The following is a 72,089-nucleotide window of genomic DNA, read 5'->3' as shown; positions in this document are numbered from 1 at the left end:
ATGTAACAGTGGACTAACCTAACATTGTAGTGTACTTGTACTAACACTGCATCATCCACAATTATCTTCTATATATTCACATGATACCAGGACAGGTTTGTGGTCAGACTGGTACAAAATCAGTCATCTCCAGATTGTGCAGAGCTAAACAAAATCCAAATGCGGCTATGTATTCTGGGTAGAGCCTGTGTGTACAGTTTGGTGTTACATATGGACAATAAGAAGAATGATAAATTCACACAGAACTAGCAGATCATCAGAGCTATGAGAGAAAGAAAATCAAATAATTCTTGTTTGGCTTGGGATGATTGTCTATGATCAATGGACAATGGATCAATGGACAGTGCCATGGACCAGAGTTTTACCTTGCATAAATGAAAAATTTAAAAGTTGTTTAACTGGCACCTGTCAGCACTTGAAACGATCTGTCACAAACTGAAAATTCTCGCTGCCTGACCTGAAAAAAAAAGGGGTTCAGAATAAGAGATGTGTTCCTTCAGGATCTTGGGTTTAACAGATGCCATATTTACTGATATGGAGGCTGTGCTTCCGCCTAACACCAGCATTTGGAAGGCTATGAAAATGAGTTAAAAATGAGTTAGTGTGGAGCAGGTGGCAACAGCTCGAGTAAGAAGACCAGTTACATACTCCTAAAAGTAGCTTTAATTTTAAAATTAGTCTATGTAGGTTATGTCAAGTTTAGATTGGCCATTTAGGGAAAGAAGTCTGGTAAACAGTTAACAAGTAATACAGGTAGACAAACCACCTTCTATGGGCTATGTGAGCATGATATAGTGTCTGCTGAGTGTGTTTGCGTAACGCTTTTTGGATGGAGTGTGTTTAAGCTTTACCGCCCAGATACAGCCATGGTGGCTGAGTTGCTTGGTTCTGAGCTGCGGTTTCTGTGTTCTTTGAGAAAACAAGGACAGGCTGCGCCATTGATGCAAAGGGCCGAAGTTATTTCAGTGCTAACAGTGCCCTCTTGTGGCTAATTACGTTAAACGTGAGTATGTGAGCGCGTTGCAAAACAGGTCCATGAGGTGCTTCTCATTTTAAAATTTTAGGACAATAGCAATGAGCCACAGTTATTTTCAGGTCTGCCATGCATTCTCTTGCTGTCAAATGTGACTCTAACCGCAGTGTTTTTGCTTTACACTAGATGTCAGCATAGCACACTTATGATACTGGGTGCCTCTAAAGTTCACAGTTCAGCACAAAGCACCTGACATTGAAATTGAACATTCAAAGTTTTAGGTTTACAATTAAGTTAAGAGTTAATTCAGGTTTATGACCTAGGTTACTCTCCCGCATTTATTATCATCATCACACCACAGCTGGAGATGTGATTAAACAATCGTAGTTTTGGTGTAAAACAGCTAGTACAAGGACATGTCATCTTGAAAAGTACTTCAGTGTTCCTTGTTTTCTTTACAGCGGTGACTGGTCCATGAAGCCGACGCTGGCATCCACTGGGACCTACCTGGATCTACCATCTTCTCTACGGCGTGCTGGGAAACTAACACTAATGCTGGATGTTTTAGGAGCATTCCAATTCAAAACATTCCTCACCACACAGTCTAGACCGGTCAGTGACAACAGAACCAAGAGTTGACCAGAGAGGTAAGAGGTGGGGGGGGGTGAACTTTTGATTGTTGATGTTGATCCTGAGGGAGTTGGATAAGTTCTTGGAGAGAAACCTGGGAATTGTTTTGGATCCTAAGAAACCTGGGAATTGCTTTGGATCTTTTGCAGTATGAAGTTCCCTGCAGCCCTGAGGTTGTAGTGTGTGTGTGTGTGTGTGTGTGTGTGTGTGTGTGTGTTTGTGTGTTTGTGTGCTTATTCAGACACAGTGGTGGCTTGTGTATGTTACAGGTGTATAATTATTGGCTGAATGTATGAAAGTGTGAGTAAGAATATCACTACCTAAATTTCTTTTAATTTTAAGATGTTTTTACAGGTCTCACCACTGGTACAAAGTAAGAGTTTGTTTGGACTTAAATGCTGCCACAACAGATTTATTAAAAACTATAGGGCAGGTATATACACACAATCTCCTCAATAACTTCATTAGTAGTACGTTAGTAGCGTTCATGGAAGAAATACAAACCTACTGATGGTGGATTCGTTTGAATATCCTTGTTCTCATGAAATCATTAATGGACTTTAAAGTGAAGACTGAGTTGCTCATTAAAATATCCAGTGAAAGTGTGTTAAGCGCTGTTTTTGTTTCATGTTGGATGAGATGTTCAAGTAATTGATCATCTTCTCATGAGACGCAAAGGCAAACCAGAGATCAGAGGTGAGCTCTGAGGACACATTGTGACCTCCAGTGCCTGGATGATGTGTGTGTCTGTGTGTGTGAATGAATGAATGAGTGAGTGAGTGAGTGCATGCGTGCGTGCGTGAGTGAGGGAGTGAGTGTGTGCGTGAGTGTGTGTGTCTGTGTGAGTTGATTACAGGTGTATGATATCCGACCCAGGTGGGAGTATAGACTCGGTTCATTGCGTTTGAAAGCGGAGATCAGCTTAAAAAGAATGAGTCTTCCCTCTCCTCTTTCTAATGCACACACACACACACACACACACACACACATACACACATGCACACATACACATACATGAACCTGGGGAGCACAGTGAGCTGTATTGTATTTCAGTATTATCATATCTATGCCTAAACCCTGACCTCAGTAACCAAATAAAACAGGTTTCAAGTTTTGTGAAAGGGCATTAACTCCATAAATAGATTGAAATAAATACACATGTACCCCAGCACACTCACACAAATACTGTGAAGTGTGTTGAGGGATTGTGGAAATCCCATTCTGGGAATCAGAGTCCATGTCTGTGGGTGAAGTCACGATAAAGCGACGTAGTATGACAGAATGACATATCACGTGTGGAGAACGTTATCATTGCTGTAAAAATGAAAGCAGTTTTGAGCACAGACAGCATTTAAAAGCACATACTGTTGCACAAAAGGTCATCTTTGCTCAAACTGAATTTGTGTCTAGTAAGCTGAACGTCTCTGTGAATGGCTGTCAATCGTTTACGCTAGACCACTAGGCAGCGACTGCTGAAGGGAATCTGTGTATACTTCTGTATTCTTACCTGTGAGACATGGTTTTATGAGCAGGGAAGAGAGATAGAGCAATTATATGCACCAAAAGGATGTGTGTGTGTGTGTGTGTGTGTGTGTGTGTGTGTGTGTGTGTGTGTGTGCGTGCATGCGTGTGTGTGGCCGTGGACATGAAAACTGTGATTTATAAAGCTTCTGATAGAGGTTGTTTATTATTTGTTGCTCATGAAAGCTCATGACCTTCCTGTATCCTGAGAGATTAGCCTTGTGTGTGTATGTGTGTGTGTGTGTGTGTGTGTGTGCGCACGCGCGCACGCGCGCACGCACGCATTTGAGAGAGAAAGTGAGAGATGGTGTGGAAACAGTGATAAGCGTTAATGAGAACATCAGCTCTGCTCATGGGCCTTTAATATACCAATATGACTTCAGTTAGTATGCACACACACACACACACACACACACACACACACACACACACACAATCACAACACGGTATCAAAAAGCAGTGCTGAAAACAGCATTCGGTGCCGTATAATCTGTCTCCATCCGTCTGCTTCCCCCACTAGCGTAAGTGCTTTCTCAGTGCTGGAGTAATGTGCTGGGGCTTCTATCTCCACTGCCTCCTGGACAGCCACTTTGCTCAACTCTGACTTTGTAGCTTTTTCGTACTGCTTCCTTTCACACATGATGACAACTTGTCTTCTGCTTCATTCATGAGACATAATCCTCTTCCTCGCTGTGTTCTTTTTTTTTTTTTTTTTTACAGTAACAGTGTTATCACACAGTTTTGCTCTCAACATTTTAGAGGCAGAGCAAGTTTTGTCTTGTTTTTGCTGGAGAGCACTGTATTTTTGCTCGCAGACTAAGTGGCTGAATCTCACTCTTTAAACATGCCAACGAAGGGTGCCAGTGCACCTGTGCAGGTAGCTAGCTGGCCACGTTAGCAGTGGACACGATGTGCTCAGCAGTGAAGGCAGTGACCTTGATGCCTGTGAAGGTATTCTTGTTCTCCCATGAAGCACATAAAGGTCATTCACTAATGTTAGTTAGAGACTGTGCTGGAGATTGCTGCAATGGCTTCTAGAAACAGGAATTTGTCTCAGCAGTAAAACACATAAAACACTCAAATGCTTCCTTTGAAGATTACCAAGGGTTTCAGGTAGTGTTGGCACCTGCATGTAATAATCCTGTGTGCCTTATTACTTGACTTGACTAGTATAGTATATTAGCATGTATTATTACTTGACTTAAAGAACCATAAGCTGCTGGATGGGTTTTCTGACTAGATTTGGTGCCAGTGTCATTTACCAGCCTGCTTACTAGCAGTGCCTATATATGCAAATCATTCACTACTGAGTTTATGCCACATTGGTTTCAGGAAGACAAGCAGAAACGACAGCTGGTGAGATCATCAAACTAAAACAGACAACTCCGCTTAGGTCTTTTGTCAGTGCAAAACAGACCTACTTCAGCCATCAACATGCAAACAATATACTACTATGGACACCATACAAGCGGTATTCCAGAATGGACACCATACAAGCGGTATTCCAGAATGGACACCATTTAAGCAGTATTCCAGAATGGACACAATACAAGCGGTATTCCAGAATGGACACCACACGAGCGGTATTCCAGAATGGACACCATACGTGCAGTATTCCAGAATGCACACCATATAAGCGGTATTCCAGAAGTGACACCATACAAGCAATATTCCAGAATGGACACCATTTAAGCAGTATTCCAGATTGGACAGCTATGTCACTAGACACTTATGGCCCCATTTATGTCAGTAGAATCCCAACAGTAGAGAGTTGGCCAACTTAAGTGTCCTCCTCACTGGGGAAATTTATCTCCTGGTTAACTTCATTTATAGCAGAGTCATTAAAAGTTGCAAGGTCGCAAAGTACAATCAAGTACAAGCACAATCAAAATTTAGAAGTCATTGCCAATGAAATAGAACTCAGTGCTATTGAGTTAATCTGTGTAATTGATAGTGATACATTGCATGGCCTGTGATCATGCGATGCATGAGATATACTCTATGAGAGAAGGGAACGAGGGTGTTTAGACAAACATCAAGTGAAAAGAAAGGAAGAAATGTGTAAAATCCTGCATTTTGGTTTTGAACAGAGCAAGATTCTTTGAATGGCGAACACTCTCAGCTTTCAAACAAGCAATTAATTAAATAAAAAAGCAAACAATGTTTTGTCCAGCTCTCCTAAAATAGAACATTGCCTAAAGTAATGAGAACCCAGCACTGCAAATTAAAATGGATCTTGCTGAGCTGGTCTGTCCATCCATCTCTCCAATAAAGTAATAAAGGAATATCTCTCTAAGCCCTTGTCTGACTCTCTCTAGTCCCCCCCTCCCACACACACACACACAAACACACAAACACACACACACACACACACACAAACACACATACACACACACACACATTCATTCTCTCTCTCTCTCTCAGTATCTTGGCTGCACATAATAAGACTTCCAGATCAAGCAGACGAGAGAACATGTCTTCAGCGTCTTCAGCGTCTTCAACGTGCATGTGAAAAAAAAGTCATTGCACAAGTAACCGAAAAACAACTTTGTAACCAAAAGACCTGATTTCCATATGCTGCTGCTTTTTTGAAAAACATTAAAAAAAAAAATAAAGAGCGGTATAATCTTGGTATAGGTTCAACCATGATGACAGTAATTGGTGTTCGGCCTTCAAAATGGCATGTTTTATTATGTAAGTGGATAAAAAGGAATTATTATAATTTCATACTATTTTAACATCTAAAAGCGTTTCTGCACTTGTTTTGAACGCTGCGACAATGGCGTGCGTGCGTGTGATGCGAGAAACGCAGTGAGACAGAAAGAATGCTTTTCACTACCAAGAAAATGAGCAGGAAGGGATTGCTAAGTGGTGCTTCTCTTGGGGTTTTCCTCGCCAGGCTGTATGCAAATGTGCCACCTTCCCTTGCCCGCTTGGTTGATGACTGTCCACGGAACGTGATAATGGAAGCGCATCGTAAACCGGGGAAGGCGATTCACCTGCATTCTCATGTCAAGATGTTTCGAGAGCACAGGTACTACGGCCATGGTGTTCTCAGACGAGCAGAAGCAGTGCAAGTCCCCCAAAGGACACATAACTCTGGTGTTACACCCACAGACTGACTATTCACCATCTTGAAGCCTTTTACTGAAACAAGATCTGCTGTGAGAAAATAAGTTGACCTGCATTTTCCATTTGTTTTGTTTGGACTCCATAACGCCGTGCGATGCTCGCATAATTCTTCCGTGTCCTCGCTGTGCCAGTTTTCTCAGAAACATCTCAGGAACCGATGGTGCCTGTTTATGGGTTATTGTGAAGAATTCTCTGACTTCAGCGTGTGTGATCCAGGCTGCTTTAAGATGGCTACTGTTAAGCCTTTTCTTAATCCAGCTTGATCCAATTTCATCCAGCTAATGGCAATATTTCTAGAGTCATGTACCAACTGCCTTTATTTAAAAGATTTCGAAGAAGGTGGTTTTTAATCAGCTTTTGCACTTTTGAAGCATTTCAGCCAACAGCACAGCAGGGAGAATACTGTCCGGAGAGTGCCAAGTATCACTTCACAGCATGCTGACTTCAAAGAAAAATTACCCCTGAGCACTTTGATTTGATGAGCTATTTAAAGAAACACAGAAAGAATAACATAAGACTCATTTTTATATTTATATTTTTTGTTACACGTGTTATCTTTTTTTTTTGCTTGTTTTGTTTTATGTAGTGCTATGCATGTATCATGTGGTTTTATGATTATTTGTGCATGTATGGTATCTTTAGTTTTGCAGTGGGAAGCACTTTGTGCTTATATAACAAATTATATACTTACTGCAAGATGATGCCATCGCTGTCTTACTACCAAATTACCTATTGAAGATCTCCTGCACCTTTAAAACTGTAGTGGGCATATAGAACTTTCTCTCTTTCTTTTTCTTTCTTTCTTTCTTTCTTTCTTTCTTTCTTTCTTTCTTTCTTTCTTTCTTTCTTTCTTTCTTTCTTTCTTTCACCCCTCTCTTGAACAACGAAAAGGTTCAAAAGAAAGTAGGATGTGCCTTTTTGAGTATAGTCTGGTGTATCACGCAATGATTTAAATCTGGTGTGGTTTCAGGTTCTGGGTCAAGGGTCACATATTTGTAAGTGCACAAAAGTTAAGTGGATGCGTATGGTTCCGAAGCGCTGGGGGAAGCATATCCGAAAAACCACTGCAGATCTAGGATCAGTTCTCACGCCTTAGATCGCCCTGAACAAGAGAAACCTAAGATCTGCGATCTGAATTCTGAAGTGCCAAGAGATTTGATTGCTTAATAAGTAGGTACATTGCAGATCCAGCTCCTCTTTAGCATGTAAAGAGCTCCCACAGATTACATAGTCTTAGTAGAAATGGCTTGTAAGTCATTACCTTTGGTCAGCAAGGCGTGCTTTTACAGCTGAGGCAATAATTCTGTTTGAACTAATTAAAAGGACAGTCAGAGTTGTTTGAACTAATTAAAGGGGTGGATTTATGAAGCGTGGGGTTGGGCTGCATTTCAAATTAATAGGCTGCAAAACCATGTTCTCCACAAGAAAGATGTTGGCGTGTGGCAGACTAAATTGTGGAATTATGTCTCATTGTGGTATGTGCTCCCTTTACACTCTCTCTCTCTCTCTCTCTCTCTCTCTCTCTCCCTCTCTCTCGCTCTCTCTCTCTCTCACACACACACACACAGCAATTTAAAGTCAGACCTGTTATATTGCTGCTGAAGAGAAACAAAAGAAAAGTATGTGCACAGTCAGTTTTTGTGTGTGTGTGTGTGTGTGGGGGGGGGGGGGGGGTTATGATTTCACACTTAGTCTTAAATTGTTTCATACAAATTTGAATGTCAATGCAAAACTCAGGAACTACAGAAGTCCCGGCAGGAGCAGTCCTAGTGAATTTTGTTTTCCCACGAACTCCCGACAGTCCCCAGAGTGCAGCTGAAAACACGCATAGAACAACCTCCAGCAACGGCGAAGCCCTTGATGACGCCCTTGAAAAACCCACAGCAGACTTCAAGGAAAAATTCCTTGCATGCGCTTCTGCAAATCAAGTGGGATGCTGTTTTACGGGACTGGTCCGCCTCGTAGCTCGCGGTTGGATCAGATAAGCGTTCTAACGAAACCCCTGCGATGCAGCTAAAGTGGCGCCACTGTCGTGTCTGCCTGCACCGACGTGGTCCGCTGCTCAGTGGCTTTGTTCCGCATCGAGGTCGAGGGAGTGGACCAAAGCGGCCACCTGACCCCCCGCGTCTGAGTTTAAGGAGAGTGACCATGATAGATTAGGGAGGGATTCCCTTCTCCCGCCTAGGCTCCGTCCACAACTGGAGGCAGACTGGTGCTCTAGGTAGCTTTCGCAGCCTAAGGAGAGCGGCGCACCAGCACACAGAACCTTTATACTTGAGGTCTTCCATTAAGAGTAACTTTCAATTACAGCACTAGCGAACAGGTCAGATAGTGTGACCGGGCCTGTAAAGTGCATCCGCTTAGCTCTCGTGTTTAAAGGGTCTTTGGAATTTTATGATCGGAGAGTAAGAACGAATGCACTGCGGGTGGCGATGAATCTTGACGGCGATCAACAGTGACCTTGAACTTGGTGCCCGGGACACCGAAATACGTTTACTTGCTACTTCACTTGCTATTTGCAGTGACCACTGGGTAAGCATCCCCGCATTCCTGGAAGCAACCTTCTGTGTGCAGGAAGTTCAGCGCTGGTGGCAGAGGCTGTCTGGATGGGCTCATTGCGTAGGATTCTCTTTCCACGGTTTTGTAAACATCATGGCTCAGTGCACAGAGCACCCAGGCAGTCTGCACATGTTTATGGAGTTTTTAAGCTTTCTCCTTCCACACATTTCTTTGTTCTGAAACCACCCCGAGCACCAAAGTACGTGTTGCTTATTAAAAAACAGGATAAAATCACACAATGGATACTTTTTGATGATTGCCCAGGAGCTGAATTGGCAGATTATTGGCGACCATTTAAGATAATCTCATTATTTATTAACCGTAGTGCTAATTAATTCTGCATGTGTCTTGAATAATTCATTGTCTATTTTTTTTCTTTCGTTTTCAGCAAGAGCAGCAATGAATAATTTATTCTGACAGCTCAGTCCTGTCATGAAAGATGTGGGTTGCTATTTCCATAACGTCCACAGGCTTTTCTCTCTCCCTATCTCATTTTCTGTCTTGCTTACTTCCGCCCTTTCTGCCTCACTTTCGCGTTTGTCTCTCCGTCTCTATAAACCCGATAACAGCACAGAGGGTGTGGGAGCACATCGCTGGTAATCCGTTGTGTACGTACTAGAGTGGGTCAGTTCCTAGAGGCATGTCCAATATGACCCTTGTCTATGCTCTTCAAAACGAAAAGAAGATATTTCCACAGGAAACTGATGTTTAAGAACATCTCCATCCCTTCTGTTTGAAGAGATGGCGAGGTGTGTGAAGTGAGTTGAGGAATCGTACATGTCTCCTGATGCACTTACACACACACACACATACGCACGCACGCACGCACACACACACGTGCGCACGCACGCACACACACACACACACACACACATACGCACGCACACACACACACACATGCGTGCACGCACACACACACACACACACACACATAGAAACACACAAATACATGTACACGCGTGCACACATGCACACAAACACAGTCTCTTTCTCTGTCTGTCTGTCTCTATCTGTTTCGCATACACAGACAAACAGAAATTAAAGGGCAAAGTCAATGTAAAGAGTGTAAACACATTCTTTCTGTGACGTCACATGAAAATCATACATCCAAAATCATACATCCAAGCACAAAATTAATGACTGTTTTTCACATTTATCAAAACAAATGTGCAGATCCTGGTATAGCATTGGAAGCAAAATGAAACTGACTTAAAATCTTTCAAATATTCTCTAAAAATACATTTATGCCAAAATGCCATGCATATTTATCAGATGAGACTGTACCTTTCACATGGTACCAAAAAACTGACACTTGTCACAATGTACATTTCGTTATTTTTGCTGCATCCTTAGAGTGGAGAAAGTGAACAGAAAGTATATAACGATTTGATAAATTATTTATGGATATGTCGTGAATGCTTAATATTTCATAGTTTATCACCTGAAAACCTTTATCGTATCTGAGTCTCAACAGAAGTGAGATGACGCAGTCTGTCACAGCATTTGGCCACAATTTTCAGCTGCGCCATTTCAAAGAGTGTGGGGTGCAACAAACACACATGACTAGTCGGAGCTAGTTGACTTATGATGCAATAAAACACTGGAATCCTTTGATGTATTCCCTGATCAGAGTCCTAGAGTGGCCTGTGCCATTCTGGATTCTATTATAGAACGATGCTGGCTCCTACAGAACAGCATACACATTTATTTTCTTGATGTAGAACTTCAAGTAGGGTTGTACATGAACTTTATAGTTATAGACCTTTCACTGGCTGAATAGAAAAAAGGAAATTCAGTTTGCAATGCTATGATGAGCAATGGGGGTGTAAAAATAGTAGCATAGTTACGTTACACAACACATGATAAGTGAGAAAAATAGAACAAAAGCTCCAGTTACTGTAATCATTTTGTATCTGGAAGCTTGGATGTCAGAGGTCACTTTGATATCTGTGCACGCACAGCTGCACACACAGCTTGAAGTTTATTTCATGGGCTTTCCTCCTGCTCTTCTTTACCCTTTACCTTTCTGCCATCTCTGATAGATCAGTCAGCCTCTGGTTCTTTTACATAATATTCTTTATGGTAAGTAACATTTTCACTTCGTTTGTCAGTGACCCAGCACTGATACAGTATTTGTCCAGCTGAGGTTTTCTTACTGATTCCCAAATTTATGCATTTTAATTTTCAGTCTTATGGCATAACAGTTTATCATGAAACTAATATCATATGGCATGGGAATTTAACATGTGCTTACAGTGCTATGTGTAGTGTGTAGTGCAAAAAGTGTCTAATGAGTTTGCAGTGAGAGAAACTTCTATTAAAATGTGTTTAAGGTTTTGCCGTGTCAAGAAAGGCAAAAGCAACCTGAACTTCAGTGGCCAAGAATCACGTGCGGCTCAGTAACAGTATGTAAGCAATCAAGAGAAACCGCCTTGCTGATTCTCTCCTGCTGCTGAAAGATGTATTTACCATTGTGGTGAGGTGAAAACACTTTCAGAATGGAGCCTTTGATTTGGACTTGAAGAACACCGAGTGGCTCTAATGACCAAACACACATACCAAAGGCTTTCTGAAATTTCTCTAAAACAGGAGTTTCCATCGGAGTGGTTTTTCAGCACATATCTAGCTCACTTATTCTTATCCTTGCACACAAAGCCAGTACAGTGGTGGTTGACTCAACCAGTCAAATTACTGTCCTGGCTAATGACAGCGAAACGTGCTTCCACAGGTTCTTCTTATCACATCCATCTGCTGCTTTACTGGGTCATTCTGATGAAGAGATCCATGCCTCTCTGAAGTCTGTTGAGGTAGGTGTGTGTGTGTGTGTGTGTGTGTGTGTGTGGGTGGGTGTGTAAACAAAAAGAAACATATCAAATAGATATATGGTGGTTTGAGAGAAAACATTCAAAAAGAAGTAATAAGAGCTTGTGTTTCTTTCTGAATGTTTTCTCCCAAACCACCATATATCTATATTTGGAATGTAGCCCAGCAAACAATTAAATATGAAGCAAATCTCCATGTATGTGAGCATAAGGCAACTTTCTTTGCAATTTGGTTCTCAGACAAAAGACTGTGCTCCTGTGTAGCAATCTGTAATCCAACAACACCATGTAAAGATATGCTGAACTCGAATGAACCCAATTGTTTATTTATCCCTGCAGATTTTCTTATGTGTGCATGCCTTCAGGCACTAGGTGGAAGGATAGTGTCACAATAGACATGACATTTAAATATAGTATACTATAGCAGAAGCAGTATTTTTCCCTTTGGGTTCTGGGTCCTGTAGTTAGTTTAGTGTTTCCTAAGGTTAGTTTAGGATTTCTTTATTGTGCAAGCTAAATCGGACACGGAGGCGCCGTTATTCAACAGCCAAAGGGGGATACCTGTGGAATGAATGCAAAGAGAAACAAAGACATCATTGTTTTAGGGGTCTGTAGGCTGCAGCAGCCGAAATCGCCGACTTGATGTCCTGTCCCACGCAGGACATTCTGAGACACTACAAGCGGGGTGAAGGCTGTCCACACAAGGCCAAATCTGCCGCAAGGCCCCGACAACTCGTACTTGGTAACAAAGGTGTTTATGAAGGCCAGTGTTACAAACTGGTTCCTGGACTTCTTGCCAAGAGTCTGGCATAGGACATTGGTTTGATTTTTGCGCACATAAGAGTGGAACATGTTCTGAGAAAGCACGACTCTCTGCAGCTGTGAATCGACTTGTGGCTCTACAAATAAATGTGGCCTTCATCTGAATACATAATAAGCCAGAAGACCAACACATGAAAAATAGTGACAAACTGCCCTTATTAACCTTTTTTTGTGGCAATGAGTGAAATTTCCTTGGGTGCCCTGTTATACCAGCTGATCAGGTCAAGTATTCTGACTGAATGAGACCTGGGTTATTACTGCTACATGTATAACCATGAATAGAAATGAATAAGACAAAAATACCCATCTGTCTCTCTCTGTCTCTCTCTCTGTCTCTCTCAGGCAGTGGGGCCTGTTTTGTCTGTATCTAATCTCCCAGATGGAGGCGCTGTCATTCACCAACACAGACACCTGCTACTCTGGCAACTGTGAATGTTTTACTTCTATTTTACAGTGGAATGAAATGAGGAGGAGCACAACAGCACCAGTAACAAACCTTTACTCGCAGAAACGGTGCCCGAGAATCGGAACATCGAATTCAAAATATCTTTTTAGTTTATGCTCCTGCAGTTATGCAACAGCCACATCAATTCTGTTGCCGCGACACTCGCTGGTGTGGAAAATAAACACCTCTGTGATTCACTCTGATTCTGATGTGGTCGTGTTCCAGACGTCTCCTGGTTCCTCGTACTATTATTAGGTGGTTAAAGTCGAAGGCGTCATTCCTGTTCTTGATGATTTCGACAGTTTTGTGTCATTTGGTGCAGCCTCTGTGTCTGTGCGGTGGAATTCCTTGGTGAAATCCAAACTGCTTGGAATACACATCCATTCGACTGGAATGCACAGCCATTTTGGCTGTACTGTGGTGGGGAGCGTGCTTCCCCTGTGAAAACTCACACCACACCCAGCACTGGATGACGTTGCCGTGCTGAATTTTGCAGCTGTTCTGATTGCGTTTGTTCCGATTTTATTGTCCTGACATTTCCGAGATTGGAAAGCAGACAGCAAAGGAACGAGTCTGACCCTCCTAGAGATGATCACAATCCATCACGGGACTGGCACGGGAATAATCTGACCCTTGACCCTTGGCTCGTGTCTGTGTGGCCTGGCTGTTTGACATCTGGCAGCCTCACACAAACACATGATCTGCAGTCTTGTTTTTTCAGGCTTATTACACTGAATATTACACTGTTTCTCCGCATTACTGCCGTAGGAAGAGGAAGTCCGGAAGAAAAAGAAAGCCAGCTACTTCAAGTGACCTTTGGAGCTCTGTGACCCCCGTCTAGTCCCAGTCTATACGGCCAAAATCGGGGACAGCTGTGATTATGCCCAGTCACGGTTCTAAATGTCTTTTCCCAAAACCCCTTTGGTGGCAGGTAGTAAAACCGTACGTGAAGCTATAAAATATCCTTTAATATCCTCTCTCTCTTATGAAACACATTCAGCAAGGACTATGGATGGTTTTGGGAGTTACTTCAAGGTCTCTGCGTGATTAAGCTTTACATGTTCTGGCCTGGAGAGAGAGTACATTTTAGCCCAGCAAAGAAATGGGGGGTGGGGGGGTGGGCACACTGATCAGAACTGACAGGACTTGGGGCGAGTGGGAGAAACCATCCTTTCTGATCCTTGTAACCCCCTCCTTTGTGATGTCACTCCAAACATGCAGCACTTATCAGTGGCATGGTCTCACCCCCCCCCCCACACACACCCCCACACACCCCCACACACACACTGCCCCCTGCTAGCCTGAATAAAGCATGGCCAGGTCCCAAACTCTGGAGCCTGCTCCGGGCTTTTATCCTGGAAAGTGTCCACTGATGCGAAGTGGTGCCTTAAAGGAAGATGCGGCAGCGCGCGTCCGAGGAAGTGCACTTTTCTCAACATCTGAAAAGAGGAAGTGTTTTGAGCTCTTGTCTGCGGTAATGTTAACCATAGGTTACCTGTGTGATAGGACCCCTAAAACCTTTTTTAAAAGTTAGGAAGACTGGAACTTTGGAATGCTTGGATAGTAACCGCACCGCTCATTAGATGGAGTTTTAGCTATCGATGAAAAGCTTTGGACTTATTTGGTCTTATGTTTCCGCAGAACTGCAAATGCTCAGTGATGATTTCTGATAGCATCCTTGGTGTAAATATCTCATAAAGCAATCGTTCCGATAATTAATCGGCCTTAAAATAAAATGATGTCTTGCACACAATATGTGGGAAGAACCTACATCAAAGCACCCTTCATGTGGGCGATTACAGGGACCTGAGAGCAGCAGGGAGCCAGGCCCTGGGGGAGTTCTCCTGTGCCCTGCTCCGTGCAGGAGCGTCGGGAGAGTGGTTCAGAACCACGGAGAGGGCAGAGCAACAACACTGAATTACAGACACTTGGATGAAGTTGCAGAGAGTGTAGCTCAGACAAGAAGATAGACAATGCTCACATTTACATATGGGTAATGGGTGATAGATAGATAGATAGATAGATAGATAGATAGATAGATAGATAGATAGATAGATAGATAGATAGATAGATAGATAGATAGATAGATAGATAGAGAGATAGATAGATAGATAGATAGATAGATAGATAGATAGATAGATAGATAGATAGATAGATAGATAGATAGATAGTATAGCATAACGTTTGTTTTTGTGTTCTTGTTAATCACTTGATTAACTCACATAGGAAAATCAGAAAGCCTCATCGATGTCAAAGGGATCACCGTGCAGCACTGTATGACCAACAGACCTTGGACAAGGCATCACTCTGTAGAAATAAACAAACTAATCCATAGTCTGTTACTTGTAAGACCTTCTCATCTTACATTACTGCTCTCAGGCGACGGGTATTTAGATCACGTCGTCTTGGCATTAGTGGCAGAGGACGCTGTCGTGCTGTGCCTCTTTAAGAGCTGTAGGCAGTGCTATCGGACTGTGAAGCGGGGCGAGGACAAGCGCCCGCGGACCGCAGGGATGTCAGTCGCTGGCTTTGAGCGCAGCGAAAGAACAGACAGGTCTCCTCGCCACATCAAAAAGACCCGATTTGTCCGCGTTTTATGTTGTCGAAACCGCTCGCCTAGTCTCTTTTGGCGGAGAGACGTGTTTTCTCCTCGCAGAGGACGCGCAATCTGAGGTGCGCTCTAGTGTAAAGCAGTGTGCACTCACACCGTCGGCTACACGCGTTATGCGGCAAGTGGCCAGCGCAGCAAGCACTGAACAGAGCAGATTGGAGATAACGGGATTAGCTGCGTTATACTTACACTCGGTGAAGTGATCGTTGCACAACGAAGCGAATGATCAACGAGACAAACGTTTGGCTTCCAGGTGCCCGAAGATCGCCTCTGCGCTGTTTGAACGGAAAGCGAGCTGAGACCGTGGTGAAATCGTGTTTCGACGGAGGTGATCCAGACAGGGCTTTCCCCTGTCCGTAATACCAACTCTTCTGAAAGCACCGTTACTTCAGGTAACCAGTTCCTGTTTACATTAAAATCAACAACACATCTGAAATGTGAATGTGATAAGAGATGTATTCGACTCAAATATCCACTTTGAGTCGTAAAGCAGAGTAGAAAAAAATACCTATTGCCTAATTCATTTTGGCTAACCATTCTGATACATGCGGAACGATATTTAAGATTTACCAGCATGGCTATAGTCAAACATTATTCCAAACAAAATGTTAATTTCGCTTTTGGTGTTCTGTATTAAATCAACAGACTCGTAACAGATAACAGGTAACAGACTAGTTGTCTCACCAAACTAACAGTGAGACACTGGTTCATAATTCCACTAAAGAGGGAGGCCATAATTTCACACTATCTGTGTTAAGGCACTCACCTCTGAGGTCGGCAGACGATCAGATTGGAGTTTCGCTAATCCAGTGCATCTATACTGCTTTGTTTTAATCCCTGTTACATTTAACGTACTGTTTTCTTACACTGAAAAAAAAGGCTGGGACCGGAACATCATGCTTGTGTCATGTCGCCTGTTTCAAACAGGAAACAAATAATAATTTTCTGTAATCTAAATGGCACGACAGCATCTCCACCGAGCCCGTTTTTAGTTTAATAGTTTATTTGAAGAGAAATCTCCTTATTTATGACAGCTTTGCTTCTGTCTGTTCCGCGCAGTGCTCAAGAAGGGCAGCGAAGCCTGCATCTTTTCTCTGCATCAAACACGAGCGTCAAAAAGATCGTGGCAATTTGCATGTGTTTTTTTTTTTTTCGCTCTCCCGGAAACCAAAGTAACCCGTGAACACTCCCAAGCCACTTAAAAGGTTATGTAAACTTGACCGCCTTGAGGTTTTAAAGGGTTGACCTTAAATGTGGTCAAAACTGCTGTCAGTTTGTACCGTCGCAACAGCAGTGTGCCATCTCCATTGTTAAGCACAGTGCTGCAAGTTTAGGGAGCCTGTGCAAGAGTAGTGCACGCTGTAGTCTGGTGGTCTTACCCAGGCCTGCATGCTCCCAGCACGGTTCTGATACGGGGTGCTCAGTCTCACACACTCTGCTGAAGTCTTGCTTTCTGCGGTTTCCCCACGAGACCGATTCAGAAATGTCAGGCGGCCATGAGAACGGAGGCTTCTGAGCGTGGGCTCTCTCATTCTCTCATTCTTCCTGTGTGGCTGCCTCGTTTGTGAGTGTTTCTCGCTGTTTCCATCTCTCTCTTGCTGGGTTTGTACGGTGTCTGAAATGTAATTAGAATCTGTTAATGCTTCACCTCAGTTTTTTTTTTATTCCGTTCACTGATGCATGTACACTCCGCCTCTCTCTCTCTCTCTCTCTCTCTCTCTCTCTCTCTCTCTCTCTCTCTCTCTCTCTCTCTCTCTCTCTCTCTCTCTCTCCCTTGTTGTAAATGTATGCTAGGTCACAGTTTACATAGTGAAGTCATAGGGCACAGGGACATAATGAACTAATGGAAGAGTGCATCCAACACCAGACATGGGCGCTTCGCCTCAGTAAAGTACTGACCCTTGCATGTTCTGCCCTCTGTTACGCAAATAGATCTCCTGGAAGCTTGCTCACCTCCCACACTGTTGGACAAACAAAAATAAACAAAAAGTAGCAAAGCAACAACATTAATAATAGTCTAATAGAAAAAAAAATTGATGGCTTATTGTCTAATAAATGCATTAATAACTTAAGAAACAAGGGCTCAAATAAAACCCTCCAGAAAACACACACAAAGCTCACAAAGTAGCAGGCAAAAAAGTAGCAAATTACATTGATTTAAGCATTATCTTTTACATTTCTTTTTAACATTGAGAATAATTTCAGTGCAGCCATCTAACTTGTAAATGTTCACACACACACACACACACACACACACACACACACACACTCACACACACACACACACACACACACACACACACACTCACACACACACTCTCACACACACACACACACACACACACACACACACACACACACACACTCACACACACACTCACACACACACACACACTCACACACACACACACACACACACACACACACACACACTCACACACACACTCTCACACACACACACACACACACACACACACACACACTCACACACACACACACACACACACACACTCTCACACACACACACACACACTCACACACACACACACACACACACACACTCTCACACACACACACACACACACACACACACACACACACACACTCACACACACACTCTCACACACACACACACACACACACACACACACACACACACACACACACACACACTCACACACACACTCACACACACACACACACACACACACACATAATGAATCAACATGCCCAGGTTAGGCCTGGAAATGCATAAGGGAAAAGGTCAGTGGTGCAGATCAGAACACAAGAAGATTAAAGCCACGCAAACAAAAACGAAATTTAAGCATCAAGTAACTGTCGAGTGATTTCATATCACCAAACACCTTTAATATTTAGTACGTATGGCTGTTGTATTGTGCAGCTATTTGAGACCATGAGACTCACTTGATGGTACAAACTTACCAACCACCTCAGCTTTCTTCTGAGCACCTCCTGTCCTCTGATCACTCTGAGCAGTCCAGAAGCACTGAAGCACAGTGTGGCCTCTGTATTGGACATTTGAGGGCCCACTGGAGCTTTAAAGATTTGAGGCTGTGAAGGTTGGGAAGCTTGACCTCCACAGCAGTAGCCGCTATCCCATGTGTGTCCACGGTCAGCAGTGGTGGCATTCAGCTCTCAGCTCAATGGATAGTTCATTGGACTCAGCCATTGACATTCCACTAGCTCGGTGGTTGTTGTGATTATGTGGGTTCGGAGGAGCTCGAAATTCTTAGAATGCCCAAATGTCCAGAACAACTGTCTGTGAGCTGTGTCCTGTTTTGTGTTTCCAAATGAGTGGATCTAAAGTGAAGAGAATTGTGTGTGTGCAAATGTAAGTTGGAAATGTTGAGATATCTTGGTTATGCTCTTATGCATGGCTGTGTTCCAAATACTATTTAGGACACTGTTGTCATGCACCACAGGCCTCATAGGGGCTCACACCACACGTGTCACAGTAAGGTCAAACCTCTGCTGTTACAAGGTCACAGGTTGTTCCAAACCAGGGCTGCACAGTCTCTGGCAGCAGGAATCAATCAGCACCGTCCCGGAGGGGGCACTTTATCCAAGTTCTCTTCAGACGCGAGGTTGAAAGTCAACGCGTCCTCCACCAGTCGAGTGGCATTTACCGGGTAGAGTCAGAGCCAGGATTGGTTATGCCTCTTTTAATTTGCTCCCTACTTTGGCGGTTCTGTGGGTTATTCTATGTTGTATATCCGGTACTTGGTTGTGAGAGTTATCGCAGAGTGTGCTGTTCAGTGCAATTGACTGTAGGAGTAAAGTACATGAATTTCACATAAACCTCAGCTGGCATGTCTTACCACAGGTGTTAAGTGAGCTCCTTTCTCAGTCGGCAGGTTTCTTTTTGTAAACGGCTCACATAGGTAAACAAATTAGCATCTGGATTTCATCTGGCCTAGGTTTTTATTGTAATCTAGACATGAACCAGTTTATTTTTGCACCATTAATTTCTTGCTCAGACAAATCATGGCCATTTGGCTTAAATCAGTTAAAAGACATCTGCATAGTTTAAATGCATGCTTTCTATTTAACTGGCAACCCACTGGCTTGGCCTGAGATGAAGAGGTGTGTGTGTATGTGTGTGTGTGTGTGTGTGTGTGTGTGTGTTATCAGCAGAGCTCGGTCTGAGTTGAGAGTGTTGGGAGCAGTGCTGTCTAATGGACAGTGTCCTCAGTCATCAGGTTGGTAGCTGCACATCATGAATGGCCATGAAACTGGCTCACCCTGCTTGTGCTCATGTGATCAGGAGTGCGTGCGTGGTACAGAGAGAGGGAGGAAGAAAACACTCCGCTAAAGGTCAAAAAGACAGTCAATTCCAAAACACACCCAGTTTAATGACAAAAATGGACCTTGTGGTATCGACGCACCGGTGCCACATTTGAAACACTGCTCTTTCAAGCCAGCTCGTTGGTTGGTTGCAGTAGGAAAAAGCTTTGACTTCATTTTTTTTTTTCACTTCCCTACACGCCTTATCCTCGTTAATCACTGCATGACCTGCCGCAGCACCTTGTTGATCAAAATGCAGTGAGGGAGTCTGCTCCAGGTTCACCACACTCATCTCTCAGTCTGTGCATGCCACGCTTATCCTTATCGTTGCACTCGAGAAGTTGCACAGGTATTCCCGTAATCCTCAGCGAGGCTGACAGGAGTGTTAGCGTGCAGGAGCCACTTCAGGGAAGAGCGATACGAGAACAATGGAGTATCGCGATATTTATAGATCCAACGATTTCATTGCTGAAGTTGCTTAAGTGGGCTGCCGCAGGTGGCAAAATAACATCCCTTTTTCAGAGAAGTCACCTAGGGAGATATTGTCTAAAAAATGTTCATGGTATTTTACGATGTAGATTCATAGTGTAATGTATCCATCTATACTAACATGGAACGTTCAGGTTGTGTATTCCGGGATAACTTTCATGAACACAGGTGAGAGAGTACGGACCACAGGCAGCACATTTCACTGAGCTGTGGATAACAGGGTAGGACAGGGGTGAAATCCCAGCTCCAGTTCCCCCGGAGATGCTTAGCACACACCATTACACCGAGAAACGTACTGCCCATGAGACCTCAAAGCCAGAAACCGCAGGCTTGTTGCTCTCTGCGGCTCCTCCTCGGTCTCTTTCTCTCTCTTCATCTCTCTCTCTCGCTCACTCACTCACTCTCTCTCTCTCTCTCTCTTTCTCTCTCTCTCTCACCCCCAGTCACTCCCTGGAGCATAGAGGGATAATCCCATACGGCGATTTTGATCAGCTAGGCGGCCGCAGGAAAGCTGCAAGCACCTTTGCCCGATTCTGTGACTTAGGCTCCAATGCTTTCTCAGCAGAGGGGAGGTGGGATGTAGTGATCGGGCAATTTCAGGGAAAGAAGAGGTATTGCCAAGGACAGGAATGTGTGAAGGAAAGTATGGTGTGAATGCTTATTTTCAAGGAGATACTTTCTTAATTTTTCCTGTTCAGTCAACCTGTGTGGCAGTGCTATTGTGTTTTTATATTACTATTATTATATTATTTTGGAAGCCCAAGCTTGAGGTTGAAGGAAGCTACTGTGTTTAGGCTGATGATTACACTCCTCAGCTGTGGATCCACTGTGTGTGTGTGTGTGTGTGTGTGTGTGTGTGTGTGTATACAGCATGTATATTTGTGCATTTCCCTGTGTGTACAGGCATGCATGTGCGTACTGAAGTTGGTGACTTCAGGAATCCCCCCATGTACTGAAGGGTCCGGGGGTTTCAGTGACACTGCCGGCCCTAAAGCCGTGACTGATGTGCCGTGAAGAGCCAATGGCCCTTCTGATTGATACCCGTGGTTGGAGGGCTCTACAGGATCGGCCTGAAAACTGGCCCACTTAGAGGCGTAATGGAGGACGTGGATTTGTTGCCGTGCGGGTGATGGATGTGGGCTCTCAGTGAGCAACAGCCTGTGGAAGGAGCGACAAAAGTGGCACTGCGCGAGCCATAATGGACACATCCCAAAAAGGGAATTCTAGTGAAGTACGCATGCTCACTTGTCATGACTCGAACCAGAAGCCCCAAAATGCAGAAAATAGAACTGAGGCCATGGGGGATTTTATGGGCTAAATATTGTACATGTCAAGGGAAATGCCTGTATTAGACACATAATGGCAGAGATGGATTTCTTGTTGCATGTATGATGAATCTATGGCCATTACTGCTTAGGGCCCAGGTCCGGAAGCTCTGTGAAACTGGCAGTGATGGATCCGTAATGGTGGACGTCTTCTTCGGTGCATCATCATAACCGTCATCAGGCAAGGTCGGCATGTTGGATAATGGATACGTTATTTCCATCCTAGCGAGAGCCAGGACTGCCAGTGGGGAAAAGCTTTTGTGTCGCTCTCACATGACAAGTCACAAATGAGCAGCGAGTGCCACTTCATAGCTGGCAGGTGAAGTGTGTGCTCCTTGTGATCTCCTAACGAGACCTGGAGACACGTTCCCTTAGCAAGACCGGAAGATATGTGTCTCTTTTACGAAACAGTGAGAGCAGCCTCGCATAACGCGACTGAACGTTAATGCAGCCCCCAGCTGTCTGTGTCGATTCCTCCCCGTCGGTGTGGCAATTTAAGTTAATGCTGAGAGTCATAAATGAATGCTGAGATAGAAAGTATCTGGACCTAATTATGGATGCATTGTCATTGCATTATGGATGCAAGTTTGCTACTTTTTGATTATTCCAGTTGAGCTGCAGCCTTTGTTGACGAATGGCTCTGTTAGTCTGTCATTGCGTTTCGTACCTCTGTTTATACTCTTTCAGCAGCTTCATCTGCGGTCCTGTTCACCTCCGGTCTTCTTCAGCATTGATAAATGATAAGCAAGTTACTGAAAGGGCTTGGGTAATTGGAGAATACAGAGAAGGACGGACACGCAGGAATGCAACAGACGGAGAGGCGGTGTGCGTGTGTGTGTGTGAGCCAAAGATAGTGGAAAAAAGAGACATAAAGAAAGGCAGAGAGACGGAGAGAGAGAGAGAGCGCGCAAGAGAGGGATAGAGGTCACCGAGAACGCGAGAGAGTGTGGGTATTGGTCGTTGTGAAATGGAAAACGGCAAAATTTGAAAAGCGAGTCAGGAAGGTCGGGTTAGCTTCAGGACACTAATTAACTGCTCCGAATAAGGCGCCTTCTCGTGCTAGTTTGAGCTCTTTGGTTCAGTCTCAGACTGGACTTTGACAGGCAACTAATCTAGGTTTAATCAGGAATAAAACTGATGTGGGTTAAACAAAACGCATTTCCCTCATCTATGATACAGCTAAGCACAGCCTTGGAGGAAGTTACCACTCCTCTGTAGTTTCTCAGTGGGCTCGAATACATTCCAGTCGGACAGATGCCCACGTCTTCAGAACCTCTGCTTTTTGCGAACAGCGTAGAAACTCACAGTGTAGTCCTCTACGTAACAGTTATAGCAACAGTTATATTGCATTCGATACGGGCTAATGGCTGTTTGCCTGTATCACATCCCAGTCGTTTCTAAAGTTTTAAATGTGGCTATGGGAACATATTTATAGGTAAAGACAACAAAGTCAAGATAACATAATTAAAAGTATGGTTATTATGTTTCATTGGGAAACATCTAAAGATACACATGTATTTGAGTAGGAGGGTTAAGTTTCTCAATATCGAAACAGTCAGTTAGCTTGTGGTCTGCCTGATTATAAATGACTGGAAACTGCACTTATAAATAACCTTTGTTGAAAACAACAGCTGTATCCTTTAATGATTGGTTAGTCCTTTATATCTCTTTCATTGTTTGCTCAGTTTGGTAGTGCCCTCTCCTCTTACGTGGCTGAGAGAGAGAGAGAGAGAGAGAGAAAGAGAGAGAGAGAGAGAGAGAGAGAGAGAGAGAAAGACCGAGAGACAGACAGAACTGTTGAGGGAGAGATATAGTGGGTTAGAGGCCAATAAGAATATGAAAGACACGGAGAAACCGTTGTCATGATAGAGAAGAAATAATTGAGCCTGAAAAGACGCCAGTGGATGAGATAGAGAAGGTCAGGCTTGCCTGTGGTCTGGCAGGGATGCTAATCAGCTGGTCCAAGCGCCGGGTGGTATGTGTGTTCCCTCTGGAACTTGCCAACGGGCCGTGATCTATGGATACGTGGAGCTGTAAGGGCCACCCTGTCTCTACGACTTGCCCTGGACTACTGTGAGTGCACAGTCAACGTTACAGACCCTGTTCTCACCCGTAATGGCATCAGTGTCGCTGAACTGCAGAACAGCAAAAGGTTGCAAGTCTAACGGACCGAACCGGAAGACAAGAGATGGGGGCAGCGCACGACGGCGCACAGTCCGACACAGGAGATGACGAAGACCAGAGTTAAACCCGGAACGCAGCCATGTGGAGCCTCATCAAACAGGGAGTAGACAATTGGGCTGGAGGGTGTTTGGTTGTGAAATTCTCAGCTACTCTTGCAGTGTTCTCGTGAAGCTATGCTAATTCTGCCCCACAAAGCCTCGTTAATATTAAGCACACAGTTCACCAAATCCTATGATGTTCACTGTATTACGATTAATCCCTCTGAATTCAGTCCCATATTGCAGTAATTAACGCTTCCTTACAGTTGTAAAGAGTGACAATCAGCATGAGACGAAGAGACAGACACTGTAAACAGTGCTGGTGTGGTTCTTTGTCTCTTGGTCTTTCTTTCTCTCTCTCTCTCTCTCTCTCTCTCTCTCTCTCTCTCTCTCTCTCTCTCTCTCTCTCTCTTTTGGTCTAAGAGAAGCTTTTAGGCCTGCAGGCTGTGTTTGATAATGCACTCATTAGACATCTCTAATTGCATTCCAGTACTACCAGGGTGAAAGTTAAAACGCAAACAAAAAATGTTAAACAAATATACCCGCTAGGTGGTGAAAATATCTCTAACATGATCATTGAAAGCTGTTGAATATACCAAAAGATAGAAGACAGCTTTTAAAGCCCTGGAGTTTTTAGATCAATTTTATGAATTTTTTATTTTAGTATATGTAAGCATCTTTAGGCAGATTGTGCCATCTCTACAGGAATTCTGCTTGCGTGCTGAGTTTTTGATGCAGCGAGTTGCATTCAAAGAGCATGAGACGTTCTCTCAAAGAATCTTTCTCTACCCCATTTACAGCAAGATTCCAAAAACCTTCTAGACAAAACAAATAAAAACTTGGATTTATAACACACCAGCGATCTATTTTCCTCCTGCCACAAAGCGAACGCAATGAAACAATTTCTCCAGTGATGATTTTCCAGGCATCTGCTCCATACATAACGAGCCCCAGTGCACACCTGGGCGAGACGTTCCTTGTTTCTCTATCCCATTTCCTTCAGGGAAAAGCGTATCTGTGCTAGTGTACGCATGTGTAAATATGGAAACATCTATGCATGGTCATAAATTTTTCAGGGGTGAAACTTTCAGCTTGTAGTAACCAGTGCTTAATGGCTAATAAAACTGTAATGAGGTGTTTTATTGTAGCTACTGAAAAATCTGGCCATTAGCTGGTAATTCATGCTGTTCCCAAAGGAGTTGCAGGTAGAACATCTTAACCCTGCGTCTGAGCCTGAATGGCTTGATTTACTGTTGATATGACTTTATCACCAACTGAAAAGGGAAATTGAGTAATATCTAAGCAGTCCTAGGAATTACCCTACATTCAGCCTGTGTGTGTGTGTGTGTGTGTGTGTGTGTGTGTGTGTGTGTGTGTGTGTGTGTGGGTGGATGTGTGGGTTTAGTGTACGTTTGCCAGATGTCTGGTTTTAGGCCAGACAATTCGATTTTTCCGCTCTGTCTATCTGGAGTGAACTGGTACTTGCTTTCCATTGGTCAGTGTTACTTTAGCATGTCACTGGTTCATATACATGTCAAGCAGATACTCTAGCAGTTTAACACTTTGCCTCACACCACACCTACTAAATGAGTCAAGCACAAAGATTTATGGGAACTTTACAAAAAGACACCTGTGAGCGTGAACCCGTCCTGCCAGCTTCTTTAAAATGCCTCTACACATCCTGCAGATATTGCATCACAATACAGTTTGGAATACAGTTGGTTCTTGTTTAGAAACCTAACAAATAATTAACTTTTGACATAGCTGTGTGTTTTAGAGGCCATGTTTCCCCTCAAGCTCTGTACTTGTGCACTCCAAGTGTACTTTGTGTAGTTGACTGAGACTCATCTCACACATGTACTGAGACTATAGACCAGTAAAGGTGTTCTCCATTCTTTACCAGCACTGTCCAACCATAGCCTGGAGAGCTGTGGTGGTGAACGGGAGCGAGACAGTCAGCCATAGCCTGGAGAGCTGTGGTGGTGAACGGGAGCGAGACAGTCAGCCATAGCCTGGAGAGCTGTGGTGGTGAACGGGAGCGAGACAGTCAGCCATAGCCTGGAGAGCTGTGGTGGTGAACGGGAGCGAGACAGTCAGCCATAGCCTGGAGAGCTGTGGTGGTGAACGGGAGCGAGACAGTCAGCCATAGCCTGGAGAGCTGTGGTGGTGAACGGGAGCGAGACAGTCAGCCATAGCCTGGAGAAGTGTGGGAGAGATACTGATCTGTGGTCAGCAATGGCCCACTGCACTGGAACGTGACTGGCTTCGGAGTGGCCACTCAAATGTATTGACGATGAGGGTGGAAATGTAAGGATGATAAGAGAGGATGAATGTGATTGAAGCAATTTACATTTGGGCCAATGTATAGAAAAATAATGCTGAGTAGAAATAAAAAAGTGATACCCTGGAGTAGGAGATTGATCTGAAGTAGACAGATTTTGAAAGAGATCAAGTCTAATAATTAATTTGAAGGTCATATGAGGTATGTGGTACTAATAACAACATAATCGTGTCTCTTTTTTTCTTTCACTCTTTCTCAAGTCTTCGTTTCACCTCTCACATTTCTCGCTCTTTCTCTTTTCCTCCAGCATTCTCTCATTTTCGTCTTATCTTTTCTCTGAATGCATTAGCCCAGTTCCCTGTCCTCCCATCACTTTATTTCTCACTGACTTTGACTATCTCTCTGCCTCCCTCTCCATCCTCCATCCTCTATGTCCCTGTCGCTCTGTCTGTCTGCCTGTCTCTCTCTCATTCTCTTAGAAGGGGTAGTGGTGTTATGTGTCTGTGCCGCTCATATTTTATTCATGTTTTAAAAGGTTTCCGAAGGGAGGCTTTGGCAGTGCCTGCAAGCACACAGTGTCTCGGACATCAGTCAGGCACAAACAGGCACACACACACACACACACACACACACACACACACACACACACACACACAAACACACACACAGCGTAAAGAAAAATAAAAAATGTTTTTCTCAACTCTCTTCTCGTCTGCAGTCCATTCATCCCTCGTGTTCCCTCTTTGTCTTGGTCTCATTCTCTCCCACTCTCTCTCTGTCTGTCTCTCTCACTTTCTCTCCCACTCGATCTCTCTGTCTCACTCTCTGTCTCACTCTCTCATTCTCTCTCTCACTCTCAGTCCCACTCCTCTCACTCACTCTCTCCTTCACCAAACTGAGATCAGGTGTTTTGACAGTTCTTGTATCCACAACATCCCCCACAGCTCAGCTGGGCGTAGAGAGCTGTGTCGTGTCATGCCGTGCCTTCGCTCTCCGTTGCTCTGACGAGACGGAAGGCTAGTCAGCTCTGCACCGGTCGCCCTTTTGGAGACGTACAGCGAATGAGAGGGAGGGTGTTATGTGTCAGTGACCAATCATAACTCTCATCAGTTACCTCTTCTCAGCCTCCTATAAAAATGTGTAAAAGACAAAGACTCCTGCAGATTTTGTACGTTTATGTAACCAAACCTGCGCTATATAAAGTTCTAAAAGAAGAGAGTAAAAAATGAGTCTGTTCAAGAGGCTGAGTGGTCATGCCAAATAAAAAAGTTTGACAGTAACCATCCGGGGGCCGACCCGAGCGATGATTCATGCAAGGCAAACCTAACGGAATGAGCCAAGCTTTAGAATCTTGGAGGGCAGTTTGACCTAAGAAGAATTCTCAACCCCACCTCCTGTTAAACCCCGCCCCAATCCACCACGCCCTGCCCACAATCCGCGTACACTGCTTTGCTAATGCCTCACTGCCAAGTGAATGAATAGTTTTACTGTCCACGTTAGCGCAAGTCTGTGGGCGTGCACTTGCACGAATCTTTGCACTAGTTCTAAACAACGCATCTTTTCAGCATGTGTGAGGAATGCAAACTGAGCGGTGACAGAGCCCCCCTGGTGAATGCGCTAAAACTTTTCAAACTCATTCCTGTGTGAGTGCAGCAGGCGCTATAGCAGTAACTGTGCAAATGAAATGACTGCGTGTCACTGTATGCCAACGGCAGTGGGGTGGGCAGGGTGGGGTTTTATGGGTAGTGCGTATGGGGCAGGAGAAAACTTCAGTGACTAATCAGCAGTGATGGCTCAGAGCAGAGATGGATGAGCATTTAAGATGTGAAGGGGAGGTCAGGGCATGTGCTGTCCATGAAAGAGAGAGAGAGAGAGATTTCAATTCTGCTGTACTTATTCTCAAAGATCTGTTCCAGTTGCATGGTTGTTTTTGTTATGTAACACATCACATTAACCCTGTAGATGTATTGTTATTATGTTTGGCCTTAAGTGGATAAAACTCTTATGTGCCTACATCAGTACAACATCGTAGATTAGAGACTAGAGTTATCAAAGAGTATAGAGTAGTCCAATAATAAAAAAAAACAAAACAAAACAAAAAAAGAAAAATGTAGACACTGAGGCAACCCTCGGCGAGCCAGCTGGACTGTTCTAGACTTTTTGAGCATCGAGCATTCAGCTCACCTTCCATTTTTCTCAATTTAATGACCTCAGTCTTTTATGGGCAAAGCGGGCATGAGATATGCCTCATGTCTGCGCAAAGAAAATGCTGTGTCACTGTAATGGTAGTAGTAAAAGGCACCCCCAGTACCTTCACTGCAGCTCGGGGTCTTTGACACAATAATAAAATGTTTGTGGAGGCCGTACAGACAACTTGCACTGGCGGGTATTCGTGAGTGGTTGCAGTCCGCCGGTAACAGATTCCAGACGGTTTCACCAGCATGCAGCTGCATAAACGATGTGTGGTGTTGCCCTAACGTTACGTCTCTTTCTGACATTATGATCTGACGTTAAATGACATTTAGTTTTAGTCAACCGTGGTTCATGGTAATGGAAGAGTCGTAAAGATTTGTGCGTCTGTAGTCACGCCCTCCTTCAGAGTTTGAGCAGACAGGCTGCACGTCAAATGTTATCTTCTAGAAATCATTTATTTTATTCATTTCCCATTTTGTATATACACAAAACAACTAATGGCTGTGTGACTGAAGTCAGTTTTTACTTAGTAACGCGATAATACAGTTTTGGTATGAAAAACCAAAACTGGATATCAGCACATTTGGAACACTCAGATTTTCAGATCAGAACTGTTGTATAATATTACACGATTATCTACCATCAAATGGTGTTTCTTCAAACCTTACATTATGTTATAATGTTTATTGATGTGTTTCGCTCCAACGCTCTTTAAGATCTAAGTTATGTACTGTTTTATTCTGGTTTTCACTTTAGATGTCTGCTGTTCATAGCACAACAGCGTCTTATTAAAACCAGTGGGGTTTGGCACTGTGTACTTCACAAGTTAATGTATGTGCTTGGCTCACTTTCCTGGTGAGCCTGCGTGAAGTTGGCGGGAAAAGGCTCCAATGTTTGGGGAACGAACTTTGCGTCAGGCTTTTTAAAACCTCGTTAAGGTGGTACAACAGGATCTAGTGATTGACAGAAAGTGACTCCCTGGCTACTCTCGGTGTTTAGTCCAGAGACTTCTATCACTCCATTTGGAGTGTCAGTGATGGCTGTTATATAGTTATATAGTTATGTAGTTATATAGTTATATACTTAGTTATATAGTTATATAATTGTATAGTTGTATAGTTATATAGTTATGTAGTTATATAGTTATGCAGTTATATAGTTAGTTATATAGTTATGTAGATATAGTTATATAGTTATGTAGTTATATAGTTATATACTTAGTTATATAGTTATATAATTGTATAGTTGTATAGTTATATAGTTATGTAGTTATATAGTTATGCAGTTATATAGTTAGTTATATAGTTATGTAGATATAGTTATATAGTTGTGTAGTTATATAGTTATGTAGTTATATAGTTATGTAGATATAGTTATATAGTTATGTAGTTATATAGTTATATACTTAGTTATATAGTTATATAGTTGTATAGTTGTATAGTTATATAGTTATGTAGTTATATAGTTATGCAGTTATATAGTTAGTTATATAGTTATGTAGATATAGTTATATAGTTATGTAGTTATATAGTTATGTAGTTAGATAGTTATGTAGATATAGTTATATAGTTATGTAGTTATATAGTTGTATAGTTATATAGTTATGTAGTTATATAGTTGTATAGTTATATAGTTAGTTATATAGTTATGTAGATATAGTTATATAGTTGAGTAGTTATATAGTTTTGTAGTTATATAGTTATGTAGATATAGTTATATAGTTATGTAGTTATATAGTTCCCTCCATCCATTTCTTTGTTTCTTACTTCCATGTTGCCCTCTTTTTCTTTCTATCTTTATCTGTTTGACTTCTCTCTCTCTCTCTCTCTGTCTCTCTGTCTGTCTCTCTCTCTTTCTGTCTCTCTCTGTGTGTGTGTGTTTATATATATATATATATATATATATATATATATATATATATATATATATATATATATATCTTTGTCTGTCTATACAGACTGTCTCTCTTTTTTATATTTCTACTTTTTCTCTCTATACAGATGGTCTCTTTTTTCTTTTTTCCCCTTCCTCCCCTGGATTAGTTTCCCCTACATCTTTGGAATTTACAGAATGTGCTGTGTGCGGTGCTCAGCTCAGAACCTTCTCATTTGATGGGCCCAGAAAGTGTGTTTTACATCTACACTAATGCCAGATCAGAGACACGCTTACGCTACTGCTGAGAGAGGACAGAAGGAGAGAGAAAAAACAAGCATAAAGACAGACAGGTAGAGGAGGTGGAGGGTGAGGAGACAGACAGGTAGAGGAGGTGGTGGGTGAGGAGACAGATGGGTATAGGAGGTGGTGGGTGAGGAGACAGACAGGTAGAGGAGGTGGTGGGTGAGGAGACAGACAGGTAGAGGAGGTTGAGGGTGAGGAGAGATGGGTAGAGGAGGTGGTGGGTGAGGAGACAGACAGGTAGGGGAGGTGGAGGGTGAGGAGAGATGGGTAGAGGAGGTGGTGGGTGAGGAGACAGACAGGTAGAGGAGGTTGAGGGTGAGGAGACAGATGGGTAGAGGAGGTGGTGGGTGAGGAGACAGACAGGTAGAGGAGGTGGAGGGTGAGGAGACAGATGGGTATAGGAGGTGGTGGGTGAGGAGACAGACAGGTAGAGGAGGTGGAGGGTGAGGAGACAGATAGGTAGAGGAGGTGGTGGGTGAGGAGACAGATGGGTATAGGAGGTGGTGGGTGAGGAGACAGACAGGTAGGGGAGGTGGAGGGTGAGGAGAGATGGGTAGAGGAGGTGGTGGGTGTGGAGACAGACGGGTAGAGGAGGTGGTGGGTGAGGAGACAGACAGGTAGAGGAGGTTGAGGGTGAGGAGACAGATGGGTAGAGGAGGTGGTGGGTGAGGAGACAGACAGGTAGAGGAGGTTGAGGGTGAGGAGACAGATGGGTAGAGGAGGTGGTGGGTGAGGAGACAGACAGGTAGAGGAGGTTGAGGGTGAGGAGACAGATGGGTAGAGGAGGTGGAGCTTCACTCATTCCCTGTAGGCTGTGTTAGTGCCCTTCTGCTTCTGCTCATCCTGTGCTTACATCTCACTATTGACATCAGTGAACGGGGGTAACACAAGCAACTGTGTGTATGTACATACTGTGTGTGTGTACATACTGTGTATGTGTACATACTGTGTGTGTGTACATACTGTGTGTGTGTGCGCGTACATACTGTGTGTGTGTGTGCGTACATACTCTTGTATGTGTGCACGTACGTGCGTGTGTGCGGGTGTTTCCAACATGAAAATTCTAACTGCCAGGAAATATACATACACTTTTCTAAAAGTGAAAATAATAAAAAAAGGATTGGGTGGCTGAGAATAACCTCCCATAAATATGTTGTGTGTGTGTGTATGTGTGTGTTCAGTCTTAGAAATGCACCCTTTCAATCCTTTTTTTTTAATCTCTGTTTATCCACTTTGTCTGTGTCTCACTCACAATCAAACCATTTACACAAGGTGCCAGATATGTTAAATAGGGCATTGTCTAATCTATCGCCTATGTCAGTCACAATGGCTGCCTGGAGTGTCTTGTGCAATTATCTAAATGGACCGGGCTTTCTCACATATATGTGCACACGACACGCTGGATATGTAACATGAATTAATGAGGGCAGGGGAAAAATGTCCAATCATTGCTATTGTTTTCACCCAGGTGCCTGATCCATCTCATCATGTAAAACACTTTTTTGTGCTCTTTGATTAGGCAGCTCGTCTGTGCCACACATGCGCACACCGGCATGGCAAGCCAAGGCTCATGCTAGACTTTCAGTTTGGTCCAACACCATTTTTCTAAGACACTGACTTCGTTCTAAAGCATCATTTCACTCTGGAATTTACAAGGATTATAAAAGATTCTTAGGATATTGCGTTCTAGAACGGTATGTTCTAGAACTTGCTGAATGTGACTGACGTGTCTTGCGAGAAGGAGAGCTCGGCGGTATCGTCTTGCCCCCGAGCTGGAGTGACCCGTTCTCCCTGTGGTGCAGAGAAATGGGAAAGACTGAAACCAGCCAGAAACGGCACTCTGTTTCGTGCCTCAAAGAGATTCTTTGTCCTCACTAGTGTCTGGAGGACATCGTTTGACCCCTCAATGACAGCTTGGTCCTGTTCACTGACTGCTGCTGATGATTAGCCCATAGAGGACATCTGTTAAAGAGACAAGTCAAATTTATGTTGCTTTTTCACCTCAAATGTGGTCTGCTGGCCAAAGCCTGCTTGGCATACCAACTTTGTACCTCTGGTTTTCTATGGAGCTATTTACAGAGCTAACCTTCCTAACATATCCTAACATCTAAAAAGGTGGATGTTTCATGTAATTTAATAGTTTTTTTTTTTTTTTTTTTTCTGAACATTATCTATATAAAAACTAAATTTTACCTATCAGTATCAGCTAAGGTGTCCTGGGCCTTTGACTGGTTGGGAAGAGATGTGGAGGTGGTCCTTCCTCCCTTTAAAAGCCCCTATAACATTGTAGGGACTGTGTCTATTAAACCTGACATCCTGAACACAGTTGAACGGAGGTGTTTGTTGGTTCTTTCAGTCCCACTCTATAATAACAGAACTGGCCATGTCTTGTAGCTGTTTTCTCTTTTAGGCAAGTACTTACCAGTTCAGCTTCTTTTGGCTGATGAACATCTTTAGCTGTGCTTTCTTTTGTTTAACTGCACTCTGCTCTTTTTGGGGTTGGTGCTATCAGCAGAGAGGGAGGTTTATTTTTTTTAGGCCCAGCTCTCCTCCCTAAAGTTGCTCTCTCTCTCTCTCTCTCTGAGACCTGTTTTGCAGTTCAAGCCACAAGCTAGCAGATAATTCCATTGGCCCACTTGTGGAGCCCCTTTTGCTTAGCACTGTGATAGCCCACAATAAAACATGACCACTGTATAGTATATGGATAAGAGGATTACAGTATTTTTCAGCCTTTTATTCCACCCTGTACACCCCCCCCCCAAAGCCAACATCTGAATAGAAGTGGATGCTGAAGCTAATGGAGTGTGAAGCATTATACAGAATACAGTCGAGCACTGCCGGGCCATTGCTCCTAGGTTTAGATGTGTTGGGACAAGCCCCAGTTGGGCTCCAGGCTGATCCAGTAAGGGATGCTGTGACAGGTTTCCTACTGTTGCTTTTTGTTTGTTTGTTTTGTTAGTTTGAGATAGATGCTTGTTTCCATACGATGCAGAATCCCCATCACATTACCTGGTGCCTGTTACCTGCGTTCCGTTTTTTCCTGTTTGTGTTTTCAGTTGTTTCCTTTATTCTTTTCTCGTAACTGGTCCAGTCTTCTGTTGCATTCTGCTGTTTGTGTGTAATATAGCCATATAGCCTTTTATTCAGTCATTTTACCCAGCATTGATAAAGTCTTGATTCTCAACAGTTTTAACATCCATAAATGTTGTCCTTCCAAGCTTCTGGCTGCGGATTTTCTATAACTGGTTGATTTATTTAATTTGAATCAGTCTGTTGGCCCCACACATTAAACGGGCCTACATTAAACCTCATCTTGTCAACTGGGTTTTTAGTGGACAATGTAGACGCATACTCTGATCACAGACCTATCGTATTCCATGTTACCTTTTTATGTCCATCTCCCAAACACCATCAGTCCCTGTACTGCACATGCTCTCCTAAACACCTCACACAGCCAGTTCTCAGCTGCCTTTGGTACTACTTAACACCTCACACAGCCAGTTCTCAGCTGCCTTTGGTACTACTAAACACCTCACACAGCCAGTTCTCAGCTGCCTTTGGTACTACTAAACACCTCACACAGCCAGTTCTCAGATGCCTTTGGTACTACTTAACACCTCACACAGCCAGTTCTCAGCTGCCTTTGGTACTACTAAACACCTCACACAGCCAATTCTCAGCTGCCTTTGGTACTACTAAACACCTCACACAGCCAGTTCTTAGCTGCTTTTGCTACTACTAAATACCTCACACCGCCAAGTCTCAGCTACCTTTGGTACTACTAAACACCTCACACAGCCAATTCTCAGCTGCCTTTGGTACTTCTTATTTGGTTTCCATTACTGGGAATCCCCCTTTGGCATGAACATTGATGAACACTGATGAACACTGATGAACTATGTGCTTTATTCAATTCTACATGGACACTATAGATTCAATTGATCCTTAAAATGCAGAAAGCCCAAAGGAAAAATCAAGCCATGGGTCCAAAATGATACCGGTGTCCTTGAACAGAAATTCAGGAAGATGAAACAAAAATGAGACCAAGACCAAGTTTCAAGTCTCAGCACTCTCTCAAGGCTGCAAGAACAAAATACTTCTCTGACAATATCACAAAAGAAACTCTCACATTCCTAAAGCTCCATTTAACACAATTAATCCAATATTGCACCCTGCTGTTACACCCATTCCTGAGGCTTCTGCAAAAATATGAGGCTTTTATGAGATTTTTCACTGAAAACACTGATAATATAAGGGTACACATTTTACCCATGATCCTTCTGGCCTTCTTGTATGTTCTGCTTTCCTCGGTTAGTTTGAGCCAGTATATCTGTCCTATCTGAATTATAATCCTTTTAGTACAGTCTTTGACACTGTCTGTCACAGTATTTTCTTTGATCATCTGGAGTGTGTTTTTGGTATCCAGACTACTGCAGTGAAGTGGTTTGCCTCATAATGGGAAAACTAAACATTTTCTGTCATGATGGGTACCTGTAATTTCTCTTCAGCATCTATTACATGTGGAATATAGTGGTAGCTCAGCAGTTAAGTTACTTGACTAGTAATCTGAAGGTTGCCCCACCACTGCCACTGTTAGGCCCTTGAGCAAGGTACTTAACCTCCAGTTGCTTAAGTAGTATTCAGTAGTTGTAAGTTGCTTTGGAAAAAGGTGTAAGCTAAATGCTATAAATTAATACCTCAGGGCTATCTCTTGTTCTCATACATACTCCCAATTTATACCTCTTCCAGAACTCTAAAAAGTTGGATCACTGTTATGCAGATGATACACAGTTGGACCACCCACCTAAGCCGGGTGAAAGTGGCTCTCTGCAGCTCATCTGACTGTTTAAGAGTGGTAAAGTGCTAGATGTCAAAACATTTTCTTCAAGTAAACCAAGACAAGACAGGCATTGTTATATTTGGTACTCCTGGTTCTGTCAGAAATATAGCAAATTGATATGGAACCATTATCAGCTAATATGCACAGGCAAGCAAAATAAATACAGAAATAAATAAATCATTGTGTTATTTTCAGTTCCACTCTCAAGTTTAAAAAACAGTTCAACTGAGAGAGTTTTTTTTTCAGTTCAAGAGTACAGCAAAACTGAAACATACCCTGCGTTTTAAGGATCTGAAAACGGTCAGTCATGCATTTCTTCTTGCATTGTTTATTTCCATTCACTCTACTTAGGAATATTTCATCTGAGTTTATCACACCTGCAGATGGTCCAAAATGCAGCTGTGAGAATCCAGACAGGCACCAAAAAAGGGAGAGCATTACCCCTGTCCCCTGACCCCTGTCTACTCGTCGGATACACAGTGGAATTTAAGGTTTTTAAAGCTCCACATGGCATGGCTCTAAGCTATATCTCTGAACATATCAGCCTGCATTCCACCCTTCAATCCGATGTACAAATCAGATGGTTTTAGGTCTAAAGGTGATCGGGCTTTTTTTCTATGGCTGCTCAGAAAATTTGGAACAGTCTCCCATTTTTCACTGCAATTTATATTTTAAAGTCAAATTTAAAAATATGTTTATTTTCTGAGGTGTTTGAGTCTTTGTAAAGTTCATACTTTCAGTTGGCCGTTCTGTCACGGTTCTTTCTGTCTCGCCATCAGTCATTTGTTGTTTCTTAATCATTTTTTTTCTCCCAGTATGTCCGTCCCAGTTTGTGCCTTTCCCAGTTACCCTATTCATATTTCCTAGTTACATTATAAGTTATTTGTGCAGTTTTAAGTGTTTTATAGTGCTTGTTTTTAGCTCAATTCATTTATTTGTTCAAACCCATGTCTCATTTTAGTTGATCTAATTGTGCAGTACTTTGGTTGACAACTGCCGTCTTTTAAATGTGCAATTTACATAACACTGAAATTGAGGGTAATGTATCTAATGTAATTATGAAAGCACATTTGACTAGCATATGTCTCTTGATCCCACCCTCTCTGTGTTTCTCTTTCTCTTTGTCACTCTTTCTCTCTCCGTCTCTCACTCTCTCCATCTCTCCCTTACTCTTTTCTTTTGTAGTTCTCATTTGTGCCTCTCTTCCTTTTTCGGATGTCCTGCTGCCCTGATTGGACCAGTTCCGCTCCTCCAACACTCTTTGCTTCATCTCGGATATTTCGGCCTGTGCTGAGAAATCCCAGCTCGCCTACTGGGAGTGTGGAAAGTGCAGTTTTGCACGACGCGCTGCAGCACCGGAAGGCAGCGCGTGACGTCTCGTTTAGAGACCAGGCTGGTTTTCTTGTCGCAATCTCCGCTCAGTTTAAGGAAGCCAGGCATCGCAAACACCGTGGATGCTTTGGCGGATGTGTATCTGTCTTCCGGCCTGAAGCCATTTCAGTGCTAATTCTGGGCTGTGATTACAATTTCCTGTAACAAATTAAGGCGGAGAAGAAACCCAACAGTTTGTATTAGCCAGTCCCTGCAAAACTACTCAAACTATTTGTATACCTATGCAAACGCGTTATAAACATAATAAGCTTTAAAGTTGTACCTGGGTTAGACTTTAGCTAACTTTCACAAAAGCTACGCTCTCATTTTAGTTTACCCACACAATTCTTTTTATTTTTCTGATACCATAAGGTTTTGGGTACATGTATATATCTGGTCTTGTGCATGCAGAGGAAGAAGACTAGGAGGCCATATGTTTAGAACTCAACTTGAATAATTTCACCATGTATATGCATCCACAAATGAATCTGTGAAAGTCATTAAATGGATCCTAGGTCAGCACTCTCATCATGAGAGCTCTAGTGCATAAAGCCCAGGAGCCAATGATTAAAACATATCAATATCAGAGGGCGGATCCAACATATGCCCATGGTCAGAATACCAACACAGTGTATATCATGAATATGTTGTTGGCAATACATGAACCGATGCTGGCCTTCCCTGATTGATGTTTCCAAATCTACTTTTATGCACATAAGTATTAAATAAGCCGATCACCTTTGTTGGCGATAAATAGCTGCTAAAATGGTAGAGAGCTTATGAGTCTGATTATCTTTTGGTAGAACCTTTGTCAAAGCAAATAATGTTCATATGGGTGGTAAATGTCCTGAAGGAATGCTGCACTCCACTGCAGCTGACATTCTCACTGCACAGTGAAGCGCACTAATGTTCATCCGAAACAAGTTCCACAAACCTGAAAACCTGCAAAGGCCTGCATTTAATGTAGAATGTTTTTACAAATGTATAACTTCAAGTGGCTGTAATAGGAAATGTCAGTGGTGTTTTATGTTTGGTGTGCTTATCTGTGTAATGATCCTCTAAGTAAGATGTGTTGATCTAAAACTACTTTCATATCAGTTGTGAGATTAGGGTAGTGGTAGCTCTTTGGTTAAGATACTTGACTTATGATTGGAACGTTACTGATTCAAGCCCCACCACTGCCAAGTTTACCTTAAGTAAGGCCTGTTGTTCAAGTTGTGCTCAGTCATAATTGTGAGTTGCTTTGGATAAAAGTATCAGCTAAATTTAAGATTATGTAGAACTAATTTGAGAATAAGGGCTGACAATTGGCAGCAAAAGTACATTATACTATATAACATGATATATTGTGATGCTTATGTTATATATTGTATTGTACTTTGATGCTTATATCAAGTTTACATTATATTGTGTCATATCATATTGTGATGCTTATATCATGTTATATATTATATTGTATTGTTGCTGCCAATTCTCAGCCCTTATCTCAAAATTAGTTCCACATAATCTTATGCATGATGATCTGAAAATAGTTTTAGTTTTAGATCAACACAGCTTACTTAGAGGATCTTTATTTTGTCACATTACACACACACACACACACACACACACACACACACACACACACACACACACACACACACACACACACACAAGCAGATCACATTTGAGCACTTCAAATGCTGAAACAACTGGACTATTGATTCACCCATGCACTCAGTAATCACTAGGCTACAAGTGCCATTTTGGGCTGAATATGACTTTTGGTGCCTGGATTCAGTATTTACCTGGAGGGGCCCTGTGCCCTGATTAGTGCTCGCCTGTGCCAGCCTGAATGCAGGGCCCATTTCCTGCTGCACACACTCCCTCAGTGCAGTGAGTGCGTGAGGGAAAGCAGGCAGGTCACGGAGGCTGATGGAGGCTGGGTGAGGCTGGCAGAGGCTGATGGAGGCTGAGTGAGCCTGATGGAGGCTGGGTGAGGCTGGCAGAGGCTGGTGGAGGCTGAGTGAGGCTGGGTGAGGCTGGGTGAGGCTGGGTGAGGCTGGCAGAGGCTGGTAGAGGCTGGCAGAGGCTGGTGGAGGCTGGTGGAGGCTGGTGGAGGCTGGCAGAGGCTGATGGAGGCTGGTGGAGGCTGGTGGAGGCTGGCAGAGGCTGGGTGAGACTGGGTGAGGCTGGCAGAGGCTGGTGGAGGCTGGTGGAGGCTGGCAGAGGCTGGTGGAGGCTGGGTGAGGCTGGCAGAGGCTGGTGGAGGCTGGGTGAGGCTGGCAGAGGCTGATGGAGGCTGACGGACGCTGCCGTCTGCAGGTTACTGGGCCGGCGCCCGTTTGCTGGCCGACTGGTGCTCAAGCAGGCATGCGGGTAATTAACTGGAGGCTGGCGTGGTGCCTTGAATGGCGCATGCAACCTTCAGAACCTCCTGAAGTGAACAGGCTGGCATGAAAATCACAGCCTGAGAGGGGTGTGTGCGTGTGTGTGTGTGTGTGTGTGTGTGTGTGTGTGTTGTGTGCATGTGTGTGTGTGTGTATGTGTGTGTGTGAGTGTGTGTGTGTGTGTGCATGTGTGTGTGTGTGTGCGTGTGTTTGTGTGAGTGTGTGTGTGTGTGTGTGTGTGTATGTGTGTGTGTGCGTGTGTGCGTGTGTGTGCGTGTGTGTGCGTTAGTGTGTGTGTGTGTGTGAGTGTGTGTGAGCGTGTGTGTGTGTGTGCGTGTGTGCGCGTGTGAGTATGTGTGTGTGTGTGTGTGTGTGTGTGTGAGTGTGTGTGTGTGTATGTGCGTGTGTGTGCGTTAGTGTGTGTGTGTGTGTGAGTGAGTGTGTGTGAGTGTGTGTGTGTGTGTGTGCGTGTGTGTGCGCGTGTGAGTATGTGTGTGTGTGTGTGTGTGTGAGTGTGTGTGTGTGTGTGTGTGTGTGTGAGTATGTGTGTGTGTGTATGTGTGTGTGTGAGTGTGTGTGAGTGTGTGTATGTGTGTGTGTGTGTGTGTGTGTGTGTGTGTGTGTGTGTGTGTGCTGAAGATAGCAGAGGTCAGAATAAACTCTCATTACTCACAGACAGCAGTTTGATAGGAAAAAAAAAAGAATAGACACCTTATGTACACGGAGACTGGAATGGCAATCAGGGAAATTAGAAAAAAATAGGCTGGGTTATGTTGTAACATAGCAGAGAACACACGCACACACACTTCCACGCACACATGCGCACACTGGATCAGCAAAGTGAAAGAAGTGTCTCGAAAGGAAGGGACTGCGGCAACAGTCTAAGGTAAACAACACTATGGTCACGGCCACGGAAGGTAAGCGTTATCCTGATATGAAAGTGACTCTGCTTAAATGACTAAGGAAAGGGGGGTCATCGGCAGGCCTGAGGGAGAGAGAGAGAGAGAAAGAGATAGAAAGGAGGAGAGAGCTAGAGAGAGGGGGGGAAACAGAGAGAGCTCTGGAGGGGGAGAGATAGAGAGAGAGTTCTAGAGAGGGGGAGAGATAGAGAGAGAGTTCTAGAGAGGGGGAGAGATAGAGAGAGCGCTCTGGAGAGGGGGCAAAAGAGAGAGAGAGCTCTAGAGAGGGGAGAGATAGAGAGAGAGAGCTCTAGAGATGGGGAGAGAGAGAGAGAGAGAGAGAGCAAGCAGGGGAAAGACAGAGAGGGGGACGAGGGAGGAAGACAGTGTGGCGTGATAGATAGCGGGGAAGAGTGGGACCGGGACCGGAAAGAAGGTAAGAGAGATACACAGAAAGAGAGAGAGAGCAACAGCACACACTCTCTTGGGGGAAAGGAAGAAAGTAGAGCAAGAGAGAGAGAGCGGAAGGAAATGAGAGGTGCATTTGAGGCTGCATGCAGGGACTGTTTTGATGTTTTAATGGGTAACACTTAAGCTCTGTGTTCAGTCATGGTTCAGTAGCCAAGCAGGATGTGTCAGCCAATGAGAAATGGCCTTCACTGTAGCCTGCTTAACCTGCCTAGTGCAGTCAAAGGTCAAACGTTTCTCCTCAACCTGTAATGCGGTGCAGCAGTGCAGTGTTTTATATCTGCAGCGGTGGTCATTCCATAGTTGCCTTGGCTGAGTCTCCGTATCACAGCCCATCATCTACACAAGTGTGCCCCCCTCCTCTCGTTAATTAGCCTTTGCTGGCTGTGTCAAAAAAAAAAAGGACCCAATATTTGGTAAATTGGACACTGCATAGCATGGAAAACTAAAACATTAGGTGATGGTCTTTGAACCTCACCTCATTATGGGAGAACATTTCTGCATATCCTGTCAGTAAGATGTACCAAACCAGAGAACGCACATTCAACGTATGCTTTTTTTTTTTTTTTTTGCAATGACAGTTGACTCGTTTCCCACACTTTCATGCGTGAAAGCTCCCACCCACGCACGAGGGCCGGCTGGCTGTGAGTGGGGTTATTAACTGGCCTCGCCTGCCTCCTGAGGAAAACTGCTGGGTCTGGGTCAACCACGCCAACATGTGGAGCACATAAGCTGATTGAACAACCAAGGGAGGTGTCCGCTTCACAGAGGGGGTGTTCTGTGATTTGTTTTCAAGGATTTTCCATCTGACTTAGCAAAATATGTTTCATTTTATTATCATAAACGCATAAACGCTGATCTAGTGATTTGCTTGCTTTGAAAGTTGATCATATGTGAGTTATTATTTATTATTTAAGCAACAGTGATTCCATGGCTGTGGTGAATGCTAGATCAAAATCATCTCAAACCAACCCATACAGAATCACAGGCCTGTTCGTTTGTATTTTTGCATCTGTATCTATAGTGTTGGTGTTTCTGTATGGTCTGGAATGTGGAGTCATTCTTTCAGGCACATATTTTACTCAGAACAAATGGAAAACTTGTTCCAGAACAAAGGTGTTATCCAGTTCTCTAAACAGCCAGATCCAAAATTAATATATGAATAAGGGTCGGGCTTTGGAATGTCAGAATCCTAAATCTCACCGAACAGCTTGCACGTATCCAGTGCCGATGTGCAGGTCTGTCGGGAATGTACACAACAGGCTGAGTGGGATGGGCAGTACGGGTGGTCCCCGTTGGGCTTTATTTTTAGGAACAGCCATCCCACAGTGCATGGCCCCCTGCCCAGCAGCGAACAAGGGTGCATTTATGGGACGGCCCAAAGGTAGCAGCCCCACGAATGGCTGAAAATCCACAGTTTGGTGGGAGGGCGGAGCGATGGAAGTGGAGGTGGCTGGCCTGGCTGGTCTCGGAGAAGGCCAGGCTGTGATTTGTTTGTGTTCCTAATTAGCCTTTTGCTATCCCTCATTCTGGCATGTCTCTTTGGCTGCTGTGCTTCTTCACGCCACCCGCTTGCTCGGCAGACGCTCAGATCATAGCCGGTACTCAACAAATAAACAGGTTCTCGGAGTTCCTCTCTCTCTCTGACCCTCCTACTCTTACTGCCCTGCCACTTTTTTTTCCTTTTCTCCCAATCTCCTCTACTTATCTGCACCGTATATCATATATCCGGATCGTTCTCGTAATACTACCAGCAATTACTGATACCGCTATTGCACAGGACAGCAACATGCAGCCCACAGAGCAAAGGCTGAGGGCAGCAACCACACTCAAACCTGGGTCCTGCAGACTATAAACATGTGCCAATGGGGTCACACTGTGCTTTGGCTCATCCGTTTGCAGCAGGGGACATTCCTTAACCACAGGCGCACTGCCAGTGGCCTCCCAGTATCATGCCACTACTGATACCATTTGCAGCAAAGACAGAGGGCAGCATCTATTACCAATCTCAAACCCAGATCCTGTAGGCGGTAAGCATGTGTCCCAACCACCAGGCCAAAGAGCCAGCTCTTGGGCACTGGTGCCAGAGCACCCATATTGACGGTCTCTGTCACACGTACACATAGATGAAATCCAAAATATACAGTATATAGAGTAACAAATGTAGATGAGCCTCAATTTCAGTGCTAAAGTGATACTTCAGCTGTAGTATGTAGCAGCATGTATTGCAGTGACACTTTGAACCCCTGTGTTCAGCGCACTAGCTAAGCCAGGAGCTAGCGGCGTTTATTAGAAACACCTGCCCTTGAGGTCTGTGCTTGGATGCCTTGGCATGGAAACCTGCGACTACTGTAGCACCTGCAATGTGGTAATAAGACTAATTAATGCACATGCATCACGAGGGATGCAAACAGAGACATATTGGACCGCTTAAGTCTGCTAAGCACAGATCAGGCTGTTCTGCACCAACAGCGCACGAGTGTTTTCTCTGTGGTGTATTTCTCCTGGCTCAGAGTCTAAATGGGATGCCGTGATTGGGTATATACGCTTGTGCCATTTCCCGCCAGTTCTGGAAGGGGAAATGCTAAAAAGAGCCGTGCAACTGCAACAATGGTCATTTGTCGTATGGAGCCTTATGCAAATCGCTACCCTTCCTCCTGTATTGTTATCCTGCTTTAATTTCAGATAGGTTCTATGAAAATCTCACTCTCAGAAACTGCTATAAATTAGACAATTGGTACAGGACTAGTTGTGATAATACGGATACATGTTATATAGGTGCCATATATGTAATATGTAGATATTGCAGATTTTAGTGAGTGCTCTTCTCATGCAAGTTGTTGGTGTAATACATATTACATGTGTAACTCCCTATATATGTAATACAAATTTCCCTAAACCTAACCCTAACCATGATAAACATATTTATCCTTTCAGTTGTTTTTCAGTTTGGTTTTTTATATAAATACAGCACTTTTGTAACCATGTTGAAGGAGGCTTGGTAGCAGGATGCAAACACGAATGGGCTTCATTATGGTCCGTAGTAAAAGTGCCATGGCACAAAACAACAAAGGGAGGAGCAGACAGAAACTGAAAACTAAAGACACAGGGAAACTACTAAAAAAAGAAGCTGACCAGATTGAAAAACACAGCACAAAGAACAGAACAAGAAGTACATGCAATGCCTGTCAAAGAACAGGGAAAGGTCCAGGGCTGTCTTCTGTATACAGTAGGAAATGAACAAAGTACACTGGGGGACACTTAGCAAGAAGGGACAAGACGTAGGTGTGGTGCCGAACTAGGGGCCAGAGCAGGGGAGGAGCGAAGAACCAAAACAAAAAGCACGTGACAAAAGAAACACTTGGGAATGAATACAGGGTATCACTCTTTTGTCCTGAAAATGTACAAGAACACTGAGACACACACAAAAATACACACACACACAGACACACACTCATAAGTACACTTATGAACACATTCACATAAGCTCAGATGTTTAGACACACATACAAACACACAGATGTTAGTTGTGGGGGTGGAGTCTGATTAATTCGTTTGAAAACACTCTCTGCGAGGGAAGAAACTATCCCAGTCCCTCCATCCCTGCTGAAACATACTTCGAACACCACAAGACCGCAAAAGAAAGTGAAAGTTTACTCCCTTCACCAGATTATTTGGAAGAACCTGAAACACCTGTATCTTGTATGATGTGACGTGATTTTAGGCCAGCGTATTTAACAGAAGAAGAAAACTGGCTGACCCTTGGCTGAAGGTCTTCATTTAAATCGTACAGAATTGGTGGAAATCGTTAGTACAGTCCAGGGTCAGTGAGACGACACAGCGAATATGTGAATACATAGCATAAAAAGAGATGAAAAACACACACAATAACAGAACAGGAAAACAGGCTACAAAAAGGAACACACACTACAGAAACATGGGCGGAGCAAACACGACAATAAGGACTTAGTACATGCAACTATTAATAGCAAAAGCAACATGTGCTGACTCACAAACGACCCACAAACTAACAGGGCAAAGCACAGGGTTTAAATACGTGATATAACGAGAGCGAAACAAGACACAGGTGCTACAAATGAAAGGCAGGGAAAGTTACGCGAGGGGCGGAACAACAAGGAACCAAAGCAAAATAAAGACATGAGACAGGGTAACCATGACAACAGAGATGCTAGTGAGGGGAGCCAACCGGGACATAAATGAACATAATTTATTTAAAAGATGGCTATGGAGTCCATCAGATGAAAAAGTAAAACATTTATATAGTGATGTCTTACTGGTCTCAAAACAATACAGACATGTTTGGAGTATTTTGAACCACTTTGTAGTTTCACAAAAAGCTTTAGTAAAAATCCTACGGACTAATCCAGTGGGGTTTTTAATTATTGTGCCTGATCTCTTTCACAGCTCAGTGAGAGGCCAGATGTAAAGGAGAGCTAACTGTTGCTTTTGTGCTGGCCCAGAATGTATACAGTTAATGAGCTTTTTTAATTAAGAAATGTGAACTGTGTGATTAACTGAAATTAAGTGTAAGAACCTTGGGGTAAGATTGCTTTATCTCTCTCTCTCTCTCTCTTTCTCTCTCTCTCTCTCTCTCTCTCTCTCTCTCTCTTTCTCTCTCTCTTTCTCTCTATCTGTCTCTCATAACTTTGCACTTTTGAAAATGGATGTGTAGAAATAGATGGTTGAGCTACCGCCGTAGCTAAATAGAACATTTTCCATGCGGAAATAATACGTCTCAGATCTGTGCTAATTCTCCCATCCATGAGATTAAATGTTCTGTCAAAAACATCCCAAACCCAAAAGAACTCATTATAATTCTTCCCTTATATGGTGTTGATGGCAGAACTGAGGTAACTGTCAAAAGCACAAAAAGATAACCAGGCGCCATCTGAAAGTGAGCAGACTCTGCAGCCATCCTGAGCCCTGTCTTATGTAACAGTGTAGTGCAGAGCTCATGTTTCCAATGCACTTTGTCCTTCAGATCCAGTGTTCAGCTAAGACTCTCACTCCTGCTTTTACATGATTGAATGAAGGATCTCTGCTGATAGGACTGAACTGGTGAATGATCCAGCAGTTCAGCAGTGCTTCACCAGATCACCTGTTTTACAACATCAGGTCACTTACTCTTCATGGGCAAGAGGTCTAACTGCAATGCTGACATCGGTTTTTAATGAACCGTATTTATGTGATAACGTCCGTGAGTCTGGACGTCTTCTGTAAGTCCTTTATATATAACTTTGCTTTCTGGGTCTTTTGTGCATAGGAAAAGATAAGATATGAAAAAGAAAAAGATTTTGAAACATTTATGTGAAAGGGAATCTAAATTGACTGTCTTTGACAGAGTGACTGAGGCCTGTGTGGACAAACGCACCTGCTCCGGAGAACTGAGCTGTGCTTTTCTCCCTCTCCATCTCCCTTTCTGTGCTTTTCAGGCTGTCAGCGGGCGATGACTCAGGAGTGAATCAGTGGCCATTTGATTGACGGGCGGATCGCTGGGGAAACGAGGCCACCAGGGAGCCTGATAGCAGGAGGGAAAGCGTCGCCACAGCGATATCGCCTTTCACTCCGTGAAAGGGGTCTTGTCTGTCACAACATGGCCCCCACGCTGGCATCCACCGCCAACTCGTTTTGGACATAGACTCTCTGGACACACACACACACACACACACACACACACAACACACACAAAACACATATGCACAGTGATGGAAGAGAGATACTGTATTTTAAACAGCCACAGTGCCGAAAGCGCTATTTTAATACCCCCACACAGCTGCGTGAATCTGTGGAGTTGAAGAGAAAGTTTCAAATTTTGTGTTGATTTTAAATTTTGGGATAACTGATCCCTTAAAGAGTCCTCTTGACAACGACTTGTGGGGCTGTTGTTTCGTTTTTTTTGTGTTTTTTTTCTGGAACGTTCCCCCCCCCCCTTTTCATGTCCGTTTGCGGTTGCCGAGGCCCGGCGTCTCCGTCATGGCCCGCCCCCTGCTGAAGATCCAGCGCTACTTCCGCCGCAAGCCTGTCCGCTTCTTCTCCTTCATCCTCCTCTACCTCACCGCTGGCAGCCTTGTCTTCCTCCACTCGGGTTTCTCAGGCGACGGCGGTCCGGCAGGGGCTGGCCGGCCAGCCGTGCCGCCTGACGGAGGGGTCCCAATGTCTGATGGCCGCAGCCTGGGCCTCATCAGGAGGGTCTTCAAGGACACGCGGCGGGCCGCGCGCCGGTTCGGTCCGCCCTGGATGAAGGCGAGCAGGTCAGATGCCTCTGTCTGGACAGGAGGAGAGGAGCGCAGCAGCAGGGGCAGAGCAGCGAGAGGGAGGAGCGGCAAAGAGGTGGAGGAAGGGCGAGGTAAGAGCTGCTTCAGTACGGTCATCCACCCAAACACTCCCCCTTCATTATGGTCATCCACCCAAACACTTCCCCTTCATTATGGTCATCCACCCAAACACTTCCCCTTCATTATGGTCATCCACCCAAACACACTCTTCAGTACAGTCATCCACCCAAACACTTACCCTTCATTATGGTCATCCACCCAAACACTTCCCCTTCATTATGGTCATCCACCCAAACACACTCTTCAGTACAGTCATCCACCCAAACACTTACCCTTCATTATGGTCATCCACCCAAACACACTCTTCAGTACAGTCATCCACCCAAACACGTCCCCTTCGTTATGGTCACCCACCCAAACACTTCCCCTTCAGTACAGTCATCCACCCAAACACTTACCCTTCGTTATGGTCACCCACCCAAACACTTCTCCTTCATGAATGTAGGCTTAATGCTATGCTTTCACTTTTCACTGTGGCACTACGGAGTTGGATCACATACTCTTTTTTTTTTTTTTTTTTTTTTTTATAAAATCACCCCTGTTAAGAAGAAAGAAGGAAGAAGGTTAAAAGAGGTGTTAAAACAGAGATAAACAGAGGAGAGCGAGAGCTCCAGATACGAGGCTGTTTCTGTAGTTCAAACATGAAGTATTGAATTGGACTCCTTTACAGAAATACACAATCAAGTCAAGAAAGGGGGAGGTGGCCAATGTATTAGTTATCCTGGCATTTTTACAGATTTTTAGTGTGATGTATAGAGTCTGGAACTGTAGTTTATTTCTTTTATATTTTCAAATAATGCCAGTATTAACAGCTTTGTGTCAGCCGCTTTCATAAACGAACGAACAAACGAACGAACGAAAGAATGAATAAACGGGTAAATATCTACACAGTTAAATGCAGTTCTATTTTCTAAATATTCAATTTAATTGTTCAATAACAATTCGGTAATACAATGGTTTTATATCATTTTCTCTAGCGCTTCTTTTTTAATACCAATGAACTACTGGCTGTGCAAAAAGAAAACCCCCCCAAAAAACAAAACAAAAAAACAATTCTCCTCTCTCTACAGCCGGGTTTAGTTGGGTTGTGTGAGGTCCTCTATCTAGCAGTTAAAATAGTTAGCAGTATCGTTAGCTTGTAACGCTAGAATGTAAAGCTAGAATGTGGTCGAGGCATGTGATCAAGCCCACTGTTTGTTTTCAGTTATGAGTAATTATGCATTAAATATATAATATGTTTCTTGCAGATGAAAGAAATCCGAGTCTTAAAATAAAACTGAAATCAGAGCTGCATGAAAGGAAATGTAAATGGCTGCCTGTTATATTCATTTGCCCACAAAGACACATGACTCTTTCCTACTGCTTTTATGCATGAGTAGCCCAATGCAGATACAGCACAGTAATTATTGGTCTCATCTCCCCTTCTCACTGCAGTGCGAACACGTCTCGACAGAAAGACCATTGTGTCAGTGTACCCACACTCTCCGATTGTCTTTAATTGGTGGGAGTGAGCTTAGCGCTAATAACGTCTCCAGCCAGCGAGCAGAGATCGTGGGCATAGATGAGGTAAAGCGAGGGAGCCATGGCTGAGATGTTAGGCCCTTTAAAAAAAATAAAATAAAATAAAAATAAAATAAAATAAAAATAAATAAATAAATAAATATATATATATATATATATATATATATATATATATATATATATATATATATATATATATATATATATATATATATATATATATATTTACCTCATCTATATATATATATCTCTGCAGCAAATCCAAAGCGCTCTGCTCAGTTGGTGGTGGTAGGATCTTGTGCAGTTAATAATATTTTATTTTTCCATGTTACTCATATAAGGTTGCAAAAGCTTGTGAAGCAGTGTTTTGAATAATATTGCGCTTTTGTAAGCACACAGCATTTTGACTCCGAAGTCAGTAACGGGGGAGCTGACATCGCCTTGTTTTTAAGCAGGCATGCAGGTCGGAGTCGGCGGAGAGCCAGAGAGAGCCAGCAAGTCGTTGAGAAAACTTTTCCAGTGCTGTCGTGTCCCTTTGTAGGGAATCTTGTAAAGTAACGTGCCAAACATCCAACCACTGACATTAGAAAAATAAGATCTCATGTGGTGGGATATCGCATGTCTGATCTTAAAGACCTTTTGGCTAATAAGGCTGGTCAGAAACTGCATCGTTACTGTGCATTATCCCCACTGATTCAGTTCCGTGTTTTCATTTCATTCATCAGGCTGCTCATAGCCTTGGGCTAATTAATCTAATTACTGCTAAAATTATATTTACTACTTATTATATAATTATGGTGCCTGTGCTTGCAATTCACAGTGTAACTTTATTTCTCAGTGGCATAGGCTACAGATATGCCACTAGTTTTGGAAGCTTATTTAGGTGTTCCTCACCAAATCACTTTGTAGTTTCATTATATACTTTCATTTTTAAATGAATCGAGATCGGCTCCTGAACGACCTATAGGGAAAGGCCACTGATCCCTGTTTGCGTTTCTGCTCACTGGGCTCCACCTTGGCGATGGCTAAGCGCGCGGAGCAGACGCTTCGGCGGCGTAACGATCGCGGTCCATGCGTAAACGCGCGCGCAGCTCGCGCTCGCCGGCCACATGCAACATGCCGTCTCGTGATTAACCTCAGAGGAGACGGAAGCCGCAGCGGCGGCAAGAGCGCTCCCCACCGCGGTGAAATGTCAGTACTTAGAGGGGAGACTCTCTAGTCCTCGTTAGTCTGTCAGGACGTCTGCCAAGCTCTGAGATCTGGCGCAGGGTTGGAACACGGTGCAGGGCTGGGATCAGACTTCTCAGCTGCTCTGCAGACTCGTCACAGAGCGGTGAAGTTAACGCAGAAATAGGCCCCCTTGGCTCCGAGATGCGGCCCAGTCCTGATTCGGAACTGTCTGTCTGTGTCACCTGAAACTAGGCGGCACTTGTCATCGTCGGACTACTGTCTTGTGATTGCATATGCATACAGCAATAGTGGTATGACATGCAGTAAAGCACTCTTTAGTTTCCGTATGTCCATCAGAACACTTTTGAAGTCAAATATGCAGATGTGCATGTCATATATGCACAAGCATATTGTACTCGTTCACATCACACACACACACACACAGTCGCTCTCTCTCTCTCTCTCTCTCTCTCTCCTCTCTCTCTCTCTCTTTCTCTCTCACACACACACACACACAATCTCTCTCTCTCTCTCTCTCTCTCTCTCTCTCTCTCACACACACACACACACACACACACACACACACACACACACACACACACACACACACAGGGAGCTGTGCAATGTGGGAGGATGTGCAAAGATATGCAGGCCGACCTGCTCCAAACTGCCTCCAGTCTGCCACCTGCTGGTGGAAAAGCACAGCTGCACTCATTAACGGCGCTGTTCTACGAGGAGGCTGCGTTTCTTGTTTCCTGCTCATTTCAGTTATATGTGATGTTATATGGCAGTGATGGAACTGGTCCTGGATCAGCCTTCCAAAAAGCTAATACTCATATGAACCCCAGACGTGTGTTCCCAACGACTGACTGGAGAAAATCCAACCAGGTCAATAATTCCAAATGCAGTGGAATGTAGGGATAAACCATATGGAGTGAATATCTAATTGTTGTATGATTTGTGATCAATATTACAACAGCAATCTAAATAGCCATTTAATTTAAGCTCTAGATGCATGCTCATGATCCATATACCAGACATGATTGCACACACTGGTGGCGCCCAGTAGTCTTTTTTTCCAGACCTCATGTAGTGAATGGTTTAAAACCTCAATGACTTCCACTGAAATTCAATACTGATTTATACACGGCTTTATTTCTGGGTATATTTCCAAAGCTAGACTAGTAACTCACTGGAGCCCCTCTACACCCTAACTCAAACTGCTCAAGCACCCCACACTGTCTCTGAGTTCCCAGCTAAACATCTGTCACTTCACTACTGTAAGAGCACAGCTAACCCTCTGTTAGTTTACTTCAGGAGCACAACTAAACCTCTGTTACTTTACTAAAAGCACAGCTAAACCTCTATTACTTTACTACAACCGCACACCTTAACCTCTGTTATGTTACTGTAAGAGCACATCTAAGCATCTGTCACTTTACTGTAAGAACACAGCTTAACCTCTTTCACTGTAAGAATACAGCCAAGCCTCTGTTACTTTAATTGGGATCTGAAACTGTGTACATTAGTCTTCTAGTGTAGTTATTTACAAGTTATGACTGGCTGCAGTGGGTGGCACTGAGCTAGTGTTTGAGGATTAGGTTCTAAAGATAGTTGGAATTGAACCCATGACCTCTTGGGCCATGTCCAAGACCTCTGGCTTCCAGGATATCACAATATCCCTTGCTTGGCGATCAGGAATTGAACCCGTGACCTCTTGGGCTTCCGCCAAGCCCGCTGGCCACCAGTATACTTCCGTATACCTCTCCTCATGCCCTGAAATCAAGCCTATGACCTTCTGGGCTTCAGCCAAGTCCTCTGGCCACCGAGACACCACCAACGCCGCAGCACACCCACACCCACTCCTGTTTTTCATCCGTGTTAGGCACTTAGCTTCACAGTGCTGAGGGAGCTGGAGCTTTGCTAGTATATAAAGCAGATTACTGAACCCAGCAATGCGATTACCCTGCAGCTGCAGCTCTCAGGCTGCTGTCCGCTTTCAGACAATTGCAATTATCATAATGCTGTGGGTTAGTGTCTGTATAATAGAATCCAGCTTTGCTCTTAGCCAGCTATTATAAAAGTTATTAAAGACTAATGGAGAGACCTGATATGGCATACCGCTGATGGATGCCATGTACTAGGAGGTGGGGGAGTGTGTGTTTCACAGATAGGTGGGGATTGGGGAAGGAGACCATGATATACTAAAAGAGGCAGATAATAGCTTTGAGAGCACTGAGCTGCACTTTTGCAAGGATCTTTTGGGTTTGTTTGGACCTAAAGTCTAAAGTGTCCTTCATGAGTGCAGCTGCCTAAGTTTGGACCAAAAGCATAAAGTCACCTTCATGAGCATATACAGCTGTCTAAATTTAAACTGATAACCTTGTTGTGGTGGTGATGGTTGCCAGAGGGGTGATATAGATGATATAGACACTGCTTCTCATTCTCCTCTGCTGTAAGGTTTTATAGTTTCCAATATTGAGATGTAACCACACTTATGCAATATTATACAGTTTATGGCTGTATAATATAATATTATATATATAATAACCACCAGCTTCAAGCCTCAACAACCATAATTTATACAACTTAATTCTTTCATTTGGCTTATTGCCAAAACAGAAGTTCTTACTGCTAGTCCAACTTGAGCCAAAGTCTTACAGTGTCGTTTCATGGTATGAAGCACCAATGAGATCTTGCTTAAAATCAGTACCAAAGCGTTACATCGCAGCAAAATCAGCTTAGCAAATCCAGCCACGTCTTTACAGAGGATAATATTAGGAGAACCGAGCTAGGGGTAATTACATGAAAACACTGCAGTGATTTAATAAGGGATCAGTCAGCCAAACGTGGTATTATGGAAATGTAAGTCAGCAGGGTAAATGTCGGCGTTAACATGGTCATTACTGCCACCTGCTGATGAGCACTAGGGATGCTCCCAATGTAGATCTGCAGGTTCTAACTGCTAATTACTCAAACCTGGCCTTTGCTTCAAATGTTAACTGTAAGTTTGTTGAACAATATTTGTACCTCTGGGTTGGTTATTGTCTCTGTGTTGATTGTGGGGTGGAGGAGGAATTTCCTCATCCCACTTCCCTGCCCTTTTTAATGAACATCCTGTCATACCCCTCGACAAGATGTTGAAATCCCTATGTCCCTATATGATGTCAAAACATGACAGTGATGTCACAGCGCTGGACCCCTTTGCCATTCCTGTCAGTCCAGCCTGAGCCAAGTTTTATTATGCTTGTAAATTTTAATGTTTGGCAGTAGGACCAACAAATAAAGGATCAGAGACAGTCACCTCTTTTTCCTTATACTGTCAGGTCAAGCTGCAATTGCTCAAGTAGACCACTAGAGGGGCATATAACCCAGAAATTAAAAACTCAAGTGGAGTAACTATTCCTGCGCAAGAATAGAGACAGTGGTAACATGCAAATTTTAGAACTTCAGAGGTGTGGGCCAGTAGAAAGCTAGAAAGTGGGGCTAATGGTTGTCTGTCTTGTTTGTTTTTTCAGGAATAAGTGACCATAGCCCTTCTTGCTTTCTATTGGCCCATATCTCTGTGGTATGGGAATTCGTAGAGTTAAAAGTTAACCTGGATGAACTTGGTGCAAAGCAGAATTAACCATCAACTGAATTGCGTTTTTGTGGTCCGGCGATGTGCCCCATTCAAATGAAATGGCCTTGGCGCTAGGCAGATTTATCTCATGTTTGGTGTGAACACAATTTTGAGAAGGACATTTATCCATCAAAGAAATGGCTGACCGACTGTATTTTGGAAAAATGAATAATGGCAGAAGTGATATCTGGAAACAGTTAGCACTAATTAAAGTGGACAGACAAAGTCAAAGGCTGTGGTGACTATGGTTGGTTCTGTATTCTGTTATCAGCTGAATGCATTTTGGGTGTGGGCTGCATTTTGCATGTACCTTTGATACATGGGTGCAGCTTTGATGTCAAAAACCACATATTCATCTATTTTGCTGAAATATTGAGAAAAATATAATACATTACTTTCTCAAGGCCAAGTCTAGGAAAATGAGAATAAAGACAAATATTTTCATTTTTGTAATACCGAGAATTATATTTGTATCCTTCTGTATCATGTTAGGCTAACCATACATTACAGACATGTCCTCCTTTTAATGCCTAAAAATGTGTCCAGCTGGGATTTCTAAAATTCCTGAAATGTCTGGCTTCCCTTGGCTTCCCTTCCATGTTGACATTTGCTTTCTACAGTCTCCATACACCGTGAGTCTGTTATTACTGCATTGGTTTAACAATGTCTAATAAGTCCCACCTTTTCACATGACACAATTGGTCAACACATGGCCTACGTGCAACCGTTGGTCAGACTGCTTCTCAGCATGCCTGCGTCACAGAAGCCCTTGGCCAGAGAGGGCACATGTTTACCTTCTATATGATATTTTGTGTGACGTCTTATCGAGGCATAAAAAGTATCCAGTCACAGAGCTAATAGTGATGCTCTGAGGGTTGGGCGTGGCTTTTTTCCCGATGTCCCATTATTGTCTATGTACAGAATGCACATGCAAAATAATTTTATGCAAATCAGCGTCCTTTCACAGATGCTTCCACCACACGCGCTCCCATTATATGATTTTTTAGGTTTGGCCATTTTAATAATACAAGAAATAAAAGCAAATCTGACAGAATGATGTGAAGTGGCCACAGTTTTGTGGAAATCTTTATTAGATTAGATCCCAACATGTGGGTTCCACATCAGCCTTGTTAAAACCGCATTTTTGAATTTGCAACAAATTGATCATCAGGAAAGTGTATCTAAGCACATCATAACTACCAAAAGGTGTCTAGTGAAGTATGTGATTTTTATGACAACTGATTTTAATTTACTCTTTGTTTACTTAATACATTTTTAAAAATGTACTTTATCTGTGAGGTATTGGATGTGTTGGCGGTGTTGGATGGACGGGGATGGTGTTGGCAATGTTGGATGGACGGGAATGGTGTTAGGGATGTGGGATGGGTGGAGATAGTGTTGGGGATGTGGGATGGGTGGAGATGGTTTTGGGGATGTGGGATGGGTGGAGATGGTGTTGGGGATGTGGGATGGGTGGAGATGGTTTTGGGGATGTGGGATGGGTGGAGATGGTGTTGGGGGTGTGGGATGGGTGGAGATGGTTTTGGCGATGTGGCCTGGGTGGGGTGTCAGGGCGTGGCTGAGAGCTTCTATTGAGATGGGACTGATATAAACTGCTGTAAGTTATAAAAGCCTTGCTTAACCTTCTGTTTTCCAACTGTTCTCTCTATCTCTTTTCTCTTTCTCTCTCTCTCTCTCTCTCTCTCTCTCTCTCTCTCTCTCTAGCAAAGTACATCGGTTGCTACATCGACAACACACAGAAAAGGGCACTACGAGGAGTATCCTTCTTCGACTACAAAAAAATGACGGTCTTCCGTTGCCAAGACAACTGTGCCGAGAGGTTTGACTTCAACTTGTGCAACAATTGCACACACAAACATATACATGCACATACATACACACACACACACACACACACACCCAAATCAGCTAAGCAGGTTTCCCTGAATACCTCTGTGACCATATTTTGACCTGCCATGGGCTCTGTAACCAGCATGTAAACATTACAACATTCTCCGCTGTATTAAGCCATCAGGAAAACTCCATGGAGTGAAGATGTTGTAAAGGAAGATAGTTCCAAAGATTACTTTAATTCCCACATGATCGGTGTTATACATTGTGATGTGATGTTTCCTACTCTATCTGTCCTCTTTCACTCCTTCTGCCTGTCTCACTTCCTTCTTTACCCTTCCTTCCCTTTAGGCATGTGTCACATAACGTGTGTCATTAGCTTTGAAGATGCTGACATCAGCACAAGTAAATGAGTTATTGAGGTCATATGCAAAACAACAGGTGACAGCGACACAGCATTAGGCAAGATTCTTGTGGGAACAAGAGAAACATCAGTAGAATCCTGCAGGACATTGCAGGACAAGTGTGAATATGGATGTCCTGAATATTTTGAAAGTGTCTAGAAATCCGCAAGTAACGCTTGAATGAAAAAGGGCAAGAGCAGTGGTTTAGTGTTAGAAATTATTCGACTATGCTTAGGGCGAACTTAAACTCACAGCATACAGGCTACGCATAATGTTCCACTCTGGACGGGACGGTCATAGGAAACAACTGAAAAGGAAACCACTGCTTCCCAAAGGCAAAGGTGTCTGGTAACAAGTACCCAGAGTTCTGAGTGGCTGCCACCTCTTCTAGAGCTTTTTTTCCCCATAAAATTGCACACGGCAGCATCACAATAATGAGAAACGGTCCACCTGTTCTCTAGATAGTTTGCACAACAAAACTAATTGTGTGCAGTAAATTATTATGTTAGCTTAGCACTCTGCCTCAACAGATCCCGCAACAGTATGCCAAAAACCCTTATGAAGTCAATGACCATATTATCTTATTTTGAGTGTAATGTAGTCTGCCAATCAGAAAACTCCTTCTCAGAATTCTGGACAGTGCAGTACATGAATCTGTAGTTCTTTGCTATGTTTGAATACCAAGAGAGGGTAAAACAATTCAAGTCATTTTCTGACAGTCATGGATATAACTTTGTGTGTGTGTGTGTGTTACAGTATCTGTGTGTGTGTGTGTGTATGTGTGAGTGTGTGTGTGTGTGTGTGTGTGTGTGTGTGTGTGTGTTACAGTATCTGTGTGTGTGTGTGTGTGCTACAGTATCTGTGTGTGTATGTGTGTGTGTGTGTGTGTGTGTGTATGTGAGTGTGTGTGTGTGTGTGTTTGTGTGTGTGTGTGTATTTGTTTAGCTTTTATCATACTTGTTATTTCTTTTGCTGTTAACGGGATCAGTTTTTCTAGGGCAGTTTGGCTCTATTTTCAAAAGCTCAAGGAAGATGTTACCAGTGTGGTTACGTAATGACACCCTAATAGCACCTCGCTTGGCCAACTGTGTTGGTATCACCACTGCCAACACTTTGTGACATGTCAAACCACTGCTTGCTTTCTCTGAATAGATGACTCAGAGTGTTAATTTATAGCAATAACAACACTATCTGTGACACTCCATAGCAGCGAGTGTTTAGCTTCTAATAACATCCGGGAGTTACTTGATTCTGTCGAACATGGGGCTTAATGCACGAGAAGGCTTCTTCTAGTTGCTGTTATACTGCTCAAATTGTTTAGGGTGTAATTTAAATGCCGCATAGTTGGAATTCATAAAGTTGGCTTAATTTGAGCATTTCATTGAAGGACACAAGACACCTAGGTAGTGGAATGAACTTCCCCTGGCTGTCCACACAGCTGAGACACAGCTGAGACACAGCTGAGACACCTGCTGCCTTCAAATGTAGACTGACGTTTCCCCTCTTCACTGAGTCACTGAGGTTTACCTATTCACTTTAGCCTGATAATATTCTTGACATTACCTATATCTGGTCACATGAGGAAATGGTTCACACCACCGCTGTAAGTCGCTCTGGACAAAGTGTTTGCCGAATGCTGGAAATATAAATGTGAATTAGGAACGGACATTAAAAAGTAGTCCAGCACGATGCCAATTGTGAAATGACATTTAAGAGAATCAGCAAAGAACTGGAAATTTGTACTTTTCTCTAAATGATGTCTCTATTCTACATTGTCAGGAGCAGAAACTGACGCGTGCTCTTCTTGTGTTAAGGGGGTACATGTATGCCGGCCTAGAGTTCGGAGCGGAATGTTACTGCGGCCACAAGATCCAGGCGGCAGATGTGTCCGAGCGCGAGTGTAACATGGAGTGTAAGGGGGAGAGGAGGAACCTGTGCGGAGGAGCCAACCGTCTGTCCATCTACAGACTAGAGCTGAGTCAGGAGTCGGCCCGGCGATGTGAGAACTCTATACTTGCACGCACGCGTATGCACAGACACACACACGCACGCACAATCATATGCACACAAACACAGATACACACACGTATATGTGTACACACATATGCAGTGTGCGCGTGTGTGTGTATTTCGCTACTTCCTTAAGTTTTCATCTGTTTTTTGCTTACCTGATAGCATTTTTGTAGTATCATTACCTGCAACAAGGGAAATAAGGAAACATTTGAAGCATAATACACACCTTTATATAATATACACCATTATATAATACACACCTTTATATAATATACACCATTATATAATACACACCTGTATATAATACGCACATTTATATAATATACACCATTATATAATACACACCTTTATATAATATACACCATTATATAATACACACCTGTATATAATACGCACATTTATATAATATACACCATTATATAATACACACCCGTGAATACACACTTGTATATAATACGCACATTTATATAATATACACCATTATATAATACACACTTGTATATAATACACACTTGTATATAATACACACCATTATATAATACACACCCGTATATAATACACACCATTATATAATACACACCCGTATATAATAGACACCCTTATATAAACAGTAAACTTTGTGCAGTGTAACAAGTATGATTTCTGTGTTATCACCCTGTCACTTCCCTTTGACATTTGGTGAAAAGGGAATACAATTTGCTGCATCTCGTGATTTTTTTTCCTCCAAAGCTCTGAGTAAACATACATGCCTCATGTGATCCGTGGGTGCGCACATTTGTGTGTCCGATGGGAGGGTGAGTGGGCTTACTGCTTCCACAAAGATGTCCTACTCATGCAGGCAGACCCACTCTCAATTTGTTTATATAAATTCTAAATGGTAGAGAAGGTTTCCAGAGAAACAGGATGTTTAAATGTATAAATATAAAAATCTAAATTTTATTGAAAATATTTATTAATGTTTAATATGAAAAATATAACTGAATATTTACCAAAACATATTTATTAAAAATAATTTTTAAAACTAAAAAAATTACAATTTGTAATATCTCTGCATCTCTAACTACATCAATTGCAGTTACTCACCTTCTACAAATATACAAAGACGATTCAAAACATCCTGTTTCTCTGGAAACCATGTGCACACTTGTGTAATTATAAATATATGCATAATATTCTAACCACCGAAGAAAAAAAAATGCAATCTATTTCCTGATCTTCCGCATAAGCAGTAGATCTGAAGACATGGTGTATCATAATGGTGGCTGTGGTAAGACATTTGGGAAGTTGTTCTGTACAGTCCATCATAGAAAGGTCCTTAAAAAAAATTAGTTAAAAAAAGTGTTTTTGTGGAACTGTCTAAATTAGATTAGTGTCAGATATGTTTGTTGTGTGTGTTAATTTTTCAGATGGAAGTGCCATTTTTAAAGGATGTTTCAAGAGGCCGGACAACATTACTCTAGCACTTCCTGTTGGCGCTCTCATTCAGAATATGTCTGTTGACAAGTGTGTGGACATATGCACAGAGAAGGTGTGTCTATGTTATTCTATGTGTGTGTGTGTGTGTGTGTGTGTGTATACTCAGTAGCTTTTTGCAGTGCTGAGGGGTTGTTGCTCTTAAACATTTGGGAATTGTTTTTTGCTGCGCTTGACACATTTGCATTTATTTTAAAGAACTAAGATTCAAAACTGACTTTTTTCTAAGTGGTCAATTTTAAGACTAGACTGAACTATAAAATATATTTTTGTACTCTTTGGGGCTTCAGTTAATATTTGTATGATCTGAGTCAACAAGTAACCCCCAAACACACTGTATGGTAACATGCCCGTCCATCCGCTGCTGTGTACAGGAGTTCTCACTAGCAGCACTGGGTGGAGACAACTGTCACTGTGGTTTCCCCACCACTGTCTTTACCCTACACGAGCCAGAGGAAGAGGAGCTGTGCCTTCATCGCTGCGCCGGCGAGGACTTTGAGAGCTGTGGGAATGACGAATACTTTGTAGTTTACCAGACACAAGTGCAAGGTAATGGTGATTTGGCAAGACCAGAATATTTCCACTTCTTATAAAGACAGGGCGAAGGTCACACTGCATGTGACTTACTGAGCGCTGCACTCCTCCAGGACTTCCATGTCCTACATTAAAGATTCCATTAGCACCATTTCTGTTGGCTGGTCAAGGTGTCAATCATTCAGACCGCAAGAGTAGCAGTGTGATCTGTTTGTAATGGGGGTAGTGATGCCGCTTAAATAATCAAGATGTCACTGCTTTCATTGTATTACATTGCCGACTTTTGGAAGAGAGTCTATCATCAGCTATTATTTAGTTTAGCAAACTTTTTTTTTTTTTACTAAGATTATTTACTGTTTATTGTTTTTTAGAAAAAAGAAAGTGAACTATATATATATACAGTGGTGTGAAAAATTGTTTGCCCCCTTCCTGATATCTTATATCTTTGCATGTTTGTCACACTTACATGTTTCAGATCATCAAACAAAAAGATAACACAAGTATAAACAAAATGCAGTTTTTAATGAAGGTTTTTATTATTAAGGGGGAAAAAAATACAAACCTACATGGCCCTGTGTGAAAAAGTGATCCCCCCGTTAAAACATAAATTAACTGTGGTTGATCACATCTTTGGAAAGCTGAGTTCAGTTTCTCTAGCCACACCCAGGCCTGATTACTGCCACACCTGTTGTCAATCAAGAAATCACTGCCTGACAAAGTGAAGTAGACCAAATACCCTCAAAAGCTAGACATCATGCTGAAATTCAGGAACAAATGAGATACAAAGTAATTGAGCTCTATCAGTCTGGAAAAGGTTATAAAGCCATTTCTAAAGCTTTGGGACACCAGCAAACCATTATCTACAAATGGCAAAATCATGGAATAGTGGTGAACCTTCCCAGCAGTGGCCAGCTGACCAAAATTACCCCAAGAGCGCAGCGACGACTCATCCAAGAGGTCACAAAAGACCCCAATATCCAAAGAACTGCAGGCCTCAGGTAAAGTCAGTGTTTATGACTCCACCATAAGAAAGAGACTGGGCAGAAATGGCCTGCATGGCAGACTTCCAAGACGAAAACCGTTGCTGAGCAAAAAACATAAAGGCTCATTTCAGTTTTGCCAGAAAACATCTTGATGATCCCCAAGACTTCTGGGAAAATACTCTGTGGACTGACAAGAAGGTTTATGTCCCATTATATCTGGTGTAAAAGTAACACAGCATTTCAGAAAAGGAACATTATACCAACAGTAAAATATGGTGGTGGTACTGTGATGGTCTGGGGCTTTTTTGCTGCTTCAGGACCTGAAATACTTGCTGTGGTAAATGAAATTCTGCTGTCTACCAAAAAAAATCCTGAATGAGAATGTCCGGCCATCTGTTCGTGACCTCAAGCTGAATCACACTTGGGTTCTGCACCAGGACAATGATCCAAAACACACCAGCAAGTCCACCTCTGAATTTAGAAAAACTAAATGAAGTCTTTGGAGTGGCCTAGTCAAAGTCCTGACCTGAATCTGATTGAGATGCTGTGGCATGACCTTAAAAAGGCGGTTCATGCTCGAAAACCCTCCAATATGGCCGAATTGCAACAATTCTGCAAAGATGAGTGGGCCAAAATTCCTCCACCGTGCTGTAAAAGACTCATTGCCAGTTATCGCAAATGCTTGATTGATTGCAGTTATTGCTGCTAAGGGTGGCCCAACTAGTTATTAGGTTTAGTGGCAATCACCTTTTCACACAGGGCCATGTAGGTTTGGAAAAAAATTTTTTTCCCTTAATAATAAAAATCTTCATTTAAAAACTGCATTTTGTGTTTACTTGTGTTATATAATATTTAAATTTGTTTGATCTGAAACATTTAAGTTGACCAACATGCAAAAAAAAAAAAAAGATATCAGGAAGGGGGGCAAACATTTTCACACCAGTGTGTGTGTATGTATGGCTGGATGTATGGATGGATGGTACCAGTCCAAAGTTTGGATACAGCTACTCTTATTTTTAATATTTTCTACATTTTAGAAAAACTGAACATATCAAAAATAATGAAAATATGTGATTATGCTGCATTAAACAAACATTGACTATCTTAGACGTTGGGTTCTTCAAGGATCTTTAAAACCACCCATTACTCGACAGCTTTGTGCACTCTTGGTCTTCTCTTAAGCACATTCATGAAGCAGTCATCAATGTTGTCTTGAACATATTCTCAAGTATGCAGGGTGCTTGTAGCATGAGGAACTAAATATCTGAATTTGTTGAGGGGCAGTTAAAATGATCCTTTTTTAAAAAAATTAATACTGTATATATTGTTTGGAAATCATTTAATATGCTATCAAGTTTATATTTGTCTTAGAAACAAATTTAAACATAATCCGTTAGATTAAAATGCCTTTATAACTATTACAAATATACAGTCATTTGTGTCCAACCATTTGACACAAATATATATAAAATGTTATATATATAGATAGGTTTGCAATGAAAAAATGTCATATATATATATATAATCAAAATACACGTGCATACACATATAATCATAGACACCCCCCCCCCCCCCCCAAAAAAAAAGAAAGCTTTTGAAAGGAAACAGTCAGATGACAACCCAGTCCATCTTTTCAATGTACATCCGGCCACTGGAGGTGGGAGATTTCCAAGGGTAGCACAAGCCATCACAGATTGGGCAGAATCTATGCCAAGTCCTTTGGAGTCTAAATAATACTCCAAAAGGACAGGGTTGAATTGATCTCTTGAAAACCAAAGAAAAGTAAATACAGATTGCCAAAAGATAGTTAACTTTGACGATGGCCATGTGAGAGGAGTACATTTCAGCAAACTTTGTAAATACTAACTTGGATGATTTGAGGACCTGGCAGACAAGACGCTAGGCAGGGTCTGTGTGTGAATGCGTATGTGTGCGTGTGCATTTATGCATGTCTCTGTTATTCAGGCTTAACTAGACAGCTTTTAAGTAGGCCTGTTTTACCGTTTGGGATCTTTCACTTCTCTGTGCTGAGGCTGACACTGTCTGCTGGCCAACACATGATGTTGCTTCTGCAAACTTCCCTCTCAATGCCCCAGAAACGCTGACCACTCTGACCCTAGCGCTGCTGGAGCCAAATATTCCGTCACAGTTAGCAAACAGTACATTCTTGACTAGGAGGAGCTACTTAGAAACAAATGCAAATCCTATGTGACAGTGGTGCTTCATGGCAATGTGTCTGCATTACAACTGTGATGTGGTTGATGTAGCACTAATCCACTAAATGTGTGTATCAAAGGATACCAGTGCTCTGCATAAGTATTGGTACAAGGAAACATGGTTTTCTGGATATTCAAGTAGAGATGCATAAGTATTGGGTATGGATACAATCCACTTGCTTATTGACTGGTGTTTTCCACATTTCGATTTGGATTCCCAGTCAATACCAAAGAAAAACAGTGACAGTTTTGCATTTCTCTGCACCATTGCGTATGTGTTGTGTGCATTGTTGTTAAAATTAATAAAGACCATTCCTTCAAAACCCCTCGAACCTGCACAAGACATATCAGCAGTGTCACTGCAAACCAAACTAGAGCTGCATAACCTTTGTTTTCGCAAAGAGGAAACATTCTAAGCTATGAATAACTAATTCATGCTACCCTTTCCTGTATTCTAAGAACATAAGAAAGTTTTCTATGGAAACTTAATACGTCACCTCTACCTACAAAGCATTTACTAGGGCTATAGCGTATTTAAAATAGAGATTTAGCATGCATTTAAAAGTGAGAAAATGTTGAGAAATGTGAGAAAAAGATCCAACCCTTTAAGCATTTTTTTTTGCAGTAAGTGGCTGTTATCGATGGTGTAAAGGAAATACTATGTGCTTCAGTGATTCACATACATTCAGCAGTATCCTGTTCCCTAGGAAAAATGTTTATGTAAGCAAAGAACTTTAAGGGAGTGAGACCGTAGATCAGATAAGCAGGAAGATGTCTCTCGTTTTATTGCCTGCAATTGCTTTATTGCCTGCCATTGCTTTATTGCCTGCAATTAAGGGATGACAGTCAAGCAAGATTCTTACCAGCCGGCCTGAAAGAGATAAGCAACGCTTAAAGCTGAATGGTATATGAGCCATAGCAACAAGAGGCAGGAAGTCTGTGATTGGTCAAGGCATACAGTTAGAATTGTATATCAAGCAATGCTCTGTATGACTCGGGGCTTCTCTTGGTAGTGAGCCCCACACTCTGTGGAATCTTTCTTTTCTATTAAAACCTTTTTTACTTATTATCCACATCTGACTCCCCGTTTCATTGAATTTCCACCACAATGGTCTTGTACAATAAGGCTCTTATAATTTTTTTCTTCTCACTGCACAACTGTGAGCTATGGTATATTTATTTCTTGTAATTAAGGCGATTCAGAGTAATCAAGTGAATTCACTTTTTTTATTTTACTTACTCTGTTTCTTTCTCTCTCTCTCTCTCTCTCTCTCTCTCTCTCTCTATCCCTCTAGACAATCGATGTATGGAACGTCGGTTTCTGCACACCCGTTCTAAACAGCTGACAGCGCTGGCCAGCTTCCCTGGTGCAGGAAATACTTGGGCTCGCCACCTCATAGAGCTGGCCACTGGATACTACACAGGCAGCTACTATTTTGATGGCTCACTCTACAACAAGGGTGACTGGGCAGAATTCCTCACCACTGGATTGTACAACAGTGTGCTTATACAACACTCATGATACAAAAGGGTGGATGCATATCAGGAGAAAAGTATATATATATATATATATATATATATATATATATATATATATATATATGGTTCATGAGTAAAACAACATAAGCAGTCTGCTTCAGTTAGTGTGTTTTATGTGTTTTCCTTGCCTATGGAATTTTTCCAAGAATACCAACATGAAATTTCACATTATTCCATTACTCCATTAGACACCCAAAAGTGACTCATTTTTGGCTAAAGTGACTCATTTTTGTCGATTGTAAGGATAGTCACCTACAAAGAGCAACTTCTGAACGATGTTGTCTCCTCAGCACACTGGTGCTTGTATCTGTTCTTACCTGTTAGCATACCAGCACCCCGACCGCCATCTGCGATATCAACCAAACCAACAGGTGCCGCACATAATATACCTTCCTTCTCCCTGAATCCCATGCAGGCTTTAAAGGAGAGCGGGACCACTGGCGCAGTGGCAGGACCATCTGCATCAAGACCCATGAGAGCGGCCGGAAGGAGATCGAGGCCTTCGACTCCACTATCCTCATGATCCGCAACCCCTACAAGGCCCTCATGGCCGAATTCAACCGCAAGTACGGTGGCCATATTGGATTTGCCTCCCAGGCACACTGGAAGGGGAAAGGTGAGGCCAAAATTCAGTTGTCAATACATCAGAATCACCTTTCTGTCTCTCTATCAAGTGGTTTCTTGAGAGAATATAAGTGGGTTTGAAGTTGAAATCTAACAAAAATGTCATCACTTGGTAAAATCACATTGAGCATGTACCTGGAATGTCAGACTGCTAAGTGAGGTTTTCAGAACAAACTTAGATAGATGTTGGTACTGGCTTTCCCCTCTTCTTTCTATTTTAGGGGGCTGGACCTTGTTTATGGGTGACGGCTCTTCACTCTTTAGATACCCAATATTTGAGTCACTAAAACTGCTTCTTTCGAGGACAGTAGGGATTCTTAACATTAACAACATGTGGGATTGATGGGCTTGCCCCCACAAACATAGCTTTCAAGGTGGAAGAGTAAAGTGGCACAAAGAAAACTTAATTATAGAGGCCAGGGATGTGGGAATTAATGCTTATATATATATATATATATATATATATATATATATATATATATATATATATATATATATATATATACATACACACACACACATACACACACACACACACACACACACACACACATACATACGGCATATAAATAAATGGCCTCGGAATTCAATTGGCATTTCTATGTGCCAGTAACAACATAAACCCTAAGCTTTACATAAAGCAACATAAAGCCCTAAGCTTTACAATGTAACCCCTTACGTCCAAGGCCAACACGCAAAGGTGCATAACCTGGTTTATATAATATAAAACCTGGATTTCTGAGCATTGGAAAATAAGTAATGTGATCAGATGAAGCATGTTTCACCCTTGTTCCTACCTCTGGAGATGTTTATACCTGGAATAGGTCAAAGGTCAACCCATATTTTCTGCCAGCTTTTATATGTGGTCTTTCAAAAGGGGGTTTTGTGAGCAGGAAGATAAAACCAAACAATTTCTGTGTATATCCCACTATACTGGATCTCAACATCACTGTGCCCTAATGGAAACATCAGAATTCCAGAATGCAATCTTTATTTCTATCTCCTTAATCCCTCAATGAACTTGAAACGTTTCGTCTTGACGAATGGCCCAAAATCCCACTATACATAGAACAACTTAGATTGTTTTTGAAAGCCAATAGTAGCCATAATACTTTAAGGTACTTCAAGTATATTGTTTAACTGTTATGTCATTTTCCCATTGACCAGCAATTAGCATAGTAAGCTATGCTAGTCTACACTGCTAAAACACATGATTAATATTTATATGTCTGGGACTAATTCGGTATTACCTGGTACACATCTAGGTACACATATGTCAAAACACCAATTAAAATGGAAAATGACCAGGGGATCTCAGTTCCCTTTCCTGGTAGGATACAGACTGCTTCAGTTAGAACTAGACAAAGCTTACTTACCCCTCCCTTGTTTAATGTACCCCAAGTGTCTCCAGTTAGTGTTCTGTGTAGTTATACCTTTGTGTTGATCCCAGTTCTGGTGTTTAATTTCCTAGTTCCATTTTTGGTCATTTTCTTCTATCCTGTCTTGTTCCTCCGCATTTGCTTCATTCTTGTCGGTCCAGACATGACAGTCAGCAGATCCCACAACACATTGTAGAAGTCCACAGCTTGTGAAAGCATGTATTGGTTTCCCAGCTTGCTCCACTGGGATCACTGACAGAGACTTCATATTGCATGGCACATGAAACTTCTTGACCTAAAAGAAATGAACAGAGTTTGATGATGGCCGCTCTTCAAAGAACATGCTAGTATTGAAAATCAATAAACTAGATGGTCAGGAGTATCTTGTCCCAGAACCATCTGCGTCAGAACCATTCTCTAATCAGAACCATCACAGCCCACCGCAATGCAGAGATCTGTAAACATTTTTAATTGAACCCATGTGTCTCCAGCTGTATCACTGTATTGTTCTGTCCACCTAAATGTATAGTATTGAATATTGAATGAATATAGTATTGAGTATTGAATATTGAATGAATAAAAAATAATATTAATATTAATAATTAATATAATGCTAGTTAAATTCTGCCAATATGGCGGCAGAGTGAGAACCAACTGTGTTGAAACCAAAATCCAAAGGGTTTTGTATGATGTTTCCCAGATTTAGGATAACAGGACTTCTAGGATTTAGAATAGCAAGACTCTTTTGGGTTGTAGAATGATAATTAATTCGGTTCATTTACCCAACATTTACATAGATCACATTCCTTCTACGGACTTAAATAAAGCATCCAAACTAACACCACACTCGTCTCTTTCTCTTATCTCACACCATCTCTGCTTCCCTACCCGATTTTCTCTACCTCTTTCTCTCTTTTTTTTCTCTCTGTCTCCCTCTTCTACTTTCCACTGTCCCTGTCATCCAGAGTGGCCAGAGTTTGTGAAGAACTATGCCCCGTGGTGGGCCTCCCACACTCTGGACTGGCTGAAGTATGGCAAGAAGGTCCACGTTGTGCACTTTGAAGACCTGAAGCGGGAACTGTTCTCCTGCCTTAAGGGCATGGTCCTCTTCCTGGGCCTGGAGGTGTCTGAGGACCGCCTGCTCTGCGCTGTGAGCCAAAAGGACGGCAACTTCAAGCGCTCCGGCCTGAGGAAGCTTGAGTATGACCCATACACAGTCGAGATGCATGCCACCATCGATGACCTCATACGGACCGTGGACTCTACGCTCAGGCAGGGGAACCTCTCTGGGGTCCCAGAAGACTACAGGCCTAGATGACGCATTTGATTTTGTTTGTTTGTTTTCTTTCAGTCAGGTAATGTGGTGAAACTCCCTGACTGAACCTTTTCTCTGAAGCTCGTGTTTTTTTCTTGTGTTTCTTTCTGTTACTAAAAAGAGGATATACATGCTCTTGAAGGAGAAAAGTAACAAAAAGAAAACCACCACTTCTCATTTTTGGACTGCAACTATTTTCTCCTTTTGTTTTATTCTCAGTATTTTTAATGCAGTTCACTTAACTGAACAGAAGTTGGTGTCTCAACAAAAGGTCATGACTGATGACTCGGTTATCGCTGTGGGAGAACGCCGGGGATGGGTGACGCAGAGCAGTTTCATTGTGCTGCCTTCTCTGTTTGCATGCATGTATACAGGCTGAGGGCAGGCTGATTGCGTGTAGTATCTTGACACTCAATCATCCACTGGGTGTCGAGCAGACACAACACCGCACCATCTATTCAATATGCTTTGCCGTTTTAACAGACATGCATTTTGGATTATTTATGCTACTTAGTTGTAATCTGGTTGTCATTTCTTTTGTAACCAGACATCCATGAAACAGAAAAAAACATACAGGTAACACTCTTAATAGCCATTGTTACAGTGTACTACACAATCAATCACGGTATAGCATACTGAGTAACAATATGCAGTTTGATACTCTGTATGCACTGATATTCTTTTATGTAAGGTGAGACTGCCAGTGCATTGTTTTGCATTCTTACTCCATATATTATACTGTAATTAATGGTACAGTTACACTCAGCAGTGTATGTAAAGGATTATTGAAATAGAAAAAGAGAATTATTTATTTCCTTCAAACAGAGCAGCAGAACTGAAGTATGCAGAGCTGAATAAACTTTTTTAGGCAAGATTTAAAGTGTCATTTGCCATGGTGATGGACATTTGCCATGGTGATTCCAGAACAAACAAACAAAAACCTTGAAAAACGATACCAAAGAATCAGACCAGATCATACATGTAGACTTTAGAACAACACTTAGAGAGTATATTAAAGCCCTGTCTGTGCCACAGATCATCACCAGTGTTCCCAGAATGCATCCATTTCCACTCAATACACTATCATCAGTACCACTGTGGAGGAGTTCACCAAAGCTTAAAACAAGACATAAAGACCATATCACAACGTAGCATATTTTCTACCTATAAATAACTTCCACAGTGCTAGCAAAATATAATGTGATGTGAAATGCACATGCAAGATGTTTTAGAACCTTTTCTGAATTTTTTTTCACTGTGTGTTAAGATGGCTGCACACACCGAAGAACAGACTTACACAAATAAAAAGAGTCAGTGGAGATGTAAGTCTACACAAATGACTACTTCTCCTCTTTAGTCAGTGTTCATGTTAGCTGACTGCTCATATTTTGTGGTGTGAATAGTTCAACCCCAGCTTTGCTCTGTGTACACAGTGACTGACACTGTACGTAATGCTGTTGCTGTGTAAAGCAAAGAAGGAAAGCTATAAAAATATTTATAAGAGTCTATATTCTGTAAAAGGAAATATTAGAAGCTTTATGATACAAATGCTGCTTATACCACAGAGCTTAACTCTCTCTCTCTCTTTCTCTCTTGCTCTTTTCCCTGTTATACAAAAACAGTATGTCAATCTTTCACAGGCGCATTGTAAAGAGCTCAGGGTCTAGGATGTACTATGTGTGCTTCTCGGAGGACAGTGCAAAATGTATGGGGAAGTCTTCATCAGAGAGAAGGAACTGTGTCACTGGGCTCAACTCACCTCAAACATGAAGACAGTGATTCGTTAGATGTAGAAATCAAGTGCAAACACACCTGATCATCCAGTGGATAGAAGTCCCATACCCCTGTGGATCTTAAAATCCCTGGATGTATGAAAACTGTAGGCTGGCAAACACCTCGATAATAGCCGTCACCTTGGTTAAGACATTGGAAAATTACAGACTGTTATTTTTACTTGCTGCTTATCTTCAAGAGAGAATATTTTACCTTCCCCAGTGCACAAAAATCCCCTAAATTATCATCACATGAATTAAATGCAAATATGTGGTTTTCTAATTGGACTGGAAGAGAAGTAGTTTTCAAAATGCTTGCAGGAAAAGAAAGCGGCCCACAAATTTGAATCTTTTCACCTGCCTCTGACTGTATTTTGCTTCATTTTAGTCTCCTAAGGCTACTCATTTTCTCTCATGGCACCTTCTTGTGCTACATGGTCTTTCAGGAAGACCACTCACAGTGCAGTCCTGTTACCCATTCTTTTAAAAGTTCCTGCACCATTTCTGTGAGTAGTCCCAAGGTACTTTAGTATATAATGACATTGTGGCCTATTTATAGGGATTTCCTCCTCATTTTTACCTCTGATCCTCTATAAAGCAGTGTGTCTGTGTGTGTATATTTGTGTGTGATTGTCTGTGTCATCCTCAAGCTATAAACCCCTTCTCATCAAAGTAGAACAATATGAATTTGTATGATTGAGTTCAAAATGAGTGTGTGTGTGTGTGTAAGTGTGTGTGTTTGTGTGAAATTGTGAAATGTATATAACCACATCTAAATGTGAACAATTAAATATAATTTATTTCATACACCTTAAATTCAAAAACAAAAATTGTATTTTTACCAGTTTGATTTGCTGTTGAATGTTATGTATATCAGAAATGATTTGTTTTATTTTTGTGCTTTATTTTTGTGCTTTATTTTTGTGCTTGAAATAATTCCCATGTTCATTTTGTCATAATACAATGTTAGGTTTCCACTTTGTTCATGCAATAATTCGAGAGGAACTGGTGAGAATATGGTTCATATTTTGTGGCCTGCTTGAGGGTCTGTGTGTAGAATGTACAGGACAGATTACGGTGCCCCTTAAGTGAGAGGTACTACACTACAGGTTCTCAGTACCCAGTTGTTCATATTAAGATTACAAAATTTTGCTTAAAACACAGAAATGCAAAGCTAATGGTTGCATCTCTTACTGTCAACACACACACACACACACACACACACACACACACACACACACATATATATATATATATATATATATATATATATATATATATATATATATATATAAACATATAAACATATATATAAACATAAACACTCACACAACACACACCATCACAAATACCTATATATTTTTGTAACATGTTTATTACTGTATTTGTAAGTTAAGACAGAAAGATAAGAAGTTTCACTATTTTTTAATGCAGGCAAAACCGAAGTGAGTTTCAATCTGAATGTATTTTGTACGGAATTAATGTATTATATTTATATAAAATAATGAAAATAGCGCGAAACTGAAAGCAACGATATACACTGTTCAATGTTTGTTGTTTCACTGTACTGTATGTTTCCATGGAGATGAAAAGATACCTGTCAGTTCTTTTCCTGAAACTGGAGAAACATAAAAGATGACATTTTTGTACTTGCTCAGGATGCCCTGGTTAATAAACTGCTACATATACATTAAGTATGTGTAACGAGGAGGTTCAAGCAGCATGCCGGCACGAGTTGCAGACACAAGAACATACGTTTATTTGCACACATAACATATAACACTTACTACGCAGGCTAACAAGGTTAAACACCGACAACACAAACGTATAAACGATAGACTTTTATACATGTATGCTAATGACACAATGAGGAGCAGGCGTGACACACAGGGAGGGCGAGGCCACTATGATGAACACACACACACACACACACAAAGGTGTTCGGGGCGAGGGGCCGTATCATGACAGTATGGTATCGTGATAGTGTAGTAATCATAATCATGAAATCATAATCATGTCAATATGTCACAAAACTAACTATCAAACAAAAACATAGTTAATTCAAATTTGCAGAAAGTTGTAATTCAGGCAAAAATATAAAATATTATATTTAGTAGTGGAAAAAGTTATTAAAGCATTGAAAAATAAAACGAGAAATATTTGTTCCGTCTGTCCAGTATGGTATTAAAGGTCAAAGAGTGGGCAGCCCAGCTCATTCCAGAAGCTGACCTTTAGTTTCCCTTATCGCCAGATAGTTCTTGGACTTCGAGGTGGGTTCAGGACCTTCATGCTGAAAAGAAAGGCACAGATATAGTTGTACTTGTATTTCAGGTGCAGCTAAACCACAATTTTAAGTTCTCTGATGTGGAGATTATGATCACCCTTGGCCTGTCTGTACTGGTTTAATTCATGGGGAATATATGTAAACACTTCCAGTACAGTTCAGTAGCCAAGTACTTTCACTGTGATAATTAAACACATGCTTTCAAAAGATGAAAGCTGCTACCTCAAATGTAAAGATGGAAATCTTAAAAGCCCCACTGTATTTTCATAGAACCAGGGACTATAGATACATGGTGTTACCATTACCCAAATGATCTGGTCATCGCTGAAGTGTAAAGTATAGGAAGAAGGCCGCAAATTTTCTGCTCATCAAGTTTAAAGGGAGCATTTAACCGAAATTGCCCAGTTAAACTGCCAAATGAAAGCTAAGTAAATGATTAAAGTAAATAAAAGTCTTAAACGATTATGTACCACCCACACTTTAATGTCTGCTCTGCTCCGCTGCTGGTCAAGTATTGATACTCAAACACACGTATGGGTCTCGGTTGCGTGTCTCGTCTCTTATTGTCTCTCACTCAC

At 42.4% G+C, this 72,089-nt stretch overlaps 1 protein-coding gene across 3 annotated transcripts; it reads left to right on the top strand.

Moving 5' to 3' along the window:
- Positions 1-15,405: 15,405 nt before the first annotated feature.
- On the top strand, positions 15,406-70,921 carry wscd2 (WSC domain containing 2). Of its 3 annotated transcripts, XM_081710368.1 has the most exons (10): positions 15,407-15,577; positions 15,769-15,907; positions 45,909-46,822; positions 54,850-54,964; positions 57,194-57,378; positions 58,799-58,920; positions 59,240-59,414; positions 63,894-64,058; positions 64,553-64,753; positions 67,106-70,921. In XM_081710368.1, exons 3-10 carry the CDS (start codon positions 46,450-46,452, stop codon positions 67,456-67,458), a joined length of 1,689 nt encoding a protein of 562 aa, XP_081566494.1. In that variant the 5' UTR covers positions 15,407-15,577; positions 15,769-15,907; positions 45,909-46,449; the 3' UTR covers positions 67,459-70,921. The 3 variants fall into 3 exon arrangements, with proteins under 3 accessions (XP_081566499.1, XP_081566494.1, XP_035381810.1); XM_081710373.1 differs by having other exon boundaries at positions 15,406-15,907; positions 63,894-64,022; XM_035525917.2 differs by having other exon boundaries at positions 15,407-15,907.
- Positions 70,922-72,089: the final 1,168 nt, after the last annotated feature.

Source organism: Electrophorus electricus, chromosome 1 (genome assembly GCF_041902795.1).
Source record: "Electrophorus electricus isolate QZ-2024a chromosome 1, ASM4190279v1, whole genome shotgun sequence".
In the NCBI taxonomy this organism is placed as follows: Eukaryota; Metazoa; Chordata; class Actinopteri; order Gymnotiformes; family Gymnotidae; genus Electrophorus; species Electrophorus electricus.
Note: the sequence above shows the minus strand (reverse complement) of the source record. Positions and strands in the feature narration are given on the sequence as shown.

Bases quoted from the DNA above. Each gene is read 5' to 3' on its own strand.
- wscd2 (XM_081710368.1), top strand. From the start codon at position 46,450: ATGGCCCGCCCCCTGCTGAAGATCCAGCGCTACTTCCGCCGCAAGCCT. The intron at 54,965-57,193 runs GTTTGACTTCAA...TCTTGTGTTAAG, and splicing joins CAAGACAACTGTGCCGAGAG to GGGGTACATGTATGCCGGCC. The intron at 59,415-63,893 runs GTAATGGTGATT...CTATCCCTCTAG, and splicing joins TTACCAGACACAAGTGCAAG to ACAATCGATGTATGGAACGT.